This window comes from Musa acuminata, chromosome BXJ3-5 (assembly GCF_036884655.1).
Source record: "Musa acuminata AAA Group cultivar baxijiao chromosome BXJ3-5, Cavendish_Baxijiao_AAA, whole genome shotgun sequence".
NCBI lineage: Eukaryota > Viridiplantae > Streptophyta > Magnoliopsida > Zingiberales > Musaceae > Musa > Musa acuminata.
The window spans coordinates 8,388,398-8,460,235 of record NC_088353.1 but is presented as its reverse complement, the minus strand read 5'-3'; the positions used below and the strand labels follow the sequence as shown (position 1 = coordinate 8,460,235).

The 71,838-nt window shown below is 38.3% G+C and overlaps 5 protein-coding genes and 1 non-coding gene across 7 annotated transcripts; 5 read left to right on the top strand and 1 right to left on the bottom strand.

Moving 5' to 3' along the window:
* The first annotated feature begins 21,132 nt into the window (after window positions 1-21,132).
* On the top strand, window positions 21,133-25,483 carry LOC135586481 (uncharacterized). The gene is made up of 7 exons (XM_065153010.1): window positions 21,133-21,290; window positions 21,866-22,327; window positions 23,297-23,431; window positions 23,514-23,556; window positions 24,108-24,170; window positions 24,369-24,483; window positions 25,186-25,483. Exons 2-7 carry the CDS (start codon window positions 21,975-21,977, stop codon window positions 25,311-25,313), a joined length of 837 nt encoding a protein of 278 aa, XP_065009082.1. The 5' UTR covers window positions 21,133-21,290; window positions 21,866-21,974; the 3' UTR covers window positions 25,314-25,483.
* Window positions 25,484-25,726: 243 nt separating this feature from the next.
* On the top strand, window positions 25,727-26,550 carry LOC108952886 (uncharacterized). Its single transcript, XM_018826235.2, has 2 exons — window positions 25,727-26,086; window positions 26,148-26,550. The coding sequence occupies exons 1-2, from the start codon at window positions 25,988-25,990 to the stop codon at window positions 26,346-26,348; spliced, it is 300 nt and encodes a 99-aa protein (XP_018681780.2). The 5' UTR covers window positions 25,727-25,987; the 3' UTR covers window positions 26,349-26,550.
* A 588-nt stretch (window positions 26,551-27,138) lies between these two features.
* On the top strand, window positions 27,139-28,480 carry LOC103985043 (peroxidase 44-like). Its single transcript, XM_009402657.3, has 2 exons — window positions 27,139-27,404; window positions 27,494-28,480. Exons 1-2 carry the CDS (start codon window positions 27,183-27,185, stop codon window positions 28,256-28,258), a joined length of 987 nt encoding a protein of 328 aa, XP_009400932.2. The 5' UTR covers window positions 27,139-27,182; the 3' UTR covers window positions 28,259-28,480.
* A 13,748-nt stretch (window positions 28,481-42,228) lies between these two features.
* LOC135638098 (pentatricopeptide repeat-containing protein At2g22410, mitochondrial-like) lies at window positions 42,229-47,208 on the top strand. Its single transcript, XM_065151046.1, has 2 exons — window positions 42,229-44,560; window positions 46,896-47,208. The coding sequence occupies exon 1, from the start codon at window positions 42,520-42,522 to the stop codon at window positions 44,218-44,220; it is 1,701 nt and encodes a 566-aa protein (XP_065007118.1). The 5' UTR covers window positions 42,229-42,519; the 3' UTR covers window positions 44,221-44,560; window positions 46,896-47,208.
* A 3,992-nt stretch (window positions 47,209-51,200) lies between these two features.
* LOC103985040 (cellulose synthase A catalytic subunit 7 [UDP-forming]) lies at window positions 51,201-55,510 on the bottom strand. 2 transcript variants are annotated; one of them, XM_009402654.3, is made up of 12 exons: window positions 55,352-55,510; window positions 55,086-55,284; window positions 54,892-55,013; window positions 54,745-54,811; window positions 54,512-54,656; window positions 53,828-54,440; window positions 53,619-53,756; window positions 53,374-53,499; window positions 53,080-53,292; window positions 52,487-52,993; window positions 52,003-52,353; window positions 51,201-51,922 (listed from the first exon to the last, which is right to left on the bottom strand). In XM_009402654.3, exons 1-12 carry the CDS (start codon window positions 55,430-55,432, stop codon window positions 51,341-51,343), a joined length of 3,144 nt encoding a protein of 1,047 aa, XP_009400929.2. In that variant the 5' UTR covers window positions 55,433-55,510; the 3' UTR covers window positions 51,201-51,340. The 2 variants fall into 2 exon arrangements, with proteins under 2 accessions (XP_009400929.2, XP_065008917.1); XM_065152845.1 differs by having other exon boundaries at window positions 55,086-55,272; window positions 55,352-55,464.
* Window positions 52,384-52,454, top strand: TRNAG-GCC (transfer RNA glycine (anticodon GCC)). Its single transcript has one exon. It is a non-coding gene; the product is annotated as a tRNA-Gly (tRNA).
* Window positions 55,511-71,838: the final 16,328 nt, after the last annotated feature.

Sequence of the window (71,838 nt, the reverse complement as noted above, 5' to 3'; positions counted from 1 at the left end):
AGTTAGATAAGCAGCAGGAGTTACGCCGGAGTCAAGATCATGATCACGTTTGGAGTTCGAGAGTTCGACGGAAGTTCGGACGGTCGTCGGAGGTTCTGCGAGAATAGATCCGAGAAGTCCAGAAGCTTGCTAAGCGAAGCTCGTCAGAACTTGCCAAGTGGATCGTCGCAAAGTCCAGGAGTTTGCCGGAAGACCGCAGAAGAATCACCGAGGGTTCATCGGATGATCGACGGAAGTTCGCCGGAAACTCGCCGGAAGAAGCGATTGACGCATCGGAGCAAAGCTGCAGAAATTATCTTATATTTAATCATAGTTAGCACGTTGATTAAGTTGGAAAATGGGAGGTGATCCCATTAGCTTAATCTTGGGGCAATTGGGCCCCTGAAAAGATTAAAATTGGGCCGAATGGAGCTAACCATTCGGACCCTGATTGCACTAGGAGGTGCAACCGCCTAGGCCAGGAGGTGGCACCGCCTGGGCTAAGTCTCCCAGCGAGACTGGGCGGTGCAACCGCCTGAGCTCAGTCTTCGAGCTAGACTGGGCGGTGCAACCTCCCTGATAGAGAGGTAGCACCGCCTGAGCTCGGTCTTCGAGCTCTGGCAGAGAGGTGCAACCGCCTCAGTCAAGAGGTGGCACCGCCTGGGGCTCAGTCTCCGAGCCAGACTCAGGCGGTGCAACCGCCCCTGACAGAGAGGTGCAACCGCCTGGGCTCAGTCTCCGAGCTCTGCCAGGCGGTGCAACCTCTCCAGTCAGGAGGTGCAACCGCTTGATCCCGAAATTCCGGGATTTGATCATTTTGAGCTCCAAATTTGAATTGGGTTGGGGCCTATAAATACCCCACCCATTCAGCATAGAAAGAGCAAGAAATAGACACCGAAATCTTGATCTTTTCTGTGATTCTTAGAGCTCAAAATTGTGGTTAAGGCCTAAAGTTCTCCTCCCTCTGTTCTTCAAGTTTTGAGTTGTAAAGAGAGGAGAGAAAGGTTCTGTAAGGGTTGTCTCCTGAGCCCATCAAAAGGAGTGAAACTGTAAAAGGGCAGTTGGCCTTCGCCCATTGAAGGAAGGCAGCTAGTTGACGTCGGTGACCTCGTCGGAGGAGGAAGCCAAAAGTGGAGTAGGTCAAGACTGACCGAACCACTCTAAATCTCTGGTTTGCTTTTATTTCGAGTACCTTATCATTACTGCAAACCTCCTACATAACTACTGCTCTCTACGCCTTTACGAACAAGTTCTAAGTGCTGATCTTTTTGAATCTGCATTCAGACGTAAATCTGTGTTTTTCGTACGATCATCTTACGTTTGTGTTTTGATTCTGCAAAACTGTCTTCTGCGCTTTTTATGAACTAGCTTCTAAGTTTAGATCTCTTTGAAATTGTTTTAGACGCAAACTACGTTTAGATGTAAAACTGCGTTTAGACGCAAACTGCGTTTAGACGTAAAACTGCGTTTAAACGTAAACTGCGCAAACTGTGTTTAAACATAAAACTGTGTTTTAGACGTAAACTACTTTTAGACGCAAACTGCGTTTAGACATAAAACTGCGTTTAGACGTAAATTGAGTTTAGACACAAAACTGCGTTTAGACGTAAAACTGTGTTTAGACACAAAACTGCGTTTAGACGCAAACTGTATTTAGACGCAAACTCAGTTTAGACGTAAACTGTGCTTAGACGTAAACTGCGCTTAATCTTAAGTAATCTTAGAATCGGCTTTTACATCGAAATCGTTTTTATCGGACGAACGCAGCTTTCGTTTTTTAAATCGCTGAAAGATTTCCGCTGCACTAATTCACCCCCCCCTCTTAGTGCTCTCGATCCTAACAGCCTTATTGTTAGACAGCGATTTCGTAGTCCTAGTGGTGTATCTGGTCCTTAGACTTGAGACACCAAGGATGTCTTGTATGAGTGCTCCACTCTTTGATACCAGACTTATAGGTTTGGCTGTCCCAGATCTAGTACAGCTGGTCATTAGGAGTGGTAGTCGACCTTACGAGGGCTATTGAGTGTCAACAGAGGATCATCCACTCTCGGCGTCATGAGAGGAATATCCCATGTGTTCTTGCTTAGACAAATCCCTGGCCAGGGTCATTCGGGTTGAGAGAGAAAGAGTTCTCCGGAAGAATCCGATTAGAGCGAGACTTGAGTAGAAACCTATGGGTATGACAGCACCATGCTCGATATATGGTCTCTGGGATATTAGATGGATGAGGGACTATAGGTACATGGTAACTGAGGACAGACAGGTCCAATGGATTGGATTCCCCTGTATCGTCTGGGGACTACGGCGTAGTGGCCTAGTACGTCCGTAGTCGATGAGTCGAGTGAATTATTACAGAGATAATAATTTACTGAGTTAGAAGGAGTTCTAACAGGTATGACTCACGGCCAGCTCGATATTGGGCCTAGAGGGTCACACACATATGGTAGGCATTGCGATGAGTAGAGGTTCGGATATGAGATATCCGACGGAGCCCTTGTCTTATTGGATGCAGATCCAATACCCACTAGGGAAGGACCCATTAGGGTTTGACACGGGATCTCTATAAATAGGAGGGATTCACAGCCTCATAGGCTAGAGTCTTTGCTTGCCTTTCCTATTCCTCTCTCCCTCTCCACCTCAGAGTAGGCCTGGAGTTTTGACGAGCGTCGTCGCAACCCTGCTGTGTGGATCACCGCTAGAGAGGAGGACGCTTGACCTCCTTCACCCTCTCCTAAGGATCTGCAAGGAAACAGGGATATACGATCTCCCTAGGTAACACAATCTCTATACGCAGTTTTGTGTTTTGCGGATTTTTGCGCACCAATCTTCGCACGACGACGAACATCTTTTTGGGAATCGGGGATTTTTGTTTTCTTGTTCTTTCGCTGCGCATATGATGTCGCCCCCCATGATTTCCCAACAGAGAAGCTCATTGGAACTCGCCAAGAAGATTGTTGTGAAGTCTAGGATCTTGTTGGGAGTTCGCTGGAACATTACCGAGAGATTATCAGAAGTTCGTCGGAAGATCACCGGAAGCTCGTTGGAAGAAACCATGACTTACAGACTTGTTTAGCTTAAGTATGTCTAAGATTTCGTAGTTACTACGTAATTGGGTTTGGAATTAGGCCAACCCAATTATGGACTAGTTGGGCCCATCTAAGGATTGTATTGGGCCCAATAAGAGGCTCAAACAATGACCCAAGAAGTGACATCGTCGTGGCATAGTCTTCGAGACTGTGTCAAGCGATGGTACCGCCAGTATGGGTGGTAGTACTACTAGTCTGAGCGGTGGTACCACCCAATGGCCTAGTGCCAAGCGGTGGTACCGCCTAGCATAGTGTCGATGTCAGACTGACATTGGCAGTGGTACCACCCAGCACAGGCGGTGGTACCGTCCGAACTTAGGAAACCCGGGATTAGATATTTTTAGGCTCCAAGTTTGAATCAACTTGAGGTCTATAAATACCCTCTCATCCCTAGTTAACACACATAAGCACAAAGAGTTTAAAAGTGAAGAAACGCTATTGCAATCACTTGAGAAATCCTCTCATCTAGAAGTCTGGAATTCTGTTTAGGAGGAGTGTGTGTGCTTGTAAAGATTATCTCCTAAATCTATGTAAAGAAGAAGAGGGGTGTAAAAGGTGGGTGGTCTTCGCCTATTGAAGGAAGATCGATAGTAGATGCCGGTGGCCTCGACGGAAGAGGAATCGGCGGAGTGGATATAGGTCACGATGACCGAACCACTATAAAATTGGTGTGTTCTTTGGTTTGTATTTCTATTGTTGCCATTTACTTTACTGCAAACCATTTTACTTACTTACTGCCTTCAATATATTTACGAACACGTGTTTCAAGTTAAGTTTCTGAAATCAGTTTTATTGTACGAAAGGATTTTCCGAAACCGACGTATTTTACCGCTGCACTAATTCACCCCCCCCCCCCCCCCTTAGTACCACTCTTGATCCTAACATCCTCTTCCTCTTTTTTATCTCCCCTCCTATCCTTCTCATCAATATTCACCTCCTCCCCCTCAATAACCTCTTAAAATTTATACTCCAGATTGAACTAAGTTATACTTAATCATAAAATATACTAAAAAATATCTAATTTTAATAATTAATTATCATAAAATCCTTAAAAATAAAAGTAATACTAATCATAGAATTATATCCTAATAGTTCTATAAAAGTTTGTATTAGTTTAATGAAAGTTAATAAAAAATAGAAGTATATTATACTCAGATCATAATACTAGTTGAAAAAATCTCAAAATTTAATAATTTATAATAATAAAATATCAAAAAATAGAAAAACAATGTTAATAATCTTATAATCATGTTTTAGTGGTTTTATAAAAAACGTGATTTGTTCTAGTGAAAGTTGACTAAGCTATACTCAATGAAGATAATTAATTAGCATAAAATATTTAAAATAGAAAATATGATACTAATAATCTTAAAATTAAGTTCTAGCTATTCTATTGAAGTTTGAGTTAACTTAGGAGAATTTAACTATTTTACACTCGAAATTGAATTAATCATAGAACCTATACAAAAAACTCTAATTTTGATAAATAAATTTCATAAAATCTTCTAAAAAAAAATAATCTTCTAAAAAATGATACTAATAATCTTAGATTCATGTTCTAAGATTTTTGTAAGTTTAGTGAAAGCTGACCAAGTTACACTTGAAATTGAAATGAGGTATACTCAATCACAATACTAGTTTAAAAATTCTTAAGTTTTGATAATTAATTAAGTAAAATCTTAAAGAGTAGAAAAAATGATATTGATCATTGTAGAATCATGTCCTAATGTTTCCGTAGGTGTTTGGATTAGTTTACTAAAAATTGACAAAGTTATCCTCGAAATTGAGTTATGTCACGCTCATTTATAATACCAGTTTAGAAAAATCTTAAAATTTGATGATTAATTATCATTGAAATACTCAAAAATAGAAAAAAATATTAATCATCTTAAAATATATCCTAGTTGTTTAATGAAAGTTTGGGTTGTCTTAATAGAAATTATACTCGAAATTGAACTAAGTTAGATCATAGAATCTATCTAAAAAATACTCAAATTTGATAATTAAGGTTATAAAATTCTTCAAAAATAAAAAAAAAGATACTAATCATCTTAGAATCATATTTTAATGATTGCATAGAAGTTTAGATTAGTTTAGTATAAATTGACCATATTACATTTGAAATTGAGCTAAGTTACATTCGAATATAATTCAAGTTCGAATATAATACGAGTTTATAAAATTCTAAATCTTAAATATTAATTATCATAAAATTATCAAAAATAGAATAATTAATATCAATAATCCTAGAATCATTTTCTAATGGTTTATCGATGTTTAGGCTGGCTTGATGGAAGTTAACTAAGTTACACTCGAAATTAAACTAAATTATACTCGATTACATTATTAGATCAAAAAATCCTAAAATTTGATAAAAAAAACAATAAAAATAAAAAATAATACTAATTATCTTAGAAATATATATTATTGTTTGAAAAAGTTTGGTTTGGCTTGATAGAATGAAATGGAACTAAGTAATACTCAATCATAGAACATATGTAAAAATAATAATTTTAATAATTAAATTTATAAAATCTTCTAAAAATGAAAAAAATAGTATTAATAATAGTTGAATCATGTTCTAGAAGTTCTATGAAAGTTTATATTGATTTAGTTGAAATTGACTAAATTACATATTGAACTAAGTTACACTTGATCACAACTTCGATTTTAAAATTTAAAATTTTAATAATTAATTATCATAAAATCTATAAAAAATATTAACTATCATAGACTCATGTCCTAGTGATTTCATAGAAGTTTGGATTAGTTTACTGGAAGTTGACTAAGTTGTACCCGAAATTGAACTAAGTTACGTTAGATCACAATACCAATTCAAAAATTTATAAAATTTGATAATTAATTATCATAAAATATTCAAAAAAACAAAAAAAAATAACATTAATCATTTCAAAAATATACCCTAGTTGTCCTTTGAAAGCTTGGAGTTGCTTAGTATAATACTAAGCTGCACTTGATTATAGAATATATCTAAAAAAATAATTTTGAAAATTAAATTTTATAAAATTCTCTAAACAATAGAAAAAGATTAATAATCTTAGAATCATTTTCAAGTAGTTATGTGGATGTTTGGATTAGCTTAGTGGAAGGTAATTAAGTTATACTCGAAATTAAATTAAGTAACACTTAATCACCATATTAATTCAAAAAATGTCAAAATTTAATAATTAATTATCATAAAAATATTCAAAAATAGAAAAAAAATAGTGCAAATCATATCAAAATCATGCTTAGTAGTTTATTTAAAGTTTAGATTGATTTAATAGAAATTGACTAAGTTAAATATAAAATTGAACAAAGTTATGCTGGTTTGATCTAGTATAACTTAGTTCAATTTTGAGTGACTTATCCGGCTTCTGTTAAACTAATTCAAACTTTTACAAAATCATCAAGATATAATTTTAAGATAGCTAATATTATTTTTATTTTTTAAAAAATATAATAATTAATTATCAAAATTTGAAGGAGAAGATGAAGAGGGAGGAGGCAAAGTTGGAGTAGGGGGAGGAGGCAGTGGTGGAGGCAGATGAGGAGGATAAGGAGGAGATGGGGTGAAGGCAAATGAGGATGAAGTAGTGAAGGGAGAGGCGATGAAGATAGAGGACGAGGAGATAGAAGGGGCGGATGAAGAGGAGACGAGGGAAAACATAAAAGGAGGAGATGATGTAGAAGCTGTTGGTTTAATTAAGTTTGGCTTATGAGTTTTATTTATCATTTATAAAAAAATACCCTAAGGTAAAATTGAATATGTGGGATGCATCCGATAAAAAATCAATAGTAAGGACTTTTTCTAATATAATATTCTTTAATATATGAATATATAGGGTTATTGTTTCTTCATCTATAAATAGAGAATTACTCATGTGATGATTTTTATCTTAATATCTAATTTGGTACTCGCAGAAAAGATGAATTTATCTAAGTACCCCCTCGAAAGGGATGAATCTCGGTTGAAGCATATCTATCAAATTGTTTTTAGTAAATTACATATATGAAGGATATTTTTATTATATGTGAAAATAAAAATAATATTGTCCTTAGTATAGATTAAGTGTTTATATCATATCCTAATCAAATCATATTTAATATAAAAATATTTTATATTGTATTATACTTTTTTCAAAATAGGCATGGCATCCAATTTATTACATGCCAACAATGTCAAATAGGGAGCTAGGACTAAGTGGGATTCCAAAGCATGACCTATGTTCTAAATCATATTTCCTCTACATCAATCTAGGTCATCTCAGGGATGATGAGGGGGATGTGTTTTTTGCTCTCATTTTAGTGTTGGATTAATATGGGATGTCTCTCAGCTCTTTGCCCTCTATCTTATTTAAGGTTCATCTTTCGAGTAGAATCTTTCGTCCTCTAGTGTGCGTGGCCTATGAACTCATTTTCGAGTTTTAATTTTGGTATTCTTTTTAAGCGATCTTGTTAGTTGTCTTCTTCAATTTTTATTTTGGTTTGGATATCCGTAATTCGTTAATTCCTCTTTCAAAGTTTAGGTTTCAATATAAGTTAGAAGCAGTATGTCTCTATGACCCTCTTCCGCGGAGTTTATTACCTTTGCCCTAACTCACATTTAACTACCTCTGATTCAAGTATGGTGTCATCCCCCTATGTGTAAATGGCATGTGAACTCTTCTTCAAGTTTTGATTTTGGTGTCATTTGGTGAAATCACATTTAACCTTATGCACATCTTCAATTGATAAAAAATGAAGAGGACCACTCATAAGACTGCTCCAAAAGACATTAAAATCATTGCTTGAAGAAGAGTTGTGATACCACGCATACATCGGGGGATGAGAGACTCCGTCCACGAGACGAATTGTAAATTACCGAATGAGGAAAGACAATAGAGGCACGAACTTTGTGTGGAGGTGTGCTATAGATACATCCCACTTTGATCTAGCACCAGAAATGACAGTGGCATAATGGAGAGAATATTTAATGCGACTGTAGGACTAACGAATGAAAATGATTTTAGAAGTTTAGATACATATATTCGGGTTATGTTTCCTAAAACCTTTCTCCTCATCTCTTATGCCTATTTTGGATCATGTGATTTTGGTTTCCAAATATTAGAAATTAAAACTGAATCATACAGTCGGTTCCGATTTGAATAATTATTTAAAAATAATTTTAAATAAAAAATTATAATTTAAAATAGAAAAATCATATATATTTTATAAATCTTGAACCTTTAGCTTAAATTGGAATCAAAACCGTCACAGTTTTAGAATTGTCTATTTCGATTCTCAAAAATTAAAAATCATAATCAAATCATCTAAATTTGTTTCTGATTTGGTTTGGAACCAACAAATTATTGGATTGGTTCGATTCTAGTTTGAATAGAAACCTGATTAGAATTACTCAGAATACGAAATATCTCTTATGGGATCAACTTGTAATAATGATATGAAGACATATATGAGGAAGTTTATTCTTAGCACCACCCGATGACGATGAATACAAAAGAACGGTCCAGTGATTAAGACAACCAAGATTAACAGATAGCAAACTTCTGAGGCATCAAAACCCATTACATTAAGGAACACAATAAAAGCAACAAAAATGAAGAACACGCCATGCCACTAGCAGCGGTATCCTAACACCTTTGGCTTCCACGGACAAACTCCCGGTGACGAAGTCGATGGCGATCGATCTAACTGGTGGACCCGATATCAAATCCAAAGGCGGAAGCCGCTGCTTCCTCCGACGACCTGCAGGTGGTGAATCTCTCCCAAGATTCAAGCCTGCGCCATCGCAGGCTTTGTATAATGATATCGCTGAATAAGGAATGAAATCAAGAAGCGAAGAAGACGGAAGATATAAGCAGATACATGAGTTAAGGCTTTTTATAATAAGATTTCATATACTCCACGTTCTGCTGAATCATTCTCTAAAAAGTAGATGCATAAAAGAATTGAACTATTGAAATGATACAAAATTAAACTAAAATTTTCGAGCATGAAATCAACAAATAGATACAGTAATTAAGTAGATTGCAGTTCCACTATCCATCCAAGAGAAAAAAAAAGTACTGAAATGTTCAAAACGATAAGCATCACTTAAGTCTTCTTCGGATTAAGCAAATTTGTCAAGAAAAGGTAGACAAGATAAGAAAGCAATACAAACACCCGTAATTTAATTTATGCCATTTATTACTAAGACATTGATATCAGTTTTACATTCTCAACAAGCAAATGTCTATCCCGTCACACACAAGCATTTGAGTTTCATTATATTATATCCTATACATGCATTACATTATATTTGATTTAAGGAAGACGATTAAACACAAATATAGAGCAATATCCTCATGGTAGTCAAGCATTCTGAAATGCAAGGACCAACTTTGTTTCTAGTCCTGTTGACTTCATAGATGAGACTTTGTGACTCTAATGATTCAAGCAAGTTTGTAATTATTTTGATAATCGACTCTCAATGAAATCAACATCTTGTCAGTTCTATGTGAAGAACTGAAACAATTGATAAATTGAGGTTTGTCTTACCTTTAGTTGATTTTGATACTCGGGTGAGTCCAGGAATCACAATATATATAGTGACGATTAGTATCTTGGATCATGATGGGTCAAGCTGGCATAGTTTTATAATTGTCTTGATGATGAAATCATGTGGATCATGGAGGTACAAATTCAAGTCTACCAAGGTGTCACGACTTATATCAAGCTAGCGTGAGCCATTGTTATGTTGAGATAACGATGCTAATGCGAGAGAGCCTGGCTAATAATATCTCCGAAAATGAAGTGAACACATGAGAAAATTTATCGTGAAAGGATGACTTTAGTTACTGAGATAATACATATTTATGTAGATTATGAGTGAGAGATTTTCATCGATCATATGTCCATTTCATACTTCTCTATATAATGATATTATATCTTGTCCTCGCAAGATTGAGTTTCAATTAAGGATATAAATCTTTTACCGATGCAACTAAAATATCTTATGTGCAAGAGGCTTTGTGAGGGAATTTGTCTGTTGATCAGAGATATGAACATGAGAAATACATAGTTAATGTATGATAACTTGATTTATGACAAAGTGAAAGTCGATGACAATGTGTTTAATGCATGATTGAAGTATTGTATTGGCGCATAAATAGATGACACCGACATTATTCACATTATATTATTAGATTGAAAGGTAATGCCAAGTTCGTATAGTAGATTAGTGACTCAATTGAGTTCTACAACGGTGGTAGCAATGGCTTGGTATTCAGTTTTAGTGGTGGATCTTATGATCGTATTTTATTTCTTGGAATTCCAACTAATCATATTTACTCTTAAGAAAGATAATATAAGCCGATATAGATATTCAATCATAAGTATTATCTACCCAATCAATATAGGTGAAAGCATAAAAATGAAGTGGTAAGTATTTACGAATGAGAAGTCCATGATTGAGAGTCCCTTTAAGATCTCACAAAACACATTTTAATTCAAACTAATGCATAGTGAGTGTCAATGCATGAATTGTGATCATTTGTTCACTGCAAATAAAATGTCTAGACATATGAAAGATAAATATTATAAGAAATCAAGTACTTATCGGTATTGTGTGGGATCCATAGTAGGGTTATCATCATATAATTTAAGTGACTCAATGGTGGAGAGTGGGCCGGTGACTTCTTTGGTATTTTGTATTTTCGTCTTTGATAATAGATCTCGAATGTATTATCTTTGAGATAGAAAAAGTCATGTGAGTGTTACTTTCACCCCTAAAAGGTAGCTTAAGATTCCTAGGTCTTTGATGGAGAATCGATATGTCAATTGTTTAAGAAATTATTTAATATTTATAAAATTATTATTTATGATGATAATATTATCCATATAGACCAATAGATATATAATATATCATTTTTATTTTTATGAAAATAAAGATGTATCACTTTTAGTTTGGTATTTCAAGCTTTTGGAGCTTAGCAAAATCAATAAATAGCTTTTTATAGTTTACAAATATGGTTTGGATTAAGGGTGGATGAAGCCAAGGGGTTGCTACATAAAGATATCTTGTCATGTATGTCAGTCTTAAGTGATAGCCAAACTCAAGATAAGTCAAATTATCATTAGTTTAACAATTGGAGTGAAGGTCTCTATGAAATGATAATTGGTCATTAGTGAAACCCTTTAGTTAGTAAACATACTTTGTAGCTAGCAATGGATTCATCTAGATTTTGCTTAATTCGAAAGATCAATCTACACCCGATAATATTTTATGTGGGGTGAGATGATATAAGATCCATGTGATATTATGGAGTAGGGTGTCATATTCCTTAGGTGATGGTTATATGTTTAGTAGGCTCAACGGAGAGCTTGTGGTAGCATAGAGATCAAATATTTTACATAGTTTGAATATATCATTTTTGGAGTGTGTGATCATGTAATGTCTAGGCTTAGTAATATTATTAAGTTATGTTAGAGGTATGAAAATTGGTGAAGATTTGTAATGCATACTTGATTAGGCTGTGCACTTCGGTGTCATTTAGTCGAATAGAAGACAAAAACATCATTTGTGGTGCCAAGGGCATTACTTAATTAGGAATTATAGAATAAGTTAGTGAAGAGATAGATAGAGAAGTTATAGAGGTTGTAAGGTGCTGCTAAATTATAATAATAAGGGAGTACAAGTCTGAAGGAGAATTACTAGTTGATATGGCGAGAGGTGCACTTGAGGTGGTTTGAGATGTACTCATACGAACTTAGTAATAGATTATTTTTATAATAGCTTGCATTACTGAAGGAGTAACATTTTGGAAGGGAAAGATAGACTTAACAAAAATAATATGACGTGATATAGAGACCCTTTGAGTTTGAGAATCATAACACCGAAAAGCATTATGTTTAAAGAAGTTCCCAATGAAGATACAAGATTTGGATCTTAGTGCTAACTTATGTAAAGCATATGGGCATAACTAGAGATGACATCAATAGTCAAATATTTTAATTTTTTAAAAGTTTAGGGTTTTATAAAATAATATTTTAAATAGTAACTGGTGTTGTAGAATTAGGGTGATCATATGGTCAATTAGGTAAACTGCAGTTTGAAAAACTATTGACTAAAAGGTTTATGATATTGAGGCTTGGTGTTGGAGGGTGAGACCAATCTCAACTATATGTTAGTGCTTTTATTTGACAAAGTTTAATTAGTTGAGGTATATGTGGTGATAACTTAGGATGTTGTATACCAACCACATGATGAGAGGTAAATTATTAGAGCTTGGTATTCACCTCCTCCATCAAAGTAAACTACTTTAATGATAGACTAAAAGAAGTTCTTAACCACCTTTTTAAAATATGTAAAGACTATAATAAATTCATATTTATGTTTGAAATGATATAATCATATATATTTAACGAAGTAATATATAAAAATGATATAAATCTAAAATTATCAAATGAAGTAGTTGGGGTGGGCCCCAAACATCAATATAAATGATTTCAAGTGATTTGAAATAGGATATGAAAGATATTCTAAAAGGTAATATGTAACTTTTATTACCAAGGCAAGCATCACACTGAGTTATAATTTTACTTGATTTGGAAGTTGGAAGGGAGTATTGAGAAATTAGTTGTTATTGAATTGAGAATGACGGGTGACAAGGTGATGCTGCCACACATCGATTGAAGTAGCAATTGAAGCAAAAATAATTGGTTAGGTATTTTGTGAAGCTAATGATCACTTATATATATTAGCTTTATTCTAGCCTTAGACTAAGAATACTCTCGTGCTTAAATCTTTTACAAGAAATGAGTTAGGAAAGAACTCAATAGTGGTATTAGTTTATTTATAAAATTGAAAGACAGAAATAAGATTTCTTTTAATGTAAGGTATATATAAAATATCATTGAGTGTAAAAGTATTTATATATGAATTAAGTGTTATGGAACTAGCGTAGTGATAGAGATTTCATTATCGTCATCAATGATGATGCATTCATTACCTCCATAGTTAGTGTGTAAAGATAAATTTTATAAATCAGAAGTGATATAATAAAAAGCACCAAAATCAATAATCCAATTGTTTGGATAAACAATCGAAGTAGTCATGATATTTGCTTGAGATTAGTTGGGTATAGCATTATGTTTGAGTCGAGATTGACAAACTTTTGCTATGTGTCCAATTTTGTCGAAGAGCTAGTAGATGACTTTTTACTGGTTATTATTGTTAAGATGCTAGAACTATTGATAGTTGTAGTTGAAGTTATTTTCTGAGTTATTTGGGTTGAAGTTACCACCATGGTTAGAGAGTTGATAGTATAATAAAAACTAATTGCTTTGTGAATTACCTATGTATTTATGATGCATCTTGTTCGGTCATTTATTGAATTTGTTTTTACCTTTATTGTGTTTGCTTTTAGATTTTTGATTGAATTCAGCTGTGATAGTTGGTCTCATCTTCCTTTCTTCTCGTTTCAGATATGTTTCATGATCTATTAATTTGTCATATAGTTTTTTAAATAACATTAGCGAGTTATGCCTGAATTTCTATCGTTAGTTTTTTATATTCGTCTCTTAGGCTATTGAGAGCATGAACAATGACTTAATCACTCAGGAGATAATTAGTAAAGCTAAATCATCTATAATAAATTTTAGATTTTTATATATAATCAGTACTTTTCTATTATGTTAAAAGACTTAGCATTCGAGTGTGAGAGCGATTTGTCATGGACAAACTTCTAAATAGGATGTTTGATGTAATGCTTATGTATATCCGTGTCTTTTGGTATGTTCATGCTTTGCACAGTATATAAAGGGATGACCGAAGGCTTAATAGTCCCATTTTAGTTGGGTTTGGTAGCCGCTTTAGGCTTGTAAATAAAGGTTATGTCATGTGAACACTTATGAGAAATTTTCGGTCTGTAGTGGACTATTTTGACCCTTTGTTGTGCAACTGTTCAGAGCTTATAAAGTCTATTTGTAATTTACATTGTCTATAAAGTGTTTTCGGAAATGTTTGCTTGTGGATCTCGAGTGAGATGTTTTCTCTAACCCGTTTTCTCTTTTGTGGGTCCTAAGGGACCATGGGAGGCTTCGGGGAGGCTAACCTTTGCGGACGGACACGCAAGGGTGCCGCATGACTTTGGCAAAACCAGCTAAGTCTATGACAGATGAGCGGGACAAGCACTCATAGAAACACTTAATGTGTAAACGTGGGGGACCTAGCGGGGTTGCGTTGAGGGCAGTCACACACGCGTGATCATTTGGAGGAAAACGGGCATGGAGATGAAGGGAAAATGAGTCACTCGGAGGAACAAGCATAAGAGATTGGCATTCAGAGTAATGACCAACCCTTCGCGCAAGAGACACCATAAGAACAAGAAAGCTTGGAAGAATGCAGAACGCATAAAGGTTGGGATGGCTAAGTTTGAGCTACGGCTCAACGTTGACAACTATACTTGATGGTGCTCAAGGCAAGCGAGGGGCTTGGTAAAGGATGAGACCATGCAAGGTGGAATAAGTTGCTTAGTGACCGAAAGAGTTGTGCAAAGCTCACAGAGCTGAGGGGAATCGCTAACTCGACGAATTCGGTACTCATGCATGGGATTGTATGCGGACAATGAAATGTTCGCGACCGTCCTAAAGCGACTGAAACTCGGCGCCATGGAGCATTAAAACTTTCTCTTCGGCATATAAAGGATATGTCCGTAGGAGGCTGAAGTGTGCAGCGAGTTCAACATGTTGATAGGCCTTGAGTGGTGTAGCGGGGGGGCTGTATTGACGTGGAGTCGCAATCTAGCGAGTGCATTTACAACAGGCAAAACAATGCACAGTTTGTTCAATAAATTAGAGTAGTCCGAAGGGGATGGTGGTCTCCGAAACTTTCAGAGAGAAAGAAGCGAAGAGAGATGTTGCTCCAACGAGACAGTTATTCAAGAGGGTTAGATCCCGGTTTCTCTAGAGGGAGAATCATGTGCAACATACCGCACATATTGAAGAGTACCTCAATAAACAATAACTCCACGAAGCTCAATGGACCGAGCAAGCGGCAAGGAGTCATCATATGATCTTGCTTGAGAGAATGCATTGGTGGATGCATTGTGAGATCAAGTGGGGGAGCGACCCAAAGCAACACAAATGAAGGCACACTTGGAGTCGATATAGAGATCAGACTCAAAGGAGGGTTGACCCGTGGAATGGTGGGCGCGAGGGTCACAATCAACTCAATGCAAAAATGAGGAGTGGAGCAACTTGGGTGAAATTTGGCGAAGTACCCAAGCCGCATGAAGGGAGCCGGCATAGAAGATGGAACATGGAGTGGAGGCACAAAGCTTTCCTTGGACAGAGATCAAGGACATGAACTCTTGCAGAGGCAAGAGCAAGATCATGTTGTTCCATGGGTCCTTCATTCTGATGGAGCGGACTCATCTTGCATGGTGCCAAAGACAATGGGAGCTTATGGGCACATGCATATTATCTCGGAGAAGCATTTGATTGATGAACTAAGGCGACTCAACTTACAGAGGTGAAGTTGGGTTCAAAAGGCCTTGGCACGGGGTAAGAGGACGCGGAGGCGGGTACTCTTAAAGAATATGCCATAGTGTTGCCATTCAAGTTGCTATGAAAGAAGCAGCGCACAACGGAGATTGTGCTAGTAGGGGCAGAGGCCCAGGATCCAAACAATGGTGCACTAATTGCAACGAAGTCGATGGACTTCGGGAGCTACTAGGAGATGGACTGTCCTAGAGCGATGCTTCATCTAGGTGTGACCCAAGAGCGGGTGGATGAAGATTGATTGCTAAAGGAGCAAACAAAATCGAAGGTGAAAGCGACCCTGCGATGTATTGGCAGAGGCCACACATAAAGGGATCACAATTCGAGTTCATCTCATAAGGATCAGAATGCAATAGAGATGTCACTACGAGGCGACATAGTGCAGCGGATCGTGGTAGAACAGTTCGTGGTAATGCGATACACACAACATAGTCCCGTGAGGGACTAGATCATACGGAGGTATGATCGGGAGCTACTGGAAGCTCCACTTCGGTGAACAACACGACAGCAAGAAGGGCTATGGATTCAAATAGTAAAGGCCATGGTACCGTAGAGGCGAGTCTTCCGTGCGTGCATCAAATTTTACATCAGATGAAAGCCTTGGTCATCAGCATATGGGGGTTGTGTTCCACCAAGGGAAAAGTTCGAATGCAAGTACCAGTGAGTCCCATAGGAGGGACTTGATCATGCAGAGGTATAATCGAAGCAGTTGAAGAGTTGGACTGCTCCAGAGCCCATATTCGCTTAAGAGAGCCCGGCAAGTCAGAGGACAAGGTCGAGTGAGCAAACGTTACTACTAAGGAAGCTAAGGAGAACAAAATTGATTCAAACTCTATAACATGATGGCAGAGGCCATGTATGGGAGTTGCAGTCTGTCTTTTCATCGACCAAAGGGAGCTGCTTGGAGAACACAGAGGTGTTGAAGTAGGGGGTCGAAAGGGGCGAGAAAGTGACGACGAGTCCAAAGGGACTTAGCTACCCAAAATCAAGCATTAGTTAGAATGGAGGTGGACTCGAAGGAGTGCCACAGAGACATATCTACTGATCGTGAAGAAAAGGGATGCAGATGCGAGGCGACTGATAGTAGGGCCATGGGCATGGCAACGCCATGGTACCGTAGAGGCGGGACTTCCGTGAAAGTCATTGATCCCTTGCTCTTATGGAGAGAAAGTGCTTGGTCGTAAAAGGGGCCAAGGAGGTGGAGTATGCAGAGGCAAACTCCAAGTACCGAGACAAGGCTGAAGGGCAGAGGCCAAGGAACTTCGTAAGACCGGTGTCAACGAGCTTCTTATCAAGATAGCCGAAAGTGAAGGGCTTCGAGTCATGCAAGAGTGCACGACCAAGGAACGAAGCAGGCAGTACGCGGTGCTGTACATTTGCTACTCAGTGGAGTAGGCGGCCGGGTTGATGGAGAAGACGATACAATCCCAAAGGTGACCAAAACTATTAGAGACTTACTCCAAGTTAGGGTGAAAATTTTCTGCATTCCAGAAGTTCGATGGCATTGAGAAGGTGAATCATAGTAGCTAACTCAATGCAAGGAGTGCAAACACTTCGAGTGCTTTAGAAGTGTGAGTAAAGAGTAGGCGAAGGCTAGTAACCAGCTCGATGCATGGAGTACAACCCTTGAGGAGGTGGGCGAAGTCAAGTAACCATTGCCTTCTCAACTCTTAAGAGAATGAGCGAAACCGAGTACCCCAATTCTCTTATCTATCCAGTAGAGGAGCTCTGCATAGGTTCAAAGACCCTTCGAAGATAATAGAAGATAATAGTTGTCAAATCCTCACCAATTGTGATCAATGCTATTGAGAGTAGTCTATCCACTTCATTTCCCAACAGAATGTCAATCGAAAGTGGAAGTGATGTGAATCTACTTGGAAGTGACAACTAAATGAAAGAAGAGTCGATGGACATTTTGTGGAGGAAGGACCCAAAACTTCAAAAGTTTACGAGGTGATGCTCGTTAAAGCTCCAACAAGCATCCACCCAGTTCAAGCAGCATGTGGTATTTGAGAGACTGGCGCATAGTAAGGATGGTCTTTTCCTTCATCTAGAGGATCTACAGGAACCAACAAGGATCAACACAACTTAGCCAACCCCACACTAGAGTCAGAGTCATTGGCGAGTTGAAGTAGCATGGCGGATCAAAGGTTCGACTACACAAAAACAACAGCGGAGAGCAGTTGGGAGCCAAGAGGTGCATTGCAGCTAGAGCAGAAGATTGAAGAGTCAACAAAGGGGAGGAGTTGTAGTGTCGGCAAAGGCTTCGACGATGATGTCGAAGGAATAAGTGAGGGAGAATATCACGGACAAACTTCTAAACATGATGTTTGATGTAATGCCTATGTATGTCCGTGTCTTTCGGTATGTTCATGCTTTGCACAGCATATAGAGAGACGACCGAATGCTTAATAGTCCCATTTTAGTTGAGTTTGATGGCCGCTTTAGGCTTATAAATAAAGGTTTTGTCATGTAGACACTTACGAGAGATTTTCGGTCTGTAGTGGACCATTTTGACCCTTTATTGTGTAATTGTTCAGAGTTTGTAAAGTCTATTTGTAATTTACATTGTCTATGAAGTGTTTTTGGAAATGTTTGCTTGTGGATCCCGAGTGAGGCATTTTCTCTAACCCGTTTTCTCTTTTGTGGGTTCTAAGGGACCATGGGAGATTTCGGGGAGGCTGACCTTTGCGGACGGACACGCAAGAGTGTCGTACGACTTAGGCAAAACCAACTAAGTCCATGATAGATTGGCAAGGGTGGTTTATTACTTTGATTATACTTATGCTATAATGTTGCACAAAGAGATTAGTAATGCTATAAAGCTGACGAATAAAGTTTAAATGATTTATAGAATAAGATGATCTTATCATAGCCATAATTTTTTATCAGAATTTGTCATTATGATGAGTTCTTTAGATGTTTGGATCTTTTATTGTGGACAACTAAGAGAGTCATCAACATAGCCTAATGGATCATATCTAAAGAGGAGATTGGTAAATTATGCTCGCCAAAATGCATAGTTATTTTGAAGAACTTGAAGTGGATTAGAATTTCTGCATTGATATATATATATATATATATATATATATATATATATATATATATATGTTAAGATGAACTATTATTTATTGAGGAAACAATAAATGAAGAGTTAGATATAGAGGAGGAAGATACACTAGTAAGATACTATGATCCAATAAGAGAAATCCAAAACCAATTGATGATTTGGGTTGGATGCACAAACGGTGAGATCATATTTAAGAAGTACACAAGAGAGAATCTAATCTAACGGAGGAGATCAGATCTAAGAAGTGCAAAAAGGATGATATGATCTAATGTATGCAAAAGAGGGTGATATCTTCTTTTCTCTCTTGAGTATAAAAGTGTTGAAAGCATAGTCCAGAGGAAGATGGTAAGTAATGAACTTTTTGCTGAGAGGTCGATTGTGGATCCAAGACACCATTGAGCTTGTCGGTTGATGAGAAGGGGATGAAGATACTGAGTTGTAGATATGAGTAGAGGGAATGCTCACCAAGCAAAACTGCATAATGATGAAAGATCACCGGAGAAGTTGGTCAATCACTCGAGGAGGTTGATTAGATTAGCAAAGTGGAGTAGATTTGTTGTAGAGCAAGATTGGTAGAGAGGAGTTGTACATCTTCATCTTCATCTTGGGTGCAATGTCTGAATTCGAAAGTGGAAGGAGTTGTAAGTAAGCAACAAGGTAGGTGAGGAAGAGGAATAATAGTCACCATAGATCAGCACTATAAAAGAAAAAAGAGCGAGGAAGAGAAAGTTTTTGATGACTCTAATACCATGAAAATTTTGTTTTTAACTTCATTCATTCAAGTAATATATACTTATAAGATTTTTTTAATCATATACTTAAATCATGTATTTAAATCATACACTTAAATTTTTTTATTGATTTATAATTAAAAAAATAGAAGATGTAAGAAATATAAAAGTATTATATTATATTTATTTATATCATGGTCTTTTATTAATATATATCACAGACATTTTTTTTCTTCTCGATGAGTCCTTTATTTATTTAATTTTTTGAAGCATGTAGCGTCAGCTGTGAATCACATTCTGTTTTGTACAACTAAATCAAATATCCATCTCTTTCTAAACTCCAAATGACTCCATCTCCCCTGCACATGCACCCACATGCAGTCTCCCTCCCCTCCTTAATTGTTCGGTGATCTGCTCTCTCTCTCATGCCATCCGAGGGTGCATTCATCGATCCTCCAGCCGTAAAGATCACGCCATCGCGTTTGGTGGGAGCCAGTGGGAACATGGATTCGTTACTCTCTGATGCTAAATGTGATCTATGCCTGCACCATATAACCCAACAACCTCCCCATCCATTTTGCGAGTTCCGGTTTCAGTGGAAACGTCCCTCGCTATGGCTTTTGCGTATTGTTCTGCCTCATTATTACTCCATCATAGATGAAAATATAATACTTTCCTTTTGCTCTCTATTTTAATTATATACGTATATATATACCTCTATGTTGACGATTCTGATGTTTATACTTTATAATTATAAAATAACTTTTGACTTTTGACCTTTGATCTGTATATTTATATTTAAATTAATAACAATGAGTAATAGTTAAATTTGAGTCAGATTTGAGTTATTCTTTTGGTTAATCAACCCAATCGATCTATTAATTTAGACTGATTTATAAGATGAATCAATACAATTCTTCAGTTCTAATATTTTATAATAGACTTACGTCGTTTTGAAAAATGTCATATGATTATTTAAAATTATTATAATAACATAAAAGTTTTCATATTTGATTGTCATTATTTTTAAACTTGCAACGATATTTATTTGAAATTTTATGTTTATATACGAGCTAAATTTGATTAAGTTTTGAGTAAATTTATTTTAATTATAATATCTTTTTAGTATCTTAATGAATGTACCTAAACCACCAACGAGATGCTGCTTTAGTTGTCCTATCAGGGGACATTATGACAAATGGAGATCTTTGGAAAATATGTAAAAGATTTTTTACATAACTCGCCCTAAAAATATATCAAAAAATTGACTCATGTGATGATTTATATCTTAATATCCAATTTATCACCAGCAAAAATATTCTGCTCATGAATTTTTATTATACATATCCAATTTATCACAGTAAATTATACATTTTTAAAGATATTTTTATTATACATAAAAGAAATAAATAATATTCTGCTCATGAATTTAGTCTTCCCATCGTGGGCATAAATAGTGCTAGAAGTAACCAAAAACCAAAAAAGGGAAACGGGTGGGGGTTGTGGCAGGTCACCAGATGTACCGCACGGCAACGCCACATGACGTGCCACTACGGACTGGGTTTCCAAGCATGGGCTACGTTTTGCGTTGCATCCTATCAACCTTTCATGTAGGCCCCACGTGAAATTGGGGACCATGAGACGACGGGGAAGTGTTGGGCAAGATAAGTCGGGGACGCGTATCCCGACTCCTCCCGCCACTGTTATCTATCGCTCCCGGGTCCCGACTCCAAATATCTCCACCTCGTCCCCCCCCCCCTCTCACCACGCCGCCGTCAATTCGGCGCTGGATCGAAGCGGGATGTATCTGCATCCCTCCTCCACACAAAGTTCGTGCCTTTGCCTTCTCTCTCCTTTGGCGATCTGCGATTCGTCTTCCGGGTAGAGTTCTCCGCACAAAGTTTCGATTTTGGTGTCATTCGGAGCAGTTCCAGGAGCTGTCTTCTTGGTTTCTGATTCTGGTTTGAGCATCTCTAATCGGTTAATTCCTCCTTCATAGTTTTGGTTTTGGCACCATTTTTGGGCGGTTCTGTGATGCACGGCATCGATCTTTGTCTCTTTCGCTGTTCCTTAAAAGACCTTTGGGAATTTAGGTGCAAGGAAACATTTGAAGCCGTTTTGCTGCTGATCCCATTATATTTGATGCCTTCTACTTTCTTTCCGTACATGATTTGAGTGTTTACGATCAAGAAAGCGTTCTATATGCCTAACCTTTCTTCTTAATGATATGGCTTGTAAATTTAGGAATGCATTTTGCATTTCATGTTTTGTGTTAGGCTTTTGAGTGCAACGGACTAATACGATGCATTTGTTTGACGTCTATCCACTGGTCTTAGAGGGCCTTTTTTGTTGGTTTCTGCTGGACCTGACGGTCGTGCGCCTATTCTCATATCCAATTTATTTGCGAGTTTTTCGAGTTCAAAAGAACTTGAAGGCATTTCATTTCTCTGTCTTAGATTGTTCGTTGCCTCAAGTGGTTGGAAGAGGAGGCAATCGCATTATTAGAAGAAAAGCTTTAAAAGGTTTACTTGGGACTCTGAGGAGTTGTAGTGTTGCGAAAAGATAATGCTGAATGATGAAGGTGGCGGGCTGGGGCACAAAGCGCACCAGGAGTGCTCTGAACCCTGTTCGAATTCGGGCCCTAATCATACTTTAAGGGATGTTTTCCCCTCTCAAAGTGGAGGGCCGCAGAAGGGAGGAGGGCCAGGTGCAATTTCACAGGTAAGGCACATGGGTGGGGCTGTTGATTTTCCAACGATTAGCATAGTGATATCCCACCCGGAGGACATTTCAAAGCCTGACATGAGCACCTCAAAGACTGGAGCTTCAGAGGGATATGAGGGCATCAGTGCAGTGGCAGCAGCTGCTTCTTCCAAGAAGGTCTTCTTGCCCACTGAGAGTGACAAGGATCAGTGCAGGTAAATTGCAACAAGAAGTCATTAGTTTGAGGGACTGACGAGAATCAGGTTTGTTGTGGTTGGTCCCCAAGTGAATTATTCAAAAGCATGAAAAACAACTTATGTCTTTTACTTTCTTCTTTTCCAATCTAATGATTTTTCCTGTAGTTAGAAGGTCCCAGTCTCATTTAACTATCAAAACTAATCAAATTCACTTTTGAAGATGCTTTTTTTCCTTTTTTTAAGGAAAGAATTGTGAAACAAATGCAAAAAAATTAATGAACTTCTGTAATTTGAAAAAGCAAATGATTATAGCAGCAAATATCAGCGATCAAATGATATAAACTAAACAATGATGGTATATGTGATAGTATATATTTAAAATTTAGAATGTAATCATTTGAGCATCAGAAATGTTAAATTTGTTTGACCAAACATAGATCCTCATATGCATGGTGATTCTAGTTGACATCAATACATGAAGTACATTTCAGATAGTTCTGACTAGCATGCAATCCTGGACCTTTTGTACTTTCATATGGCCATCTGTGACACTTGAAGAGTTCTAATCTTAAACTGAGATGCCTGTATTCCCCAATTTATGTCACCTACCTAAAACATTCTGCAAGTAAGTACTTTGCTGAGTTGTTTCTCTGACATGCTCATTAACCAAGTAGTGATTTTTATCGCTATTATATCTTTTATATATTCTTTCAAGTTTTTTGAACTTTTGTTCACTCTCTTTTGTGGCCTCATTATTCCCTAGTTTTTCTACCTCTCACTGCAATGCACTGGTCCAATGGTTGAATAATTAAATTGATACATCAGATTTACTCAGAATGACTTCAGATACCATTAAATGTTTATCATGATTGAAACAGTTACTTATGTCACTATGCCTCTCCTCTCACATAAACTGTTTGTTTAGATGCTTCAGATTCTTTGTAAGAATTCTTGTGCCCGTATTTTGTGATGCTTTTACTTGAGCAGAGTTTGTCACCAACAAACAGAAGAACCGTTTATTGATCTTGGTTGCCGATGTCGAGGTGAGCTTGCAAAAGTGCACCGCTCTTGCATAGAAATCTGGTTTCGTACTAAAGGTTCAAATAAATGCGAGATTTGCCAGTACGTCTTCCACATGATGTAATTTTTCTTGGTCTCTTAGTTCTGGATGAAATTACTGTCTGAATCAAATCCTTCTCTGCAGGCAGGTGGCTTCAAATGTGCCATTTCCAGAGCTCCAACCAAGTGTAAGTTTATCTATATAAACATTACCATCAACTGTTATAGTTGTCATCATATAAAAATGACATCAAACGAACACCTTATAAAAGTTAAAAATTCCTGATGTGGAATGACTTATAATTACCCAACAAAAACAAGAAAGGTAATTGTATCTCGTTTCGAACACAACACATTTGAAATAACGAAATAAGTTTTATAAAAATATCCACATAGTTATGAAATTGTCAAATCTCATTAGTATGACAATTTCAGCTATAACCACAGTGGATTTATTATAAAATTTACTCATATTATCTCAAATGCTTTATGCGTTTGAAATGGGATGCAATTACCTTTCATGTAATTATAAATTAGTCAGCAACTAAAATTTGTCTTTTATAAGATGTATGTTTGATGTTACTCTTATAAGACGGTGTGTTCTGTACTTAAATTTGTAAAAATGGTAAACGCTTCTAGTCACTCGAGACTTTGTTCTAGGAAGTTTCCAACTCATGTCCCAACTTAATAAAAAATTGATTTATTGTATCAATTAATAAACAATCTCTTCCTGGAACAGACAAATTACTGGGTTTGGAGGGTCAATTCAGCTCATGGCAGGGGGCAACAAGAACAAGAAAGGGTATGCATGCCATTTTGTTTTAAGTTGAGCTACAGTGGCCTAATTTTACAACCATACTATACTGCTGCAATCCTGAATGATAAATGCATGATTCTACGATTCTTTATTCAAGACAATCACCACTTGTTATCATTCTGCTAGTTGCTCAGTCTGTCATTATCTTGCTTGGATTTATGTTTATGTTCTTTATGCCAACAGGGATGCTGGAACCCACTTTGGGTTGCATTTGCCCTTCTAATTGGAGGACTCTTTTTGGATGTGCTAATATCAGTTTCTCTTGGTATTTCTTCACTGCCTGTGAACATCATAACTGGTACAATTGTTATCCTTTCTTTATGTCAACAATTTTTGTAGTTAATTATTGGAAAGCTACCTGTTTAGTTCTGCATATCATGTTACAGAACATAAACATCAGATTACAATGTGATCAATGTCATATTAAACATTATGAACTGCCTTTTGGAAAAACCCCACACGGATACACAACTGTGGTAATTGTTGTTCGAACTAGATAAAGTTTAACTTGCTTTTACTGTATATTTCTTTCCCTTTCTGTCTTGAGCAGAACGTTCATGATTACATTTGTGAAAATACCACGATGCCCTGTGCATCAACGCTTCATGAAACAATAAGAGTAGGAAAACTTTAAGGTAGGTGGAATTAGTATGAAACTTTCCCTGGTGGGAGCAATATAAGCACAACTGTGGTTCCATATGCATCTGAGCTTTATTAATGTACTAGGAAATAATTCTACAGTAGTTATAAATTATAAGCAAATTAATTCAGATGACAGCTGATAAATTTGTTTCTTAATGTTCATTTTCTATACCTTTGGACACCATGTATAAATACATGGGTATAGATGGACACAGACATGTGCATTTAACTTTATATGCATGTCTATTACTTCTTGCTCAGCACTACTAGAGGCACATATATCTAACTAAACTCAGTTGATTAACTCTCTCTCAATCTCTGAAAAATAAAATACAGTTGATTGGTACAAATATTGTAGGTGTTCTTATCGTGCTGGGTTTGGCTGCTGCTCTTCGGCTTTCTATGGAGTGCTGCCAGGAGATTGGTGCAGCAAGACATATCCCACCAGATGTGACTATGAATCCTGGGTACCATCCTACAGCGTAGCTATTGTTGTATATAACACAAAGAAAGTGTATAGTTGTTGCCGCTATTATTTGTGTTTCTGAAATATTTTACTTCACAAGTGATTGGGTATATGTCAATTGTTTGCTTAATATCGTCTGCACATTTCACTTTCCATTTGTTATTTAATGAAGGTTGTGTATTATTACTTATGATCCGCTCTTATTCTATATGATTTTACTAATTTTTGAGCTGGCATGATTATGAAGACATGCAAACGTTTTGTGCAAGGGAAGCCCTGTTTTCCTTTTTTTTTTTTAGTTGTTTATTTGCATCACTGTTAATGTTCTTCATTATCTGAAGAAGAAATGTATCAATATTTTCGAAGGCTTCTGCCAATGCAGTGATCATACATGCTTTTAACCGCAAACGACATCTACCGCCTCTGTCTACTGTATCTCTAATTTGAGAGAGAGAGAGTGCCTTCCCGCCTTCTGACCGTTGGTTTCCCCTGAAAGCTCGCACTCGACGGAGGAAGATTTGTCCATTAGAAATGGTCCAAGAACAGCCAACCATCCCTCCCCCAAACATAGACATGGATACGACATATTCTTTCACCTCTCTGACCCTAATCGTTCTCCCGTCCGTTTATATACCCCGCCGGAGATCTCTGCTGCCCTGTCGTTCCCCTTTCGGATTCTCCTGCGCCGAGCTCAATGGGTATTTGTTCAAGCAAACCCAGCGAGCTAAATGTCGCCAGCCCCCACGCTCCTCCCGCCGAGAGCCCCACCATTCCCGACCCTGCTCCTCTTGAGGTACGACTTCTCCTCGACGCCTTCTCCTTCCTCAAGATCTTCATGTTTCCAGAATTTGCAGGCCAAGACCGAGAGTGCCGAAGACGGCAAGGAACCGCCACTGGTAGACCTCTCTGAGCCGACTGGTGAAAGCCCGACTGCTGCTGTTGTCGAGGAGCTTGATCCAGGGATCAGCGAGCTGAAACTAGTCGAGGAAACAGAGGCCGCCGACACAGATGGCAAGGAGAAACCTGTTGCAGCAGAGGAGCACCCGCCGCAGTGAGTTTGAACGCATGGGGAACAAAAGCTGATATCTATATCGTCGCGTTGCTTCCATTGAACCAAACGAGAATGAGATCTTCTTGCATTGCCGTCAATCTTCGTCTCTGTGTTGCTCTCGTCTGACCTTATCAGACACGTAGAATAATTGACTGTGATGACAATTTCTGCATTCTAAGAGTTCGACGATAAGCTTCATAGTTCGACCCAAGGAATCACCAGAAGAATCGTTAGCGTAAATGCGTGATCACAAACATATGAACATGGATTCATGTGCCACCACATTCTTCCCACCACTATCTACGTACGGAGCCCACATAAATTACTCACGACGAACATAATGTTTAGTGAAACCCTTGTATGGCCATCCAACCTTCACATGTATATTAGATTGGAAAAGACCTCGTTATTTCCGCAAACTTCTCGATGCTCTCGACAGCAGACATGTTCTGCTTCTCCTCTATGTCAAAGCTACCCAACTGATTCACACCACAACATGGTCTAGTTTGTGCTATGAAAACAATATCTGGACAGCTAATTCCAGTGCTTAAACTTGGTGCCATGGAGGTTGGTTGACACTATACATTGCACGTTGGTGGAAGGAATTTCCAAGAAGCAAACACAAGAAGAGTGAAACCGTGCATGATTCCTGTTCCAGCATCCTGAGTATAATACTGTTCTCTCTACCAAGTCAACCTTCTCCCATGCATTATGGAACCTCCATATGGGCACTACAAGTTGTGCTCAATTAGCACCTTAGATTTCTATATATGCACACAAGTCTCTCTACTGTCAATCTCATCTCACCACCTCCGGGAGAAGAGAGGATACAGTGGTGATGTCTCCTTGGTCGTGTTACCGAAGCATGGGGCTTCTTTGCATTGTCCTCCTCTCCCTCTCCATTCCTTTCGCCATTGGCGACCTCCAAGTCGGGTTTTACAACTCTTCCTGCCCGCAAGCAGAGTCCGAGGTGCTTTCCGTCGTCTCTAAGCACTTCGCCACCGATCACTCCGTCACCGCCGCCTTCCTTCGCATGTACTTTCATGACTGCTTCGTTAGGGTAATAAGCCATCTCCTCTTCACGACAATTGTCTTTGCACTACATCGTGATGTGACAACGTAATGTGCATGGCTTTGTTTCTGCTGTAGGGTTGCGACGCATCGATCCTCATAGCTCCAACCAAGAAGAAGAAGACGGAGAGGTCGGCGGGGCCAAACCTCACTGTTCGCGGGTTCGAGATCATCGACGAGGTGAAAGCAAACCTGGAGGCTCAATGCCCGTCCACTGTCTCCTGCGCTGACATTATAGCGCTTGCAACCAGAGACGCCGTAGCACTAGCCGGCGGTCCCAACTACGACATTCCCACTGGGAGACGAGATGGCCTCGTCTCCAACCCCAAAGACGTCCGCTTGCCAGGGCCATCCTTGACGGTCTCTGAGGCTTTTCAGTTCTTCTTGGCGAAGGGATTCACCCTGGAAGAAATGGTCATCCTCCTGGGCAGCCACACCGTCGGCGTGGCCCACTGCGTCTTCTTCCGCGACCGGCTCGGAAATTTCCAGGGCACCGGCGCGCCCGACCCTTCCATGGACCCGAGCTTGAAAGCCAAGCTTACTCGAATCTGCGGGCCAAGACCGAAGCCATTGAAGAAGGATCCTACTGCGTTCTTGGACCAGAACACGTCTTTCGTAGTCGACAACCAGTACTACAAGCAGTTACTGGTGAACAAAGGGGTGATGCAGATCGACCAGGAGCTGGCTTCGGATAGTTCGACGGCGAGCGTTGTCTCTGGCCTGGCGTCAGATGAAGCGGGCTTTCTACAGAAGTTTGCAGATGCTTTGGTGAAGCTGGGGAATGTGGAGGTCCTGATGGGGACTGGTGGGAACATCAGGAAGAAATGCACTGCTTTCACATAGAATCCAACATCCACTACTCTTTCCTTTGTAATATTTTCAGTGGAAGATAAACACATGATCTTCTTCTTGTGCTCCTCTCTCTCTCTCTCTCTCTCTCTCTCTCTCTCTCTCGTGGCATTCTTGACCATCAAAGCCATGGCCACTGGGGTTTAATTGGTCAAAAACTTACGGCAGAGTCCAGACTGTTATCTGTTGGAAGTTTACGGAGGGGATATATTTTATGGTTTTCCATCTGACATCACGTGGCATTCTTGATGCACATGCACATAGCTGCATGTCATGGAAGTAAGCGAAACGTATTAGCGTGTCATGGGAGTAACAAGTTAAGACTTGCAACATTTTTCCATTCATATCATGGCGCCACAAGGCATATCTCAGATCCAGCCGTCCATCGACCGAGTTTGACCTAGAAAACAAAAAGTCAGCAGAAAAATGTACTATTGAGAACAAAAATAAAAATATAAGAGAATTCTGAAAATTTTGCATGACCTATTGAGAAAAAGATTAGGATTTTTTTTATTTTTTTTAGGTCCAATCGAAAAAAAAAGAGTAAAAATATCAGAAAACACAAAGGAAGGGCTCTTGAGAATAGGCATACATAAAAAAGAAAATCTAAGTGAGTTATTTTTCTTCGATAAAAAAAATTAATGGTAGCCTTTTTCTTCATGTGAGTTTTTTTTTTTATTGTTCAGATTTGGGGATGTTAGATTGAAAAATTAAAATATCCTATGCACATATTTTACTGAAAATATGTTTATTTTAGTTTTATATGTTGCTATTGACTATTTTTATCTTTGTCATTCTCTTTTTGCTATGTATCACGCAGGAGAGGTATAGGTATGATGTGGCCACGTTTATGTTGTGTGGATTGCTCGTAAAAAATAGGTAGAGAAGGTTGGAAAGGGTACATTTAATTCATTTCATTAATTAAATCAGCTCGAAAAACTCAATTCATTACTTAACCTTTTTTTATTGTGAGGGTATTAATTAGTGTATGCATCACTTATTACGACTACTGCATAAACATCAAAATGAATAATAACCGATGATTCAAACTTAAACAAAAGGAGTTTTCTTTATGCATGCATGGATATTAAAATCGGAGAGACTTTGTTGAGTATCACACATTGGGACAAAATATTTTGGCGATGATAAGGATGAATCAAATCAGATTACGCTCCTCGTTTATAGTATAACGAGATACGATGTGATTCTTTGATGTTATATTAGTTTCTTTTATCATTATCATTTCATCTAAGAGGTTAACTAATAATATTACTGTCATTAAATGGAATTACAAGATTTTACTTTCACCATATCAAATAAATGCATATACTATAAATACACATTTATAAACATTTCTATTTTATGGACGAGATGCAGCAAACATTACATATATTTCTCAACGTGACAGGATGAAACTATGCCATTTTCTTACAATCCATTTTGAATTAAATCATTAAATTTCAAGCCCAACCGTGAATGATTAGCGTGATTGACAGCCATGTTAAATAGCCTTACTCATGTAGCAGTAGACACGTCAGCATCAATTGATCCGGTCCATTCTCTGCCCTTCTTCGCTGACCTTCGATCGGGTTGGGTCATCGTCGAATGGTGCATCCGAAGTGGACCTAAATCCGATTTAGATCCTTGTTCACTGATGGCAGAAATGTCTTAGGATCGAAGGACACTTTAGTAAACTAAACCCAAAAACTCACCATTTTGCTTCGTTCTCTCCCAAAAAACGGCCAGCTCACGACCATTTTGCCCCGTTCGTCGCTCTCCCTATTCGACCCGACATTGCAATTGCTAGTTGTTCAGTTTATAATTCATGAAATCTAATTTTAATTAAAAATAATAATTATTATCATTTATAAATTTATAAACATAAAAATTTATACAATCATAAAATCAACTATTTATCGTAAGTTGGTATTATCAAAAAATTAAACTTAACATTCTATAATCTCAAATATGAGAGATCTTTTAAACGTTTACAAGAGATATCAATTCAGATTTATCTATAATATTTTATTATATATAAAATATACTTAACAATAATATATCAATCCATAAAAACTTGCCCAAAATCTAAATAGTTTTACATTACCTCAACCCAATTTTAATATTTTAGTAAGTAACAAGCTAATCTGAAAATTTTATATAATAAGAGGGTGAGCAACTCAATAAGTAACTAACATATCCACGATGAGAAATGCTAGATCATATGGTCTTAATATTAAGGTACAAGGTAGGGCTATAAGAATTCATAGATATTATTTTATTATAATTATACTTTATTTATAATATTAAAGTAAAAAGCAATTAGGAATATATTAATAACGTAAAAAATTTAGGCACATATCAATAGCGTATGAAATCTTTAGAAGCATATCAATGACATATGAAATATTTAGGCACATATCAATGAAGTAAAAAATATCTACGAGCATATAAACGACGTATGAAATATTTAGGTGTATATCAATAGTGTAAAAAATATTTAAGTGTATCTCAAGAGAACAAATAAAAAACGTAAGCTCAAGTATCATATATGTTGTTGCATTCATTACATTCTTATCTAAAGAGCACATAGGAACACATAAGTAATACTTCGGATAAGAGGTCAAAAATATAAAGGGTGAAGTAAGATCATAACATAATATGATCTATTCAATTCTGCATGCCCATTAACATAAGTCTCCCATGTTTGGAAGCTCCATCTAGTCATGTTTGGATGAAGTCATAAGGGGCCAACAAGAACCTCATAAGCTCTAAACGTAACTCTCTTTTTTATTTCTAACAAAAGTTTATATTATCTCATAAATATCATAGTATAAAAGCACATTATGAGCAAGAAATTTAGCATGTATAAGAAGTATATGAAACAATAAAAATAAACTTTTGTTAGAAATTATTATTTCTATTTTGTTGAATCTATATGATTAATTGAATTAGATGTTTGGGTAGATATTTTTATTTTAAATCTTTTAAATAAGGTATGAAAAGAAAGATCTATGAGTTTAATTTTCAGTTTTGTATAATTAAAATTTCTAACAAAAAGTTACAAGTAGTTTAGTATAAAAATGTTAGAAATTATCATTTATATTTTATAGAATCTATGGGGTTAATAAAAATAAATATTTGGGTATATATTTGTACTCTAAATCTTTTAAATAAGGTACTTAGATAAAGATATATGAGTTTAGTTTTTAAAGAATCAAGGTTTTTTCAATTTAGTTAAAAAAGTTATAAATCAAATAAGACAAATAGGTCATAAATATCAAAAATTTTATATTCATAACTTTTTATCTAAACGAGATTGATATCATGTATGAAACCCCTCAAATTACTCATAATTAAGATGAAAATAGAGATTAAAATTGCTAAAAGAAGAGGTTAGAATACTTCCTTTAAAGGATTTGAACCCAACAAAGAGGGATTGTCCCAAAAATCCTAAACCAAATCACTTCCTATTCTTTTTTTCTTCTTCTCTGTTCTCCCTCTCTTCTCCACCAAACACTACCTCCTTTAGTTCCTTCAAGCTCAAGGCAAGAGGGGGCGGAGAAACCCCTTTTTATTTTTTTTATATATTTTATAGTTTAATCCTTGTGATTATCTATATTTACAAATAGATCATCAGATTTATAAATAGGTCATTCTAAACAATTCAAAATAGGTCATTATATTACAAACATATCCTTAAAAATTAAAAATAATTTTAAAAATAAAAAAATATTATACTCTCCTCCCCCTCGATTGATGAAAAGATTAGGATAAGCTTTATTCATTTTCTCCTCTAGCTCCTAAGTAGATTTATTAATAGAATAATGCCGCTAAATCATTTTAACTAGAGGAATGATTTAGAGGCATTATTTCTTAGAATATTTTCTTTCTTATCAATGATCTGAGTGAGCTCTTTGACATAAGACAAGTCTTTGTCGATCACAATTGGCTTATACTTAATGATATGAGAAGGATCCGATATATATTTTCTAAGTATTAAAATATAAAATATAATATGGATATAACATAAAGATGGTGGCAAGACAATCCGGCAAACAACAGAACTAATACTCTCAATGACTTTAAAAAGTTCAATAAACCTCGAGCTTAATTTTCCTTTCTTCTAAAAAGTTCAAAAGGGGAGACTTTCAAGAATACAAAATTCGATACTTGAAACTCGATATCTCTTCTTCTGTTGTCTATATAGCTCTTTTTATGACTCTAACTAGTCTTTAATCTTTCTCTTATAATTTAAATTTTTTTAGTAGTCTCTTGTGCTTTGTCAAGTGTTAACAATTCTCTATTGCCAACCTCTTCCCAACATATAGGTGTTCTAGACTTTTACCTATATAAAGTTACATAAGGAGCCATTTGAATGCTTGAATAATAATTATTACTATAAGCATATTTAATAAAAGAAATATCTTTATCTCATTCACCTTATCAATCCATAACATAGGCTCTAAGCAAATCCTCAAATATTTGAGTTATTCTTTCTGATTGACCATCGATTTGAGAGTGATACAATGTGCTAAATTTAACTTTAGGACTCATATATTCCTATAATCTTCTCTATAATCTTGAAACAAAACTGGAGTCTCTATCAGAGATGAAATACTATACAGTCTTATTATTTCATTAATATATAAATCTATAAGCCTATCAAGAGAATAAGTCATATTGATAGATAAGAAATGTATAGATTTGGTTAACCTATCATTGATGACCCAAATAGCATCATGCTTTCTTGATGTTCTAGGTAGACTTGAAACAAAGTCCATAGTAATACATTCTCATTTTTATTCAAGAATATCTAAAGGTTGCAACAATCTTTGAAGTCTTTAATGTTCTACTTTGATTTACTAACAAGTCAAATACTTTGAAACATAATTTGTAATTTCTATTTTCATGCCTTCTCACCAATAATGATTTTTGAGATCTTTATATTTCTTAGTGCGACTAGAATATATGGTGTACTCAGAATTATGATCTCATTCCAAGATTTGTTTCTTGATATTTGGATAATTAGGAATGATACTCTATTCCTAAATCTCAATAGGTCATCTTTTGAAACTCAAAACTCTTGCTTTAATCTCTTTTCTACTTCATTCCTCAAGAAGGCTAAATGTGGATTTCATAGTTGTTATTCTTTAATTTATCGAATGAAATTATATTGAACCTGGATAGGGGCCATCAATATCATTGAGTCTCACACTATCCTCATAACATTCAAGTCATAATTTTCTTTTAATAACTTTCATTGCTTCACCACTAGACCAGTTATAAGACTTGTAGGTTTTCTACTAAGTGCATCAGTTACCACATTGGCTTTATATTGATGATAACAGTTGGTGCAATCATAATCCTTTAGAAGTTTTATCTATCTTCACTATCTCATATTTAACTCTTTCTAGATAAAAATATACTTTAAACTCTTATGAATAGTAAATATTTTAAATATTCTCTAAGTAATATCTTCAAATCTTTAAAGCAAAAATAATTACTACTAATTCTAATCATGAATTAAATAATTCTATTTATAACTTTTCAATTGTTTGGAAGTATAAACAATTACTTTCTCATCTTGCATCAAAACATAACCAATGCATTTTCTCGAAACATTTGTATAAACTACAAATTCCTCGTTATGATTCAAAATAGTAAGAATAAAGGCACTAGTCAATCTTCTTTAACTCTTGAAAACTTTACTCATAATCATCATCCTATTCAAATTTCATATTTTTTTTAGATTAGTTTGGTGAGAGAACTAGTAATTTGAGAGAATCCTTTTACAAATCTCTTGTACTAACTTGTCATGCCAAGAAACTTCTAAATTTTGGTATATTCATTGATATTTCCTATTTAACTACCACTTCTATTTTCTTTGGATCAACAAGATGCCCTTTCCTAAAATCATATGGTCTAAGAAAGTAACTTCATTCAACTAAAAATCATATTTGCTGAACTTTGCATATAACTTCTTTTCTCTTAGCATGGATAATACATTTCTCAAGTGTTCTTCATGCTCATCGCTACTCCTCAAATACACTATTATATCATTAATGAATATAATTATTCAGTCAAACAAGAATGGCTGAAATATCCTATTAATTAAATCCATAGCTACATGGGCATTAGTTAAGCCAAAAGGTATTACTAAAAATTTATAGACCACATCAAATTCTATAAGTTGTTTTTGGGATATCCTCCTTCTTAATCTTCAATTAACAATAACCAAACCTGAAATCAATCTTAGAAAAGACCCATGCATCTAGCAATTGATCAAAAAAATTATTAATTTTAGGTAGAGGATACTTATTTTTTATGGTCACCTGATTCAATTATCTATAATTGATACAAAGCCTCAATGTTCCATCATTCTTATTAACTAACAACATTAGAGCACCCCATGGTGAGATGTTGGGCCAAATGAAACCCTTATCTAATAATTATTGTAGTTGTTTCTTGAATTCTACTAATTCGAGTGATGCTATTCTATAAGGAGGTTTAGATATTTGGGTTGTCTCGAGAATCAAATCAATAGTAAATTTATTTTCTTTATTTGCATGTAATTCGGGCACATCATCTAAAAATACATCAGGGAACTCTCTAACCATTGAAATTTTATTTAAATTAATTTCTTATTTAGAATACTCGTTTACATATATAAGATAACAAAAATAGCCCTTCTCGATGATTGTTAAATCCTATAATTTGATGATGAAATCAATTGATGAGTTTATGGACTAATATAAGTTTGGGATAAGTGACGCAAGAGAAATTTTGATCATGGACTTGAACCATCAAAATACAAATTATTGAAGTAAGAGAATCAGATGTTGGGCTAAAAAGCATCATGTCAGAGATTGGATGTTGAGCCGGAGGATTGGTTGATGTGTTGGACAATGGACCTCTTGCCATAAGTTCAAGCATCGGGCCGAAAGAATCAAGTATTGTACCAAGAAGATCAAATATTGTAGGAGGTCAATATGCTAATAGATTGGGCAATACACCGAGAAAAATGATGACATGTTAAAGGTTAAAATGAAGTGTCTAATGAACAGATGACATGCCAAACAACATACTAAAGGCTTCATAATTATAATTAGAGTGATTAAGTCTTAATCGAAGTCATTTTGAGTCTAATTGAGTTAATTTTGGGCTGTAACCATGTCAACTTAATTAGAAGCCCATTATGCCTGCATTAGGGCCGAATTGGGCCTATTAAAAAGTTAATTCGATGACTTGAGGTTGGCCCAATCGGTGGTATCATTAGGCCTAGGTGGTGGTATCACTTGAGAGCCGGAAAGCACAAGTTATGCTTTTCTAAAAGTTCCAATGATAGTATCGCCTAGGGCGATGGTGGTACTACCCAAGCCGATAGTGGTACCACTAGAGCCTAGATTCCTAGGCTTTGTTTGGTGGTAGTACTGTCTAGCGCTGATGGTAGTACCATTAGTACCTCGAAAATTCGAGGATTTGAATTATTCACTTCATTTTTAAAGTCATTTGGGGTTTATAAATACCCACTCATGCTTGCTTGATGAAGTAAAAATTCTTAAGTATAAAGTGTTGTAAACTCTCTTGAAAAGTGTTTGAGTTTCTTCCTTCTTGAGTGTAGAAGTTATACTAAAGAGGTGTGAGGTCTTCTGTAAAAGAGAGGTGTAAAGGTTCTCTTTTAAGCTTGTGAAAAGGAGAATGGTTGTAACTATAGGGAAATATTACGGTGACATCACATGTACAGTGGAAGAACAAAAACAAAAATCTCAGATTTTCATAGAAAAATAGTCTCTTATCGTCATGCGAAGATTGATGCGCAAAAGCTGCAAAATCGAAAACTATGCATATAAAAAAGATATGTTACTTAGGAAGATCGTATATCCCTGAAATTCTACAGATCTATGGGAGAAGATGAATGAGGTCAAGTGTCATCTTCTCTAGCAATGATCCACATGACAAGGGTTACGAATATGCTTATTAAATCACTGTCCAAATCCCCACATGTCCCAAATATAGGCTATTGGCTAAGGAGGAGAAGGGGAGAGGAGAATAGGAGGTGGTAGCTAAAAGAGCCTGACTTATGACCCTTTGGTTCTCTCCTATTTATAGAAGCTCATTTTCAACTTAACCCTAATGGATCTTACCTTATTAGGTATTGGATCTCTATTTAACTACCTAAATCTCTACCTAATAATCTCTCTTTGGCTCTTATTGGATCTCATCCATAAGATCAAATAACTCATCCATAAGATCAAATAATTTAGGAGCTTAGTAGATATCCAATAAAATAGGGGCTTTAATGGATATCTCATATTCGAATCTCTACTTATCGTAACACCTACCATATGTGTGTGACCCTATAGGCCCAATATCGAGCTAGCCATGAGTTATACATGTCAAAACTCCTTCTAGCTCAATGAATTATTATCTCCATAATAATTCACTCAACTCATTGACTATGGATGTATTGGGCCACTACGCCGCAGTCCCTAGACGATATAGGGGAATCAAATCCTTTGGACTTATCTATCCTAAGTTACCATATACCTATAATCTCTCATCCATCTAATACCCTAGAGACCGTATACCGGGCATGATGCTGTCAAACCCATATGGTTTCTACTCGAGTCTCGCTCTAATATGATTCTCTTAGAGAACTCTTTCTTTTTCAATCTGAATGACAATGGCCAAAGATTTGCCTTAGCAAGAATATATAAAATATTCCTCTCATGACACCTAGAGTGGATGATCCTCTATCGATACTCAATAGTCCTCATAAGGTTGACTACCACTCCCGATGACCGGTTGTGCTAGATATAGAACTTCCAAGTCTATAAGTTTGATATCAAAGAGTGGAGTACTCATATAGGACATCTTTGGTGTCTCAAGTCTAAGAACTATATATATACCACTAGGACGACAAAATCACTGTTTAATAATGAGTTATCATTAATCATCTAGCATTCCGTGAGTGAATCATTTAGTAAACTCATTCTCTAATAAGCACTTATGTGGTATCTGTTGGGAAATCATGGGGGGCGACATCATATGCGCAGCGGAAGAACAAGAAGACAAAAATCCCCGATTCCCAAAAAGATGTTCGTCGTCGTGCGAAGATTGGTGCGCAAAAATCCGCAAAACACAAAACTGCATATAGAGATTGTGTTACCTAGGGAGATCGTATATCCCTGTTTCCTTGCAGATCCTTAGGAGAGGGTGAAGGAGGTCAAGCGTCCTCCTCTCTAGCGGTGATCCACACAGCAGGGTTGCGACGATGCTCCTCAAAACTCCAGGCCTACTCTGAGGTGGAGAGGGAGAGGAGAATAGGAAAGACAAGCAAAGACTCTAGCCTATAAGGCTGTGAATCCCTTATATTTATAGAGATCCCGTGTCAAACCCTAATGGGTCCTTCCCTAGTGGGTATTGGATCTGCATCCAATAAGACAAGGGCTCTGTCGGATATCTCATATCCGAACCTCTACTCATCGCAATGCCTACCATATGTGTGTGACCCTCTAGGCCCAATATCGAGCTGGCCGTGAGTCATACCCATCAGAACTCCTTCTAACTCAGTGAATTATTATCTCTGTAATAATTCACTCGACTCATCGACTACGGACGTACTATGCCACTACGCCGTAGTCCCCAGACGATACAGGGGAATCCAATCCATTAGACATGTCTGTCCTCAGTTACCATGTACTTATAGTCCCTCATCCATCTAATATCCCAGAGACCGTATATCGAGCATGGTGTTGTCAGACCCATACGGTTTCTACTCGAGTCTCGCTCTAATCGGATTCTCCCGGAGAACTCTTTCTCTCTCAACCCGAATGACCCTAGCCAAGGATTTGTCTGAGCAAGAACACATGGGATATTCCTCTCATGACGCCGAGAGTGGATGATCCTCTGTCGACACTCAATAGCCCTCGTAAGGTCGACTACCACTCCCAATGACCAACTGTACTAGATCTGGGGACAACCAAACCTATAAGTCTAGTATCAAAGAGTAGAGCACTCATACAGGACATCCTTGGTGTCTCAAGTCTAAGGACCAGATACACTACTAGGACTACGGAATCGCTGTCTGACAATAAGGCATCATCAACCATCCAGCATTCCGTAAGCGGATCAATCAGTGAACTCATTCTCCAATGAGCACCTGTACTGTATCCCTAGTGTCCCTACACGAGCAGCTATGAGACCAGCTGCATCCATCATATGGACGGGTATACAGCACACCAGTCTATCCGGTTATCACGATGTCCCTCTCGAGTAACCTATGACCGGGATTATTTCGGATATGTGTTTAAAGGTGAATCGATCTCATTATCGTGATCTCATCACGATCCGATTCCCATTGCACAAATCCAAGGACATCACAATATATATATGCATTTATGCAATAGTTATAAAGTGATATACGCCAAAATATAATAAGCAAAAAGATTCTGTATCAAGTCACACGTGCCATCACTCACGTGATTGGCTTGTTGGGCACCTATGACTAGCAGTATCCCTATTATGCCCATATGTGCAACTATGAGACTAATCGCCTCCATTATATGGATGGGTATTCATCATACTAGTCTATCCAGTCATTTCGATGTCCCTCTCGAGTTACCTATGACAGAGATTATTTAGAGTATATATTTAAAGGTGAATCAGTCTCATTATTGTGATCTCATCATAATCCGATTCTCATTGCACATATCCATCAATATCACAATATATGCAATAGGCAATATAAGGTGAGAAAAATATCAAATACATAATAAGAAAAAAGAGTGTGTATCATGTCACACGTGCCATCACTCACGTGATTGGCTTGTATGACACCTATGACTAGCAATCTCCCACTTGACCTAAAGTCAATCACCTATGTGTTTGATCCCCATCCGACTCCTATAACACTCAAAGATAATATGAGACAATAGTTTCGTCAATGGATGATCCTCTCATGACACATAGAGTGGATGATCCTCTATTGATACTCAATAGCCCTCATAAGGTTGACTATCACTTCCGATGACCGGTTGTGCTAGATATAGAACTTCCAAGTCTATAAGTTTGATATCAAAGAGTGGAGTACTATATATATACCACTAGGACGACAAAATCGCTGTTTGACAATGAGTTATCATTAATCATCTAGCATTCTGTGAGTGAATCATTTAGTAAACTCATTCTCTAATAAGCACTTATGTGGTATCCCTATTATGCCCATAGGTGCAACTATGATACTAATCGCCTCCATCATATGGATGAGTATTCATCATACTAGTCTATCTAGTCATTTCGATGTCCCTCTCGAGTTACCTATGACATAGATTATTTAGAGTATATATTTAAAGGTGAATCAGTCTTATTATTGTGATCTCATCATAATCCGATTCTCATTGCACATATCCATCAATATCACAATGTATGCAATAGGCAATATAAGGTGAGAAAAATATCAAATACATAATAAAAAAAAAGAGTGTGTATCATGTCACACGTGCCATCACTCACGTGATTGGCTTGTATGACACCTATGACTAGCAATCTCCCACTTGACCTAAAGTCAATCACCTATGTGTTTGATCCCCATCAGACTCCTATAACACTCAAAGATAATATGAGACAATAGTTTCGTCAGTGGATCTGCAATGTTATCTTCGGATGGAACTCTTTCCACTGCTACATCTACTCGAGCCATGATCTCTCTAATAAGCTGGAACCACCTTAAAACACTTCTGATAAGACCTAGGTTCCCTTGTTAAGCAATCGCTCTGTTGTTATTATAATATAAGGGAACCAACTCCTCGTTGCTTGCACGACTACCAAATTTGTGATAAACTTTTTCATCTAGATTCCCCCCTTTACTACCTCTACCACAATAGTGTATTTCACCTCTATGGTTGAATTAGTAGTAGTATCTTACTTGAAACTCTTCTCCATTTAGGGTGAACACATACCCTAAATTAAACTTACTATTATCGACATCGGATTAGAAAGTGGAGTCCGTGTAGCCCTCAACCCTGAGGCCACTTCCTTCATATACCAGTAAAAGATCCTTAGTCCTTTTCAAGTACTTAAGGATATACTTTACTTATTTCCAATGCTCTAAGCCTAGATCTATTTGATACCTGGTCGTTACACTCAAAGCATATGCTATATCAGGCCTGGTATATAGCATAACATACATGATAGACCCTATCGCTAAGGTATAGGGTATCATATCAATGTTTACCATTTTTTCAAAAGTTTATTGGGGACATACTTGTTGAATCTCGGATTTTGATGATGAAATCAATTAATGCAATTATGATCTAATATGGGTTTGAGTGATGTAGGACTAACCTCGATCAAGGAAAGACAATTCAATTAAAGTAGGAAGAATTGAACGTTGGGCCGAAGGAATGGTCAACATGCTGGAAGGACTTTGCGTCATGAGTTCGGGTATCGGACCAAAGGATCAGATATTGCGTCAAGGATATTGAAAGTTGCGAAAGGTCAATATACCGATTGGTCAATACGTCAAAGGATCGAACGAAGCATCAGATGAACCAATGATATGCTGGACAATTTAGGATTCATACTTATAATCGTATGTATTTAGATCAAGTTAGTTTAGGTCTAATTGAGTCAGTTTTGAGGTGAAACAATATTAATTCAATTAGGGGCCATTGGACCTGAGTTGAGGTTGTTTATATATTTATCATGCAAGTAATGTATTGTCGTATAGAAGTCTCATCCCATAGATCCTTATTACTTTTTTATTATTATTATTAATTTATAATTCTATTCATTTCAATAGAGCAACTTCATACTTTCATAAAAGCCATTACTATTGAAATGTATCCTCCACCTATTAGCATACAACAACAATAACAAAATTAAAAGTATAAATTATTTAAAATCGACTACATGAATCTTATCATTGAGATCTATAAAAATTATATATCTAGTTAAATTTTTATTTATAATATTTATTAAGTTCTTGTTAAAATTTTCTTTATCTCTCTTCAGACTATTAACATTAATCTAATTATAGCATCCATAAATCTCCTACGCTAGCATGCTTTCAGTTTATTTTTTTTCTCTAATTTAGTAGAGACTTTGAGGTGTACTAGATTAAGTGAGAAGGATAAGGACAAATATCATGTTTATTGAAGCAAGAAATGAAGCTTGGTGGTCTACGTTAACTGTAACTATGAGTTTTACTTGTCTTCTATTGCTCGCTCCCTAACCAGAGATTTATATTATCCAAGTAACCTATCTCACTTAAATATTTAGTTTTCTTTTAGTTGTAAGTAAAAAAACAAAAAAAAGGTAACAAAAGTATATCATGTGATGCATTAAACAATTTGACATCATGTTTTTCTTCTCCTCGAATAACCTTTTCTTCTACATGCAACAAAAGTTGTGTCCGAGGTAACCCGCAAGGTTTCAGGGAGATCTTCACCAGGTATGAGTTGAATGAAAATAGAGTTCGCTGCTAGAGACATTTAGGTAATGGTTACTGTGTAGTCTTTGTTTCTCAAGCATCCTACTTTCAATCCATGATAGTTCTTTGAACGGTAAAAGGATGTTCATTGCTGGTTGGATCAGAGAAAGGATTTGTGTTCATCATTCCAGTAATGTAAAATTTTAAATTATTGGATGCATCCATTTTGCAATTTTTGGTGGATTCAAGGAAACTATTGGCTAATTTTCATTTAGTCACTTTGCATTTGTGCTCAAGCATATCATTCTTTTTCTTTAAAAAAAAAAAAACTCTCATTCTCTGCTTGCTTAATTCAAGCTTCTGACTATGCATTGATCATCTTAAATGCAGGTATTGGTTTCAAACTCCTTATCTTAACAACGCAGTGGGCTTTACCTCCTCCAAAGGTAATTCTTGAGGCCTCTAAGAGTAGTTATGATGACAGGATATATTAGTAGGATGAGAACACAGTTCAGAGGAACTTATTAGTAGGATAGTCCTTCGACAACTTTCTTGAACCCTTGAGAACAACAGGGGTTGGCAATTCTTGTACAGATTAACAAGAAGCAATGTGTACGGGGATGTTATGCACTCGATCGTTGTAGAACTTGGTGTTTCATCGTCTCAAACGTGTCAATGCATCATTGTACAGGTTCAATTTTGTCTTCGCTTTATATCTTTCGTGGAAGTGGATGAACGATGCTGTTGATAGTGGCAGAATTGGGAAGTTCGTGTCGATGTGTGGTCGCCACCTGCTTCTTCGATTTAGGACTTGGAGCTTTTGATGTCGGCGTCGCTGTCGGCAGCTTCTTCCTTTTATGGCCTTGGAAGAGGAAGAATCCTTCTACATGGGCTCTCCAAGTCGTCCTGCTGCCTCTCCATGTCCCACCTCAAGCAGCACCTCGCACGGATCATCGTCGCCGGAGCCTCCGGGCACCCGTCCGCCCTCGCCTCCCTCCTCTCCTTCGCGGCCACGTCCCCCCACGGCGACCTCCGCTTCGCCTCCCTCCTCTTCGCCCACGCCCCCATCCCCGCCCGCTTCGCCTACAACTGCATGCTGCGGGGCCTCGTCGGCGCGCGCCTCCCCGGCGGCGCCCTCCTCTTGTATCTCCAGATGAACCGTGGTTGCGTGGCCCCCGACCGCTTCACCTTCCCCTCCGTCCTGAAGGCCTGCTCGCTTCTCCCCGCCGCCGCCGCCGGCGAATCTGTTCACGCGAGAATCTTCCGCCTCGGTTTCTCTTTGGACGCCTACGTCCGGAGCGGCTTGGTCAGAATGTACTCCGAGTTCGACCAAGTCGCTGCCGCTCGACGGCTGTTCGATGAAATCCCGGATAGAGATGTCGTTTTGTGGAACTCGATGATCGGAGGGTACGTCAAGTGCGGGGATATCGCGTACGCTCGCCGACTGTTCGAAGAGATGAAACATAGAAATGTTGGGACGTATAATGCACTCCTGGGGGGCTATGCAAAGTTTGGTTTCATGGATAGCGCTTCTAGGCTTTTTGACGAAATGCCTGAGAGGGATGTTGTCTCGTGGAACACGATGATTGGAGGTCACGCTAGGTCGGGAGCCATTAAGGTTGTGCGAGACCTGCTCGCCCGGGCGCCACAGAAGAATGCCACTACGTGGAGCGCCGCGATATCGGGGCTGGCGCAGTGTGGCAGGTTCAAGGATGCACTTGATCTGTTCAAGGACATGTTGGTCGAGGTGCCACGGCCTAACCAGTCTGCTTTGGTCAGCGTGCTTTCATCTTGTGCCCATCTGGGCACTCTTGAACAGGGCATATGGATTCACAGGTACATCACCAGGCAAGAGATCGAGGTGGACGATTTTCTCGGCTCGTCGCTCATGGACATGTATGCCAAATGTGGGATGCTACAAGGCACCAAGCTGGTGTTTGACAGATTGGAGAAGAGACATGTTTGCTCTTGGACCTCGATGATCTATGGATTTGCCATGCACGGGCGTTCCCCAGAGGCATTGGAAACTTTCAGAGAGATGGAAAGATTAAGGATTAAACCCAGTGATGTTACAATCATAGCTGTATTATGTGCTTGCTCTCATGCAGGATTAGTAGAGCAGGGACTTAACATATTTAGTCGGATGCATCATGACTATGGAATAACACCAAAGATTGAGCATTATACTTGTATGGTTGGTATTCTCAGTAGGGGGAATTTGATAGAGGAAGCCCTGGAGGTCATCAAATCCATGCCAATGGAACCCGACGAGTTTGTATGGGGAGCATTGCTTGGTGGGCTCAGGGCAAACAGCCAAGACCAGTTGGGCAATGAAGAAGAGTTGTCATCAAAGATGGTTGATTTAAAGCCAAAATCCAGTGGAGCTTACGTTCTTGTTGCAAACATGTTTGCGTCGATCGACCGGTGGGATGATGCCACAAGGATGAGGAGAATGATGGTGGGACTCGGTGTGAAGAAGAACCCTGGATTCAGTCTGATTGAGGTCAATGGATGTTGTTCATGAGTTTTTAGCTAGTGGTGCGGGAGGTTAAACAAGAAATCAGATCAATTGGAGGATAAGCTCATCAAGAGAATAGAAGTGTCCTAGTTGCCTGTGATTGCAGCTTGTGATCTCTTCATGTACTCCTTTGCAAGCCTCATCAAGGTTACCTGCCACCAGAGGTTCTTCTTTGTCTGCCATCTTCAGCAGATTTCACAGCAGACATAGTCACATTTCCATGATCGGAAATCTTAGCTGATGAATTCTCGGACAATGCTTTTGCCAGCAGCTTTTGCAAAGGCATCCATCTTGGTCAGGTTTGAAGTAATATCAGTTGATGCAACAGGCTTGGCAGCAGCTTGAGGTATGGCGCTTGACTTCTAAGTTCTTTCTTGTCGCTGATGCATGAGAATTGCAAATAAGCACAACTATCACTGATCTTCTACCTTGTAAAGCAAATGCAAGGAAATGAAGACATTGTGTGTTACAGAGAGTTTTATGTGTTCCTCAGAATGGATTTTCCCATAAAAGCTAGCATTATTGTTCACTGCATATCGTCATTCAAAAAATGGAAGGGAGAAGAATAACATAGATGAGAAGAAGTGCCTTTTCTTTTGTTCAGAAAACCAATCAAGGTGCCTCTAAGTGGTTTAGTTAGATATCACAAGTCAAACCTTTTGAGTCAAATAATTATTTTTATCCATCTTTTCTGAGATTTTTGTCATGAATTAAGATCCGGAGGGGCATAAGAGAGCCATCCAGAGATGAAAAGCAGGGAGAAGAGGAAAATGTGAGGTACAGGGAGGTAAGGAAACAAACAAAAGAAAGAGAAGACAAGTTGGAAAAGAGAAGAAAAACCAGAAGAAAGAAAAAATAATTAGTTGTCATCCGACAAAGAGTATCTGAATCTTTCTGTTCCATCGGCCTTTCAGAGTTCACCTCAGATCTGAAATCTGTCTTCCAATGCTTCTGATACTTTCTCTACATTGAAATTGATAGTAAATATTTCTGGAATAAGTGAAAAATAAGACATCTATGTTTCAGCCAAGGTTTGTCATACCGAAGCGTACCGCCCGGTACCCGCCCGTACCAGGCGGTATGTACCGGTCCAACAGGTTATCGGTACGCGGACCGCTCGGTACCGCTACAGTGCTACAGTATTATACTGTAGCACTGCTACAGTAGAAAAGTATAAAATTGTTCGGTACATCAGGGTGTACCACTCGGTATGCCCTGATGTATCACCCGGTACACCGGTACCGTATCGTACCGAGCCCGGGTCGAAACGCCGGTACGGTACGATACGGCGATCCTTGGTTTGAGCTTGTTCATTTTTGTTTCTACCTAGTGCTTCAAATGAGTTTTACTCTTTAAAAATTAATCCATGGAGTTCATCAGTATTCTAAGCTGAATGTATTGGAGCTTTAATTATCTTAAAATTTCCTTTTAATTAGACTTTTGCAAGGGAAACTCAATGATCCCAATGAGAAGTTCACATACACGCTTAAAAAAAGAACTTGGGATCTCAAACTTGTGTTCTTTTTATGAACATTCAATGTTTAATTTGACAAACTGCTAGATACAACTCAAACCACAGATCATTGATTGGAGGACCTGAAGCATATATTTTAGATAAAAGGACCCCATTTGAAAATAAATTGCACAACAATAACTTATTTATGTAAAACAAGAAAGCTTCTTTTCATAAAATCTGTCTCCAGCATCTTGATAGACACAACCCTTATTGAGTGTGTGTGTGTGTGTGTGTGTGTATGACTTGTACCTTTTTCTTCTTTGTTGCTTTTAATAAATAGTTTGTTGTGTTGTTGAATTGGATTCTACTGTATTTGGTTTGAGATTTTGGAAGGTTAAGTTACTGGCATTCGTTCAACTTGCCAAATGCTTCAAGGTTAGGACAGTTCGATTAATTTGACAAAGAAATTTAACTTTGATAATATAGGATGAATAACCCACATAAATGGTGGACTAATATATACCTCTTTTGTGTATTTTGCTAACTTGGATCATTGTGAATTCAAATCAAACATACCCTATATTTTTCTTTATGATTTTGATGAAATATCGTGATGAATTCTTCTGATTTCTTACTGTCTAAAATGCAATGTATGAACTTATTCAAAAGGAGAAAAAATTGCATAGACATAAGACAAATACATAATGACATTATAAGGCTCGATGAAACAGAAAATTGATATTTTACTTTTAAGCATTTTAATAGAGTATTTATTTCTTGATTTAAACAACTAGCCAATGATGCAGCAAGAACATAAACGATAATCAATACAAATTATCCTTTGCACTTCATGATGACAATATTTAACGAAACAAAGATATCACCGTTGCTCCAGTTGTTATCCACTGTATCAAAATATGTGGAAAATGAAGAGTACAACATGAGCTCATGAAGTGGTGTCATGATGAATAAATGAGCAATCTCACTGAAATCAGAGTGTTGTCATATTTCAGACATTGATGGAAAAGTAGACCCTGAGATCACCTCATGAGATATTGCTTGAGTTAAACATCGAATTTTCAGCCATTAATGGCCCTTCAATATATCTTTCTTCAACTGGAGCTGAAGAGTTGTTGGTTTCTTCCATTTCAGTTGCAGCTAATGAAGCATGACCTTCATTTATGATGTGTTGGTTGTTCCTGATATGTTTTCTTTTCTTTGGCAGCCTTCTAATCTTGTGTTCCAATAGTTCTTTATAGCTAGGTGAGTTCTTCCAGGCAGCATAGAAGCAATCACAGACCAACTTATTCAACATCCAGTGGAAAAAGGATGGATTAACAAATAACCACTAGCTTTGCTGAATTTTTTATTGTAGATTTATTATATCATTTTTTATATTTATACATTGAATTTAGATTTCATTTGCAGACTAAATGCAGCATATAGTTGTTAGACTTGTTTGAAACTATTTTAGAGTAAGTATGCTTTAAGTTTTATGCAAATTACCAACTCCCAATGTTGTTGTGGAGAGTGTATTATCTTATCCTCTTCTTCAGTAAAGTTTCCATGTTTTAGACCTGGTTGTAGATAATTTAGCCAGCATGAACAACAGCTTCTACCACATCTTTTAAGACCTACCGCAATTGAAACAGGTTGAGTCATGAAAATTTGTACTAGGTGAAATCACACGTGTAGTCATAGAAGCTAAATGACATGTATGGTTGTTGAAAGTTTAATGATCACATAATGTTCAACTTTTTCCAACTAAATAATAATATCTATGAAGACAATAAAACAATTTCTTTCTTTGGTGGTTGTATGACATGGTCAGTGTAGATATGTTGATATAGAATGTATATTAGGATAAATAATTTAATTGTAAGATCATAAAATTAATTAAGTTATAATTTATTACTGAACAATTAATGGATTAAGTAGTCCTCATTGAAGTAAAATGGACTATATAAAATATTGCACAAAGATGAACATATTTTCATCGAATTATAACCGTCAATAGCTCAACTTGCTTTATGTTGATCTAAAAGACAAAGCAATCTTTGTGTTCATGTGGAAAACAAAAGGTGATGATGGACTGCAAAAATGGCTCTCAATAAGTATTTAAACCTAAGATTTACTTTTTGCATGTTAATAATCATAAATTAAATAGTTTCAGTACTGTAATCAAGTCACGAAGAGCCCTTTATCAGCAATTTACTAATCATTGAATAATGTATGTAGTAATATATATTGTTAGCAGGGCACTAATTAGTTATGTTGTTTGCAGTAACATATATTCAAGATAAGCAGATTGACCTGCATTCTTGCTCAAGTCTTTCCAGCTACTACCAGCACCATGTTCTCTAATGTAGGTTCCGAGGATCATGTTCTCTAGAGTCTTTCATCTTCAAGTTTTCATGAATAATGGGCAGTGATTTAAAAAGCGTTAGGCGTCAAAAAGGCACCAAGGTCCAAAAACGTTCGAAGCGTTAGGCGCTCGCCCGAGCGAAACGAGACGCTAAAATATAAAAATATATAATATAATTAATAAATATAATTATTTAAAATTTTAAATAAAAATATACTATTAAATTAAGAAAATCTAAGATACAAAATCACAATATCACATTAACAAAAAATTTCAAATAAATAAAAATTAATAGTATTAAAATCAAAATAATATATTATTAATCTATTAACAGTATTGAAAATTAATCATTTCAAATAAATTTAATAATATTAATAATATACGGTATACGTATATTGTTAAAAGGAAGTGTAAAGGGGTGCTGAGCCTGCTGATTGAGAAAAGAGGAAACGGTAGTGACGAGCGATAGCAGCGGCGACAATCGCGAGCAACGGGAGCGGGAGGCGCGAGCAGTGACAGCAGCAGCGTTTGCGAGCAGCGACAGCGGTGAGTAGCGACAGCGAGAGCAGGAGCGGGAGCGAGAGCGACGAGCAACGGGAAGCGTGAGCGGCGATAACGGCAGCGTTTGCGAGCAACGATAGTAGCGAGCAGTGGCAGTGGGAGCAAGAGTGAGAGCGGCGACAACAGCAGTGACAACGGCGAGCAGCGGGATTGGGATCGGTAGCGGCGAGGGTTAGGGTTAGGGTTCGATTGTCACTTATATCAGTTTTAGTTGGTTCGATTGAACCAACTAACCATCATAGACCGAACCAGGATCGAACCAGATCTAAAATCCTGGTTCGATCACCTTGGTTAACCTAGGCGCTCGCCCGAAACGGCCAGCGCCTGGGCTCGGGCCAGCACTCAGGTGGCATCTGTTTGAAACACACCGTCTGAGAGATTAGCGAGGCGAGGAGCGCCTAGGCGAGCGCCCGAGCACCTTTTTAGATCTCTGATAATGGGTAGCTTTAAGTGGTAATGTTGTTCTGTGTAAGACTAAATGGGGCTTTAATCTTTACTCACTACTAGTTTGGTATTTTGTTTGCATTTGCTTTGTCTTTGGAATCATTTCTTTTGCTTAAGTTTCTCATCTTAAGAAGAACAGTACTCTCATCCGCCATGTTTCGGAAACTCAACTTGTGTTATGAGCCATCAATCCACTGTGCCTTTTTGATTGTATAACCAACAAGATCAGTTGGGTTTCTAATTTATTAGACTAAATATATAGGTTTTACAGTCTCTTCTTGTGTTTACATGTAACTTACGTATTTGAAAATGTGAAATGTTAAACCATGCATATGGATTAGCATTAAATTATCGTATTCTGGTTAGTTTTGTAGAAAAATTCATGCTAAGAAAACAATAAACAGTTTATTTATCCATGTGAAGTTCCTAAATGTGTGGCTGCAATTATGAGCCTTATTCTGTTGCCGTTACTGCGGTTATGAACAATAAAATGTAACTGTTCTTTGGCCAGCTTTCTTCTTCTTTTACTTTTTCTCCTAAAGGTTTATAAGTTTAAGTTTTGGAGCCAAATATTATTTCTTTTGGAAATTATGGTATATTTATTAGTTTTAACATTGCCATCCTCGCTTGTTTAAGATCATAAAGCTTCTTTTTAGTTGAATAAGTCTTGCGTCCTACGTCTAAATTAATTTATTTTTTGGTCTCGAAAGTTATGTGGTAAGTGCCCCCTTCTAGAAAAGCATATATTTTTTTGTGTTTAAAAAATCTCATCCATTAATTTGTTGTTTTCTATATATTCGAATATATATCATAACATTTCATATTCAATAGAAGCACTACATGAATAAAACAGTCCTCCACCTATTTATATTTTTAATACGTATTTCGAGAAAAATATTTGAGTGAATATATTGTTGTGGAATACTATACGTATTTGATAAATAATAGATAAAAATTATATTTTAAATATGTGTTGACATAGGTCTTGTTTGTTAAAATTATATTTCAAAAGTTTATTGAATATTATGTGATAAATTTATACTTTTAATATTTTAAATATTTATATAAAAGTATATTTATATTTATATTTAAATAAATAAAATAAATGAATTCATGTAATATTTTATTAAAAAAAGTTTCATATGGTCTAGATATATAATAAATAAAAAATATAATCATATAAATAAATATAAAATATTTAAAAAAAATAAATAAATAAAATTTTATTTTATAAAAAACATAAATCATGTTAGTTTCCTATTAAATCATATTGGCAATCTTATGATTTTAAATAATATTATAGGATGTTTTAAAGATTTTAAAAATTATATTAACATCTCGTAAATATTGAAAAACTAATGTTATCCTAAGGTAGCATTAGTATTTGAGTATTTGTAATGCAACATTTAGGTCAAATATGATTTAAAAAAAATCAAATATCAATTTATATTTAAAATATACATTGGACATTCAATGTACACTTCAAATATGTTTCCAAATGCATTCTTGATCATGCAAGAAAATTTATAAAGATAGGGTTGGCCAGTGTGGAAGAGAGGGATAGCAATTTGAATGAGAAGTTTCTCTTTTTTAAATTTTGTTGCCGACATTAAAAATTGCTATAAAAATTAGGTCCTCATATAATATTTTATGCGTCATCATACCTGATTTTATGGTAATCTAAAGATGCCAAGGAATATATTGTCTTAAAAAGCTGCTAGGAATAATATCCCTTGATTTGTTGCTGTAATAAGACTATGAATGATGTATATTCTTTAATCTTCGGTTTTGCTATTTCCAACTAGTAATTTGCTGTAGTTTTAAGGGACAAATTGTTGCAGATTTCTCCCAACATATGATAGCATTAAAAAAAAAAAGGAAATATCACTGAAATAAGTTTTAGGTAGTTAGCTCAAAAGGTTTTCTTTGGTACGTTTGATGTTACCTATTTAAAATATTTAATCAATCAAGTTGATTGAAATTAATGTCATGGTTAACATGATGTGTTACCATGCTTTTTCCTTTTTCGAAAGATTGAGCCCATCATCTTTTTTTCTGTAACCATTGTAAAAGATGTGTTATGATCTCAAACATCCTATCAAACTGAATTGATCTTTTTTTCAAAAAATATTCTTTTCGATCAATTAATTTGCACACTCATAGTCATGAATTTGCACAGCCATATTCCACTTCTTGATGATCAAATTGTCTGCAGATCTTCACAATACACACTCTTCATCATGCAGACCACAACCAGTTGTCACGTGGATGGAGGAGCTCTTCAAGAGAGGAAATGGCGACTAGCACTCTACTCCACACTGCTTGAGAACTGGCCCCTGCTGCTTGGGCAAAAAGGGATCGATCCTGACCCACACCAGCGAGAAGATGGACGCAAGCAGAATCGACCAGAGGACGACGATGGTGGGAGTTCTGTTCTGCCTCCCCATCAATCCCTTGAGGAAGGGATACAGGTGGACGATGACCCAGAAGGAGAAGAAGAGCTTCCCGAACAGAGGCCCCCACGAGCCGTAGCCATTGTTGATGGCGTCGGACACGCCGGCCACGACCCCCACCATGTTGAGGATGATCAGGGTGGTTGGGGGGATGAGGAGGGTGGTCCACTTGAAGAGGTAGAGCTCCCCGAACTCGGAGTCGTCGGCGGCCTTGGCCGTGACGGTGAAGTTGGTGTCGACGCCTCCCAGCACCTTGAGGAGGCCCTGGAAGACCGCAAAGAGGTGCGCCGACACGCCACCGATGACCCAGAACTGCTCGTTGCGCCACCAGTCCTGGATGCTCACGCCGCTCCACCGCAGCTCGAGGATCCCGGTGGCGATGATGGACAGGAAGAGACCGAGGAACCATAGGCTCGCTATGTTGTCGATCTGTTCACAGAGTGGCAGTTAATTCAGTTGGGCGCCGCGCCCCCTTCATCATCGTGGAGTGAGCTCAGAATCAATCTTACCGTGGGGATGATGAACTTCCCGGTGAGGAGGCAGATGGCCGGAATGGTGCAGTAAGCGAGGAGGGGGATGGATGTGAATGGGTAGACGATGGTGTTGGTGTATGCGAATCTCTCCAACCATTTCAGGTTGCCGCCATAGCCGTACCAGAGAGGGCAGTGGCGGCTCATGAAGATCTCCACCGAACCCAAAGCCCAACGCAGCACCTGGTGCAGCCGGTCAGAGAGGTTGATCGGAGCAGAACCCTTGAATGCCGGTCGGTCGGGGATGCAGTACACCGACTTCCACCCTCGGCAATGCATCTTGAAGCCGGTCAATATGTCCTCCGTCACTGACCCATAGATCCACCCAATCTACAATGAAAGAATCAGTTGGCAACATCAGCACCAGTGGTCTAGTGGTAGAATAGTACCCTGCCACGGTACAGACCCGGGTTCGATTCCCGGCTGGTGCATAATATTTATTTTTCATTTTTGCTTGAATTACCTCTTTGCCCCACTCGGTCTTCTCTTCGTAGCCACAGCTGATGACGTGGATGGCCTCCTTGATGAGGGCCGCAGAGTTGGAGCCCTGTGGCAGTCCGCCTTCCTCCATGAGGGTGGAGGCGATGAAGACCGGCGACTGGCCGAAGCGCTTCTCGAAGTTCTTCTGCGACATGAGCGACGACTTCTCCAGCTCATCGTAGCCCTCCAAGCCCTCCTCTATGTCCTCCAGGTCGAACCCTCTCTTGGTGTACCCCTTCTTGCTCACCACAATAGCCTTACTGCTCCTCTTGTGCAGGCCCAGGAAGGCCTTCTTCTCGCCCTTCTTGGCGTTGGATTTCCTGCGGCCGCAGCAGCAGCAACAGAACCACGACGGCCAGCAGTCGCAAGTCATCTTCGGCCTCTTCTCCGATTTCGGTGGGTCGTAGCCATACAATGCTTCTCGGTTGAAGACACAACCGGTTCCCACGTACACGGGGCCTTGGATGCCATCCAGCCCTTTCATGTTGATCTACACCAGATTACATAATTCTGCTGATTACTTCGATATAATGCCATGAACAATGTCTGGTATTTCAGGACCAGAACTGATCTTACATCGAAGAAGACGACGTTGCGATTGGCGTATCGATCATGGCGATCAATCCCGTCGAACCTCTGAGGGAACTGGACATAGCACAGCTTTTTCCCCAGCTGAGGGTCCATCAGAAAACACATGGCCTCCCTGACGGCCTTGCTGTTGTTGATGTAGTGATCACAATCCAGATTCAATATGAATGGCGCATTGGTGAGCACAGCCGAGACCCGAACCTAGTCAATTAAGGAACAGTGGATCACGGTAAATATTTACAGCGGGCATATTAGAATGTTTCGTACAGCATATTAGCTCACCAGTGCATTCATTGCTCCGGCTTTCTTATGGTGTTGGTAGCCGGGTCGCTTCTCACGCGAGACATACACGAGTCGAGGGAGTTCCTTACCTTCTACGTCAAGTGCACCTGCGCTGCCCAAGTATACCTGCATGAATCAACCATCATATCAGGTGATGTTCACAGTAGGGTACTAACTTCACATTTGATGCTAAAGATTATTGATGGACAGGTAACATAAGGTCGAAGAAACAACAAAGACGACACCTGAATCATGCCAGGATGATCCCTCGTGTTGTTTCCAGGCCAAGGTGTGCCATCCTGCATCACCCACCCTTCCTCAGGTTTCTTCTGAGCCTTCGCCACTAGTGCATTAATCCTCACCTTGAACTCCTCGTACTCTCTCTGTTATTTCAACTCGGTCAGATGACATGCATAAGATCATGAGGAACCAAATTGATGAAGCTGTATCCTACCTTCATGGCCCTTCTCTCCTTGACGAAGGTGGGCTGCACCTTGTCCTTCAAATAATCTATCTTCTGCGAGAAGTAGAATTCGGGCGCTCGAGGCTCGATGCTGTGCTTCTTGCAGAACGGCACCCACCGCCTGGCGAACTCCGCGGTCTCCGACATGGTGTCGAAGGTCAGCATCGACGCGCCGTCGTCGGACACGTAGCAGCTGACCTTGTCGACCGGGTAGTCGACGGAGAGGATGGAGAGGACGGTGTTGGCGGTGATGATGGGCGGCTCCTTGAGCGGGTCGACGGTGCTGACGAAGAAGTCCACTGGAGCGAGGCGGTTCGGCTCCCCCTCGCGCTCGAACCGCATGGCGAGGCGGTCCAGGTACGTCTCGCGGGTGATGGGGAACCATTTGGGGAACTGGTCCAGGATCCACGAGAGGGCGAACCAGATCTCGCAGATGACCGAGGTGAGCCACAGCGCGTACGCGTCGGTCGCGGGGGTCGTGATTCGGAAGCGGAAGAAGAAGACCAGGATAGCGAGGCGGAGGACGATCACGATGCGGTAAGGGCTGATCCTGCTCGAGGGAATCGGCACCTTCCGCCACAGGGGCTGTCGAGCCTCCGCCATGCTGAGGAGCAAAAGCATTTCAACAAACACCATCGATGAGCACAAAGGTACCGAACATTTAGAACATCTTACAGCATATCGTCTTCGTAGTTGTCTTCATCATTTCCTCCATCGTCTTTGTTGATCTGACCTTTTCTTTCCTTCCATTTCTCCACTCTGTCCTTCCATTCTATATTCCCCTCCATGTCTCTCTCCATCTCTAATTCCTTACCAACAACTAAAAATTACAAGTAGAGAAAACATAGGAAATTAACATAAATCCAGACAAATAAAACACTATGGATCGGTATAGCTGCACCACTCACTACTGCCTGCAAAGGATGACAAGGTACGCCCACTTGGCCGCCATGGTTGCACCCGTTCTCCATTCTCCTGCTCCAAAGCATGGCTTGGATTGTCATCGACGTGAACTGAAACGAACAAGGTACAGAGTAGTCATTTGGGCTAGTTACCGAGTTAGCGTCAAAGCGTTGGTGGTCGTCAGGGGACTTCTTGGGACTCTTAATTTGGAACTCTTCCTCGAAATCGTCCATCTCTACCCCGTCATCGTCGTCTCCTTCAACCCTCGGACATCCTGATTACTTTGACGTTTTAGTTAGTCGTCCTCAATCCTGGGAAGAACGAGAGGACTAGATAGATGGGATACCTTTGTGGCGCTTGTAACGGGTGTTGCACTGCGGACAGGCCTGGTTTCCCTCTCGTCGCTCGTACTCGTAACAGGGCTGGCAAACAGGGAATCCACACTCGAGGCATGCGGCGAACGGGTCGCCATTGTCCCTGAGCCCGATCTCGTCGCCGCAGACACGGCACAGTCTGGTGTTTGCTCTGCTTTTCTGCACCTTGGGCTGTCGCCCAACGCTGAGAACATGAAGCGCATGAAACCCTTTATGGAGAGGAAGAAGATGAACAAACCTCTTGATGGTTATGCATGACATGCAACTCGTTGCGCCAGTGCGAGCCAGCGACGAGCCTGGTGGCAGATTCAGAATCCATGGGAAGGAAGAAGGACGCCTCGTTGGAGAGATGGAGAAGGGTGAGAGAGATTTTATGGATGCTGAGACGTAGGAGAGTGTTGCATCCTTCACCAACTGTGAGGTAGGGCGTCGCGGTTTTGATTAGAAGAGAAGTTAGATCTTGTGGAAGGTGTGGCTGGCTCGCTTACAACCTAAGTTGCTGCTCTGAACTTACACCAGCAAAGTTGCAGTAGATTTAAAGCAAACGACCTACCAAAACCCCCACAGAATTTCTCTAGAATGTCAATTACGTTCAATATGATAGAGATGTACCAGCAGCAAACCTAACAGTAGCAGATGTGCGAGCGCGCGCGCACACACCAATTGCATCTTGAGGAGCTTCAATCCTCAGAGTAATAGTTGTGGTGCGACAAAACCTGAAATTAAAATGCCGTCAAGAATGCATCCATTTGTATCATAATCTCGTTGTGTTGCTCCATAAGCTCTTTCTCAAACTCAACCGACGAATGTGAGGATTCACACTTCATTGCTTTCTGAATATTATCACCCGTTCTTACTGGTAGCATATCACTTCCATAAATCTAACACAGAAACATCCCTGTAAATTTAAAGGTACCCGTCTCGAGGTGCCCCATAAATGCAGTTGAAGATAGATAAAAAAATTTATATATGAACAAATACAAATAGACTGTAATATACAGCACAAAAGATAAATAAAAATCATAATTACATAGAACATTAAGATTTACTTGGAAAATCCCTCCAATGCAAAGAAAAAAAAAACACAGGCAAGCTAAGAAGCAAATCCAGTATAAAAATAATAAACGCACATTTCTCAAAATCTATTGCCAAAAAGTTACTCAACAATCACTAAAGAATAATAGGGATACAACGATTATATCACCGTGCACATTGCCCTCATCTTTTTCCCCTCTCGTCTTTTTTCCTTCTCTTCTTCTCTTACTCCTTTGCCCTCAACTATCGTTACTATGGTTTCTCTTTTTACAGCCACGTCCACAACCACCGCTGCCCCCTTTTTTTCTACCTTAGTTGTCACACAAGTCCATATTAAAGAAAAAAGGGTTTATGTTAAAAGAGAAAAGGTTATAGCTAAAGTGGCCTATGGGTTATTAAAATATATTATTATTAAATTTTAGATTTTGATGATAAAATCAATTGATGATCTAATTCATATATTGAGATATGATGTAGGACTAACTATAATCATAAAAATATCAAAACAATTAAAAAATAATCAAATGTTGGGCCCGATCAGGGCCGGAATCAATGATCGGGCATCGAACCGGATGAATCAGGGGATACACCGAAGGATCAGATGATGCAATAAAAACTCGCTGGAAGTTCACCTGGAGTTCACCGAAAGCTTGCCGGAAGATCACCGAGAGTCCGCTGAAAGCTCACCGGAAGATCGTTGGGAGTTTGATGGAAGTTTACCGAAAGTTCTGTTGAACAATTGATGTGTCAGACAACTTAGATTAATTGTATCATAATTATTTTAGCTTTAACTATTATAATTAGGACTTTAATTTGAGTTAGTTTTGGGAAAAATCCTACTAGCTCAATTAGGAGTGAATTGGGTCTTAAATAGGGCTGAATTGGATCGGTTGGATGGCCCATTCAACCACTTGGAGCCATGTCAAGCAGTGGCACCATCCAGACCAGGCAGTGGAACTGCGTAAGGCTTAGCCTCTCAAGTGGTTTGGACAGTGGTACCGTCGGTAATTAATGCTATTAGGCGATGGTACCGCCCTATTAAGCAGTGGTGTCGTTAAAGCCCAGTCTTCGAGGCTCTATCAAGCGATCGTCCACCCAGACTGAATGGTCGTACCACCCAGTTTCAAGGAGTGCTAACAATGGTACCACCCAGTACTAGCAATGGTATCACTAGTATCCCGAAAACCTAGAATGAGATACTTTTTGGCTCTATTTTTTAAGTCATTTGGGGCCAATAAATACCCCACTCTTTCCTGCATGTAAGAGTATGAAAGTATGAGTAAAAAACTTATAATCTAAGTGAGAAAATGCTATTGTGATTCCTTGAGAGTTCTCCTCCTCTTCCCTAAGTATAAATTATGTCTAAGGGAGGGCTGAGAGAACTCTAAAGGTTATCTCCTCAACTTGTGAAAAGAAAAATAGAGCTGTAAGAGGGTAGTTGATCTTCACCTATTGAAAGAAGATCAATAGTGGAAGATAGTGACCTCAACGGAGGAGAAATCGGGAGTGGACATAGGTCACGATGACCAAACCACTATAAAATTGGTGTGCCTTCTCTTCTTTGCCTTTTTTTTTATATTGCTCACTAATTTGGCTGCTCACTCTACTTCATTACTATTGTTCTCTATTTTTAATTACTTATTATGCTTACTTCAAGTGAAGCACACTTTCAATATCATTTTTAATACAAGCTTTATCAAAATGATTTTCCTAAGTCGATGAAGTTTTCATATAGTACTAATTCACCCCCCCTTCTTAGTATCGATTTCGGTCTTAATAGTTGGTATCAAAGCTAAGGTTTTTCTCGTTTGGTTTAATACCAAAGAGAAATAGTTTTTACCGGCAATCAAAAGAGTCTTTCTATCATTCGTCCTCCTATGTTCAATAGGACAGACTATACATATTGGAAAACTAGAATGAGAATTTTCTCACTTTCAATGGATTTTGATTTATAGAACATTGTTGAAAGCGATTTTGAAAAGTCTTCTAAACCAATGAATGAATGAAATGATTTGGAGAGGAAGATTTTCTCTTTGAATGCTAAAACGATGAATGCTTTATTTTGCTCTCTTGATAAAAATAAATTTAATCGGGTTTTTATATGCAAAATTGCATATGAGATTTGATACACACTCGAAATCACATATAAAGGCACAAGTAGGGTTAATAGTAAAAAATTAATCTTTTCGTTCATAGCTATGAGTTGTTTTGTATGAAACCAAATGAGACCATTAGAGAGATGTATACCCGTTTTATGACTATCGTTAATGGTCTAAAAGCACTTGGTAAAAGCTTTTGTAATTTTAAACTTGTTAACAAGATATTAAGATCTTTTCCAAAAAGTTGGGATCCTAAAGTAATGGTAATACAAGAAGTAAAAGACCTAAATAACTTTCTGCTTGAAGAACTTATCGGGTCTTTGATGACCTATAAAATGACGTATATAGTACATAATAAACTTGAGAATAACTTTCCAAAGAATAAGAAGGATATGACACTTAAAACCAAAGAAGGCCACTTGGGTGAAAACTCAAGTGATGATAATGACTTGACACTTCTTACAAGAAAATTCAAAAAATTCTTAAAACGAAACAAAACAAAACAAGATACTAAGAACAAAAATGAACCAAAAAATGACACAGTGATATGCTTTGAATATAAGAAGTCAAGACACTTCAAAAATGAATGTCCCTAACTAGAAAAGAAGCTACCAAAGAAAAAGAAGACGCTCAAAGCAACTTGGGACGATTCAAGTGCATCCGAAGACGTGGAGCTAACCAACAAAGACGAAGTTGTAAATTATGCTCTAATGGCGTTCATGTTAGGATCGAGAGCACTAAGAGGGGGGGGGTGAATTAGTGCAGCGGAAATCTTATATTAATTTAAAAACCAAAAGCTGCGTTCGTTCAAAAACTATTATGATGCAAAAGCAAATTCGCAGTTTGTATCTAGGTGCAGTTTGTGTCTAAGCGCAGATTGCGTTTAAGCGCAGTTTTGCGTCTAAGCGCAGTTTTGCGTCTAAACTCAGATTTACGTCTAAATGCAGATTTACGTCTAAACGCAGATTTACGTCTAAACGTAGATTTACGTCTAAACGCAGTTTTACGTCTAAACGCAGTTTTACGTCTAAACGCAGTTTTACGTCTAAACACAGATTTACGTCTAAACGTAGTTTTACGTCTAAACGCAGATTTACGTCTAAACGCAGATTTACGTCTAAACTTTGAAACTCGTTTGTATACTCGCAGAAGGCAGTATGCAGTTGAAATCAAGATGTAAACGTGAACTGAAATCTGACGATTGAGCGAGGAAAGCCGATTTACGTCTGAATGCAGTTTTGCGTCTAAATGTTGAAACTCGTTCGTAAAATCACAGAGGACAGATTGCAGTTATTAATAGGATTAAAATGTAAGCGTAAACTGCAAAAACGGCTCGTTCATAAAAGCACGAAAAACAGTTCTGCAGAATCAAACGTAAACGTAAACTGTACTGTATGAAAAAACGAGTTTACGTCTGAATGCAGATTTGGAAGAACAGCACTTAGAATTTGTTCGTGAAAGCGCAGAGAGCAGTAGTGATGAGGGAGGTTTGCAGTAATGATAAAGTGCTCGAAAATAAACGCAAACCAGAGATTTAGAGTGGTTCGGTCAGCCTTGACCTACTCCACTTTTGGCTTCCTCCACCGATGAGGTTGCCGACGTCAACTAGGTGCCTTCCTTCAATGGGCGAAGGCCAAACTTCCCTCTTACAATTTCTCTCCTTTTGACAGGCTTAGGAGACAACCTTTACAGACCTTTCTCTCCTCACTTTACAATTGAAAACTTGAAGAACAGAAGGAGGAGACTTAAAGGCTTTACAACACTTTTGAGCTCTTAGAATCACAGAAAAGATCAAGATTTCGGTATTGGTCTGTATCTTTTCAGTGCTGAATGGGTGGGGTATTTATAGGCCCCAACCCAATTCAAAATTCGAGCTCAAAACGATCAAATCGATCAAATCCCAGAATTCTGGGATCAGGCGGTTGCACCTCTCAACTGGAGAGGTGGCACCGCCTGGCAGAGCTCGAAGACTGAGCTCAGCCGATTGCTCTTCTCTGCCAGAGCTCGAAGACTGAGCTCGATGGTTGCATCACCTGGCAGAGCTCGAAGACTGAGCTTGGTGGATGCATCACCTGGCAGAGCTCGAAATCTGAGCTCGGTGGTTGCATCACCTTGGAGAGCTCGAAACTGAGCTCAGGCTGATGCACCTCTCTGCCAGAGCTCGAAGACTGAGCTTGGTGAATCCATCACCTGGCAGAGCTCGAGACTTAGCTCAGGCTGATGCACCTCTCTGCCAGAGCTCGAAGACTGAGCTCGGTGGTTGCATCGCCTGGCAGAGCTCGGAACTTGAGCTCTGGCGGTGCAACCTCTTGGCTGGGGCGGTTGCACCTCTCAACCCCACAGCCCAGGCGGTTGCACCTCCTGGCTGGGGCGGTTGCACCTCCCAACCCCACAGCCCAGGCGGTTGCACCTCCTGGCTGGGGCGGTTGCACCTCCCAACCCCACAGCCCAGGCGGTTGCACCTCCTGGCTGGGGCGGTTGCACCTCCTGGTGCAATCAGGGTCCGAATGGTTCACTCCATTCGGCCCACTTTGAATCTTTTCAGGGGCCCAATTGCCCCAAGATTAAGCTAATGGGATCACCTCCCATTTTCATGCTTAATCATCATGCTAACTACGATTAACTCTAAGACAACTTCTGCAGCTTTGCTCCGATGCGTCAATCGCTTCTTCCGGCGAGTTTCCGGCCAACTTCCGTCGATCAACCGATAACCCTCGGTGATCCTTCTGCGGACATCCGGCATACTCCTGGACTTTGCGACGATCCACTTGGCGAGTTCCGACGAGCTTCGCTTGGCAAGCTTCTGGACTTCTCGGATCTGTTCTCTCTGAACCTCCGACGACCGTCCGAACTTCCGTCGAACTCTCGAACTCCCAACATGATCCTGATCTTGACTCCGGCGCAACACCTGCTGCTTGTCTTACTCTTATCGTAGTTAATCCTGCACACTTATCTCAACACATAGATTAGATAACAAATGACAATTGACTTCATCATCAAAACCCGAGATTCAACAATCTCCCCCTTTTTGATGATGACAATCAATTGATAAAGGAGTTGTCCTTAACTCCCCCTATCTAAATGCCATAGTTGAGATAAGTCAACCTTGAATTCAAGACCGAAGAATTCAAGTGACGTATTGATAAGTTAGATCAGTTAAACTTATCAATGCTCCCATCATGATGCCTATCATGATGTATCTCTTCAAGAATTATGTCAAGGCATGACATACATCATCAAGTTTGTATGATAGTGTTTGTAACCATTCATCATGTAATCATATAAAGCTACGAAGGACTTTTTACATGATGCTCACATTTGAGATTTTCTAGCAAGTTTGCATTTTCTGTCAAATCAAGATATGATGCAAACTATAGCACATGTTCACATATCTCTTGGTGATGCAAGGATGGCATAACATTGTTTATAGCATCACTCAAGTATTTGCAACTATGACATATGATTATGGCAGTTCAGTTATGACATAGTGTTTATCAATTCATATGTTTCTCCCCCTTTGTCATCAACAAAAAGCATGATAGCATTATCAAGCATATAAAGGAAGTCATGACACATATATCTCTTTATTGTTTTTGCTTGACGGAGGAAAGTCATTTTCCAAAGAGTTTTCATAAGAGTGTATGGGAACATCCCATTTTTAGCATATAACCCGAAAAATGAACTTCTTACATGCATTTGGTTAAAAGTATTTGTCACATATTTTGCAACATGTTATTTGATCAAGCGTTGTCAAGACATGTAATAGTAATAACATCCGAAAGATAATTTTAACTAGTTTAAGTATTCGGACACATCAACATTCCTAATTCTCTTCTTATGTAATCAAATTGTTCTTCACATAGGGGTTTTGTGAAGATATCAGCCAGTTGATGTTTGGTATCAATAAACTCTACGGTTACATCATGATTAGTGACATGATCTCGTATAGAGTGAGGTCTAATATCAATGTGTTTGATTTTTGAGTGTTAAGCTTTTGATATAGTAACACAATCATTTCAAGTGCAGTATTCTACCAAGATTTTTATTTCAGCAAGTGTAGCATTGTATCATACTGCATAGCAAGATTTTTATTTCAGCAAGTGTAGCATTGTATCATATTGCATAGCAAGATTTTTGTAGCATTGCATCACATGGTGAGATATCAGCTCGTACGATGCAAATTTTTGTTTGATATCATAGTAATCATATTAGTAATAGCAACCATATCAATGTCATACTGCTGACTTAACAACTTACATTGGTATGTTGCTTCATATTTTTCAAGGCATAGGCTTTTTTAAACCTTTTTAGTTTCAGTGCAAAAACCGAGATAAACAACAAGAGATGTTTGCAAATATGCTTACACAAACAAGGATAACCATATCAGGGTAACATATGTACAGCATATCAGGTAACCATAAAGACAAAGTCTTTCATGAATATCATAAGGAGTTTACAACATGTCATATCAAAAACATCATATGTTCATACAAGCTTATTCATGAGGTGGAAGATTAAAGTGCCTAAGTAAAGAGTCAAATTGTCGATGGATTTGCTGCAGCTCGGTTAGGATTTGATCTTGTCGAAGTTCAAGCCTTTCTTGTCTTTGTTCAAATTGGTCCATCCGAATCCCGATATCTTCGATGGATGATGTGTGAGTTTGCTCAACCGGATGTGTTTCCTCAAAGGGACAGATCGGAGGAGAGTGGGTACTTCTAAAGACTGGGGTTTCCGGCTCTGGTTCAGGTTCAGGTTGAGGGGGATCAGTTCTTCTAGGCATTCTAACCCAGTTACCGTTTCTATAGTGACATCTTAGTCGGTGAAGTAGATTTTTGTTTATTATGCTGAATCTATCTGATTTCATTACTTCTTCTTCTAGTGGTATTTGAATGTCGTAAGCTTTCATTATTCTTGTAATAATTCCACCATATGGGAGCATCATATCTTTCGTAGATAATTCCAACATGTTTTGTTGGATCAGATAGCCAAGACAAATGTCACGTTCTTTCATGATTAGGTACATAATTCCTAATTCCAATTGACTCACTTCATCATGATGGTATTGCTTAGGAAGAATTATACTAGTCATGATATGATGAAGTATCTTAGTGTTGAAGGGCATTAGATGTTCACAACTTTTAGGAATAGATTCTATGTTAGGATTGGCAAGGATTGTTCCTAAGGCTTCAACGTAGGATGTTTCAATAGTTTTTTTATCCCATGATCCTTTGAAATAAAGTCCTATGCTTTTCATGGGAATACCTATCATATCACAAATGAATCTATCAGTGATTGAGATGTGTTGTCCTAAGAGATAGGTTGATATCCTTTCTTCATCATCTTTTTGCATGTTGTTGTAAAACAATCTAACTAGTCTAGGATAAATGGGTTCGTTGATCTGCAAGATGGGAAGTAGATTTAGGTTTGCAAACCAATGGATAGTCTCTACATCTCTTAGTTCATTCAGATCTACGTATTTTCCCTTATTGATGCTTCTTAGTTCGAAGGAGAGAAATTTTTCAGCATGGTTTTTGGAATCAAAAAGAGTGAGATCAAACTCTTCTACTACTCTCCTCTTTCCCTTGTCCCTTGAGGATCTTCTAGATCCCATTACTACTGCTGTTTAGAGGGATGATGATGAGCTAAAGTAAATGAAGAACAAAGCAGAATTTAAGAGCTTCTTAGAGAGTACCTTTGTGAAATCTTCAAGAGAAGGAAGGATTCTTGATGTTTTGCTCCGAAATAGGAGGTATTTGGAAGGCTTAGAGGAGTGAAATGGGAATGGAGGAGACTTGGAAGAGTAGAGGAGGAAATGGGGGTGAGTTGGGGTTGGTTCCTTAGCCGGCCCTAGCGTGATTTTAAAGGGCAGAGCTGCTGGCGGTTGCACCTCTGGCTGGAGCGGTGCAACCTCTGGCAACCCGTGATAGCTGGAGGTGCAACCGCCAGCTGGAGAGGTGCCACCGCCGGCAGCAGGTGAGTACTTAGGATGATTTGATTAGGGAGCCTTTGCCTTGAGGAGAGTTTCAGAGCAATTGATGTTTGTTACATGATTTCGTATGAGTTTTTATTTAAGGAAGAAGCTCTTTATAAGATAGATCTTTTAACGTGCATATGTATGTTTGTTTGGTGTCCCTTTTAAGATCATGACACATTTAGTTTCTACAAGAATTAATTCGTAGATGAACAGGTTTTGAAGATCAGGGGGGTATGTGAATTTGGATATCATATGTTTGTAATTGTATCGTATTTGTGATTTCATAGCTTTCACTTGTTACTTAAGCGTTGCGAGTTCCTTTTTGATTCTTGGTTTCTGACTATTGAGAGTCAAGGAGCAGAACATTATTTCTTGCTCCGGCCTAGACTTTTAATGTTTTTATAGGAACGGATGATCTTTAGGAACCCATTTGCTTTTGGGTGCCTCATAAATAGATCTACATTTTCTATCATGTTGCATAGAGTTTATCATGGTTCCTTTAGGAACCCAAATTAATTTGTTTGGACTTATTTTCTTGAATGGACAACAATGTGTCTTGTGTCCAGATTTGCAACAAAAGTTGCACTTGGTTTGATGATGAACGTGTAAGATGGGGCCTTTTACAAAGGTAGTTGGATTTCGGTGAGGACCCCTCACAAATCCAATCCCACTTCTTTTGGGAGCATGACCCTTGTTTGTAAGGATCATGTTTAATGACTTGCTACCAACCTCGAATTTCTTCAAGGTGTCCTTAAGTAGCAAGTTTTCTTTTTGTATAGTTTCTAAATCATGACATTTGATACATGACTTTAAACTATCATGATGTTCGACTTTTAATTTATCAAACTCATAAGTAAGATTATCATGTACCTTTTTTAGCAACTTGTATTTTCTATTTATAACTTTGCATTCATCAAATAAATCATGGAAGGCATTTAATAATTCATCGAAAGATAAATCAGCATCTAATAAATCCGTTACCTCCTCTTCGATTGCCATAAAGGCGTAATGAGCAACTTGCTCGGTGTTGGATTCGTCTTCCTCAGATGCGCTCGAGTCATCCCATGTTGCTTGGAGCGCCTTCTTCTTTGTTGTTCTTTTCTTGACTTGGGGACAATCACTTTTGTAATGTCCTGGCTTTTTACATTCATAGCAGATCACTTGGTCCTTCTTAGGTTCAAGTTTATTTTTCACATCGTTTTTAAACTTGTTTCTTTTGAAGAATTTTTTAAACTTTCTTGTCAAAAGTGCTAAGTCATCATCACAGTCCTCATCACTTGAGTTTTCTCTCAAGTGGCATTCAGAAGTTTTAAGTGTCATATCCTTCCTGTTCTTTGGAAGGATGTCTTCTTGCTCTTCATGAGCTTTGCAGGTCATTTCGTAGGTCATTAATGACCCGATTAGTTCTTCAAGAGGGAAATTTCGCAGATCTTTTGCCTCTTGAATGGCGGTGACTTTAGGATCCCAACTCTTAGGAAGGGATCTTAGTATCTTATTAACAAGCTCAAAATCCGAAAAACTCTTTCCGAGTCCTTTTAGACCGTTGACGACATCCGTGAAACGGGTAAACATGTCGCCAATGGTTTCACTCGGTTTCATTCGGAAAAGTTCAAAAGAATGCAGCAACAGATTGATTTTTGACTCTTTCACTCTACTTGTGCCCTCGTGGGTCACTTCAAGTGTGTGCCAAATATCAAAAGCAGTTTCGCAAGTTGAAACACGATTAAACTCGTTTTTATCAAGTGCGCAAAATAAGGCATTCATAGCCTTTGCATTAAGAGCGAAAGCCTTTTTCTCCAAATCGTTCCAATCGATCATTGGAAGAGAAGATTTTGAAAATCCATTTTCAACAAGGTTCCATAGTTCAAAATCCATAGAAATAAGAAAGATCCTCATTCGGGTCTTCCAGTACGTGTAGTCCGTTCCACTGAACATGGGTGGACGTGTAATTGAATGCCCCTCTTGGTTTCCGGCGTATGCCATCTCTCTTGGGTTTTAATCCTTTAGAGAGTTAACCTTGCTCTGATACCAATTGTTAGGATCGAGAGCACTAAGAGGGGGGGGGTGAATTAGTGCAGCGGAAATCTTATATTAATTTAAAAACCAAAAGCTGCGTTCGTTCAAAAACTATTATGATGCAAAAGCAAATTCGCAGTTTGTATCTAGGTGCAGTTTGTGTCTAAGCGCAGATTGCGTTTAAGCGCAGTTTTGCGTCTAAGCGCAGTTTTGCGTCTAAACTCAGATTTACGTCTAAATGCAGATTTACGTCTAAACGCAGATTTACGTCTAAACGTAGATTTACGTCTAAACGCAGTTTTACGTCTAAACGCAGTTTTACGTCTAAACGCAGTTTTACGTCTAAACACAGATTTACGTCTAAACGTAGTTTTACGTCTAAACGCAGATTTACGTCTAAACGCAGATTTACGTCTAAACTTTGAAACTCGTTTGTATACTCGCAGAAGGCAGTATGCAGTTGAAATCAAGATGTAAACGTGAACTGAAATCTGACGATTGAGCGAGGAAAGCCGATTTACGTCTGAATGCAGTTTTGCGTCTAAATGTTGAAACTCGTTCGTAAAATCACAGAGGACAGATTACAGTTATTAATAGGATTAAAATGTAAGCGTAAACTGCAAAAACGGCTCGTTCGTAAAAGCACGAAAAACAGTTCTGCAGAATCAAACGTAAACGTAAACTGTACTGTATGAAAAAACGAGTTTACGTCTGAATGCAGATTTGGAAGAACAGCACTTAGAATTTGTTCGTGAAAGCGCAGAGAGCAGTAGTGATGAGGGAGGTTTGCAGTAATGATAAAGTGCTCGAAAATAAACGCAAACCAGAGATTTAGAGTGGTTCGGTCAGCCTTGACCTACTCCACTTTTGGCTTCCTCCACCGATGAGGTTGCCGACGTCAACTAGGTGCCTTCCTTCAATGGGCGAAGGCCAAACTTCCCTCTTACAATTTCTCTCCTTTTGACAGGCTTAGGAGACAACCTTTACAGACCTTTCTCTCCTCACTTTACAATTGAAAACTTGAAGAACAGAAGGAGGAGACTTAAAGGCTTTACAACACTTTTGAGCTCTTAGAATCGCAGAAAAGATCAAGATTTCGGTATTGGTCTGTATCTTTTCAGTGCTGAATGGGTGGGGTATTTATAGGCCCCAACCCAATTCAAAATTCGAGCTCAAAACGATCAAATCGATCAAATCCCAGAATTCTGGGATCAGGCGGTTGCACCTCTCAACTGGAGAGGTGGCACCGCCTGGCAGAGCTCGAAGACTGAGCTCAGCCGATTGCTCTTCTCTGCCAGAGCTCGAAGACTGAGCTCGATGGTTGCATCACCTGGCAGAGCTCGAAGACTGAGCTTGGTGGATGCATCACCTGGCAGAGCTCGAAATCTGAGCTCGGTGGTTGCATCACCTTGGAGAGCTCGAAACTGAGCTCAGGCTGATGCACCTCTCTGCCAGAGCTCGAAGACTGAGCTTGGTGAATCCATCACCTGGCAGAGCTCGAGACTTAGCTCAGGCTGATGCACCTCTCTGCCAGAGCTCGAAGACTGAGCTCGGTGGTTGCATCGCCTGGCAGAGCTCGGAACTTGAGCTCTGGCGGTGCAACCTCTTGGCTGGGGCGGTTGCACCTCTCAACCCCACAGCCCAGGCGGTTGCACCTCTTGGCTGGGGCGGTTGCACCTCCCAACCCCACAGCCCAGGCGGTTGCACCTCCTGGCTGGGGCGGTTGCACCTCCCAACCCCACAGCCCAGGCGGTTGCACCTCCTGGCTGGGGCGGTTGCACCTCCTGGTGCAATCAGGGTCCGAATGGTTCACTCCATTCGGCCCACTTTGAATCTTTTCAGGGGCCCAATTGCCCCAAGATTAAGCTAATGGGATCACCTCCCATTTTCATGCTTAATCATCATGCTAACTACGATTAACTCTAAGACAACTTCTGCAGCTTTGCTCCGATGCGTCAATCGCTTCTTCCGGCGAGTTTCCGGCCAACTTCCGTCGATCAACCGATAACCCTCGGTGATCCTTCTGCGGACATCCGGCATACTCCTGGACTTTGCGACGATCCACTTGGCGAGTTCCGACGAGCTTCGCTTGGCAAGCTTCTGGACTTCTCGGATCTGTTCTCTCTGAACCTCCGACGACCGTCCGAACTTCCGTCGAACTCTCAAACTCCCAACGTGATCCTGATCTTGACTCCGGCGCAACACCTGCTGCTTGTCTTACTCTTATCGTAGTTAATCCTGCACACTTATCTCAACACATAGATTAGATAACAAATGACAATTGACTTCATCATCAAAACCCGAGATTCAACAGTTCAATGATGAGGTAAGTGACTCAATTGAATCTCATTTAGATTATGATGATTTATTTAGTATTTTTTATGATTTGTTTGATGAATGTAAATTAATTGGTAAAAAATATAAATTATTAAAAAATGATTATGCTTCTTTTTATAGTGAACTTAAAAGTTTTAAAAATGAGCATGATAAATGTATGTTAACTCCTTGTACTCAATATGAAGAGTTAGAGTCATTTAAAAAGAAAATTTTGTTACTACAAGAAACATGAGAAAAGTTTAAAATAGATAATAAATCTTTAAACATCATCCTTACTAATAAGGATCATATTCATAGAAAGGAATGAATTTTCTTTGTGAGTAATACTCAACAAAAGCCAGCTATCTTCGTTAAAGTACCTATATTACATGTCTCACCTAGAGAAAAATATATTTTTTATGAAAAATATGGTAATTTTGCTTACAAATATCAATTTAAAACGTATAGTCCACACAAATTAGTTTGGCTTCCTAAAGGAACCATAAATCACTCAATGATAGGTAGATCTATTTATGAGGGACCCAAGTTAAATGGGTACCTAAAATAAAATCTCTTTTCTTGTAGATGTGTTTACAATCAAAAGCTAGTAGCAAAAGATGGTATCTTGATAGTGGATGCTCAAGGCATATGACCGGAGATCCAACATACTTCTCTAAGCTCACTAGCCAAGACGAAGGGTACATCACATTCGGAGGCAATAATAAAGGAAAAATTATTGGTAAAAGAACTATAGGTAACAAGTCAAACCTTTTAATTGAAGATGTGTTATTAGTAGATAGTTTAAAATATAATCTACTAAGTATTAGTCAATTGTGTAATAAAGGATATATCATCAAATTTGAATCTAATGCTTGTATAATTGAAATACCACACAAAATAGATATATGATTATCTTAAAAAATAATAATATTTATACTATTGATATTGATGATTTTTACGTTGAAACATGTTTTTCAGCTTTAGACAATGATGCATGGCTTTAACATAGGAGATTAGGTCATGCTAGCATTAAACTAATCTCTTAAATTTTAACTAGAGAACTTGTAAGAGAAATGCCTAACATCAAGTTTGTCATGTTAAATCTCATATTTTGATGATGAAACCAATTGATAGTGTTTATGATCTGATCCGCACTTTGAGTAACGTAGGAAGCTTTGATCAGGGAGAAACAATTAAAAGTAGGAAGAATTATATTGGGTCGGAGTGGAATATATTAGAAGATTGGACGTCGAGCCGAAGGATCGATCGACGTATCGATAGAAGGCCTCGGGCCATGGGTTCAGGCATCGGGCCAAGAAAAGAAGAAATTACACTAAGAAAATTAAAGTTGCGGAGGTCAACTGGCCGATTGGGCAATATGTCACAAGAGAGGATGATGTGCCAAAGAATTAGACAAGGCGTCGATGAACCAATGACATGACAGACAACATTTGATTATCTTTATAATAATTGTCTAGATCAAAGTAGGTTTTAGGCATAATTGAGTTGGAATTGGGCCAACTCAATTAGGGGCTAGTTGGGCCTAAGTTTAGGCTATGTTAAACCAAGTGAAAGGTCCAAATAGTGACCCAACAGGTGAAATCGTCAGTGGAACAGTCTCCGAGATTGTGTCAGGTAGCCACCGCCCAAACAAAGTCTTTGAGAGACTGTCAAGTGGTGGTACCACCAGACTGGGAAATGGTACCACCTAGTGTTAGTGCTACAGGCGATGGTACTGCAAGTACCCCAAAATCCAGGGATGAGACACTTTAAGACTCCAAGTTTAAATCTACTTGAGGCCTATAAATATCCCTCTCATCCCTGGTTAACAAATATAATATTTAAGAGCAAAAAAGGAAGAAAACGATATTGTAATCTAGTTAGAACTTATCTCAAACTCTAAGTATTAGTGAAGTTCAAGAGACCAAGAAGTGGGGGTATAAAGGTTCTCTCCTAAGCCTACAAAAGGATAATAGAGTTGTAAGAAGGAGGTTGGTCTTCGCCTATTGAAGGAAGACCGCTAGTGGATGTCGGTGGCCTCGACGGAAGAGGAATCAGGAGTGGATGTAGATCACGACAACCGAACCACTATAAATTTTGGTGTATTCTTTCCTTACTACTTATTCTGTTTGTTGTATTGCAAACTATCTAATTCCCTCTTCTCCGCCAACTTATACAAGTCAAACAAATAGTTTTCATTGAAATTAATTTTTATCGCATGAAGATTTTCAAAACCGACGTTTGAAACCACACACGAAGGCACTAGTAGAGTAAAAGATTCTAAGATAAATCTTTTGATACGTGATTTTGAATTGTTTCATATGAAACCAAGCAAAACCATTGGAGACATGTATACCCGTTTTACGGATATCGTCAATAGTTTAAAAGTACTTGGTAAAATTTTTTCGAATTTCGAACTTGTTAATAAAGTTTTACGATCTCTTTCAAAAAATTAAAATTCGAAAGTAATGACAATACAAGAATCAAAGGACTTGAACCATTTTCTGATTGAAAAACTTATCGGGTCTTTGATGACCTATGAAATGATTTGTATTGAATATGAGAACTACCTTCCAAAGAATAGAAAGGATTTGACATTTCGAATAATAGAATACCACTTGAGTGATGACTCAAGTGATGATGATGATGACTTTGAACTCCTAACAATAAAGCTTAAAAAAATTTTAAAACAAGAATCAAAGAATAAAAATGAATCTAAAAAGAAGAAGCTACAAAAGAAGAAGAAAACACTCATGGTAGCTTGGGACAAATCAAGTTCATCCGAAGATAAAGAACAAATCAACAAAGGCGAGGTGGCAAACTACGTCTTAACGGCTTTCGATGATGAGGTAACCAAAGTCCCCTTAGTTTATTTTGAAATAACTTGATGCTTTTCATGAGTTATTTTTAAATTAGTTAGTAAAAAAATAAAAAAATAAAGTAAAAAATATCATGCTTCTCTTTCTAGTGATTTTGAAATAAAAATAAAAATTTGAGCATGAAAATGGCATGGTAACTCCTAGCACTAAGCATGAAATGTTATATTCACTTAAAAAGAAAAATGCATTACTAGAACAAACAAATGATTTTGAATGTCTTATGTTTAATGAAATCATGTTTGATGTTCTAATGATGTAATGAAAATATTAAAAGGTTTGGTATCATGATGATTTTATATTATGCATGAGGATTTGAAGTAATGATGATTTGAAATTATATGTTTTGGATTTATGTGTTACACTTTTTGATCTTAATGATTTTTCTTGCTTTTTCAAGTTTAAATGA

Excerpts from the sequence above, each read along its gene's own strand:
- LOC108952886 (XM_018826235.2), top strand. The coding sequence starts at position 25,988 with ATGGGTATTTGTTCAAGCAAACCCAGCGAGCTAAATGTCGCCAGCCCC. Across the intron at positions 26,087-26,147 it reads CCGACCCTGCTCCTCTTGAG|GCCAAGACCGAGAGTGCCGA; the intron begins GTACGACTTCTC and ends CAGAATTTGCAG.
- LOC135586481 (XM_065153010.1), top strand. The coding sequence starts at position 21,975 with ATGCTGAATGATGAAGGTGGCGGGCTGGGGCACAAAGCGCACCAGGAG. Across the intron at positions 23,557-24,107 it reads TTCCAGAGCTCCAACCAAGT|ACAAATTACTGGGTTTGGAG; the intron begins GTAAGTTTATCT and ends TTCCTGGAACAG. Across the intron at positions 24,484-25,185 it reads GCCTGTGAACATCATAACTG|GTGTTCTTATCGTGCTGGGT; the intron begins GTACAATTGTTA and ends CAAATATTGTAG.
- LOC103985043 (XM_009402657.3), top strand. The coding sequence starts at position 27,183 with ATGTCTCCTTGGTCGTGTTACCGAAGCATGGGGCTTCTTTGCATTGTC. Across the intron at positions 27,405-27,493 it reads TTCATGACTGCTTCGTTAGG|GGTTGCGACGCATCGATCCT; the intron begins GTAATAAGCCAT and ends TTTCTGCTGTAG.
- LOC103985040 (XM_009402654.3), bottom strand. The coding sequence starts at position 55,432 with ATGGATTCTGAATCTGCCACCAGGCTCGTCGCTGGCTCGCACTGGCGC. Across the intron at positions 54,657-54,744 it reads GTCATCCTTTGCAGGCAGTA|TTGTTGGTAAGGAATTAGAG; the intron begins GTGAGTGGTGCA and ends TGTAATTTTTAG. Across the intron at positions 52,354-52,486 it reads AGACCGAGTGGGGCAAAGAG|ATTGGGTGGATCTATGGGTC; the intron begins GTAATTCAAGCA and ends CTTTCATTGTAG.
- LOC135638098 (XM_065151046.1), top strand. The coding sequence starts at position 42,520 with ATGTCGGCGTCGCTGTCGGCAGCTTCTTCCTTTTATGGCCTTGGAAGA.